This window comes from Sciurus vulgaris, assembly GCF_902686455.1.
Source record: "Sciurus vulgaris genome assembly, chromosome: 2".
Taxonomy (NCBI): Eukaryota; Metazoa; Chordata; class Mammalia; order Rodentia; family Sciuridae; genus Sciurus; species Sciurus vulgaris.
The window spans coordinates 100,348,025-100,398,954 of NC_136462.1; the positions used below are offsets into that span (position 1 = coordinate 100,348,025).

General features: G+C 44.1%; 1 protein-coding gene across 1 annotated transcript; it reads right to left on the bottom strand.

The window, feature by feature from the left end:
* Positions 1–1,111: 1,111 nt before the first annotated feature.
* GNB5 (G protein subunit beta 5) lies at positions 1,112–40,828 on the bottom strand. The gene is made up of 11 exons (XM_079129983.1): positions 40,564–40,828; positions 28,203–28,339; positions 24,865–24,906; positions 22,308–22,384; positions 18,210–18,342; positions 13,684–13,827; positions 11,689–11,780; positions 7,844–7,892; positions 5,427–5,523; positions 4,600–4,766; positions 1,112–3,418 (listed from the first exon to the last, which is right to left on the bottom strand). The coding sequence occupies exons 1-11, from the start codon at positions 40,673–40,675 to the stop codon at positions 3,407–3,409; spliced, it is 1,062 nt and encodes a 353-aa protein (XP_078986109.1). The 5' UTR covers positions 40,676–40,828; the 3' UTR covers positions 1,112–3,406.
* Between the last annotated feature and the right edge of the window lie 10,102 nt (positions 40,829–50,930).

Below are 50,930 nucleotides of genomic sequence, written 5' to 3' on the forward strand. Positions count from 1 at the left end.
CCAGGTGTCCTCCTTTGAGAAGGTTTTAAGCAGTTCACATGCTCCAGTTGCACTTTGGCCCTTCCGAATGTCTCTCTGGGACACTCTGTGATTTCCCACTGCCCATGTTTGCCTTAAGCCTCCTCTGAGGGCCTTTCCTGGAGTCCAGCTCTCCTTAATTATCCTGGTCTCTTTTTTTCTAAGCTCCTCTAAGGCCTTAATGGACTCAGGGAGCTCTCACCCAGAGATACTTATGAAGGGCCCACTAGCTTCTCAAAGTATGATCCAGAGCCCCTGATGGTAACTGAGGGGACAAGGGAGAGGGAGCCCAGGAAGGGGATGAAGAGAGAGGAGAGAAAAGAGGGAGGGGAGGAAGAAGGGAAAAGAGGTGGGGAGAAGAATGACAGGGCAGGAGAAAGAGGGAGAAGGGGTAGGAGTGAGAAAGGAGAGGGAGGGAATAGGAAGGGGACTGGGGAATGACAGTGGGCCAAAGTCTGAGTGGGCACTTCATATACTTTAGTACTGTCCCATTTCACAGATGAGGAAACTGAGGTTGAAAGATACTTAGAAAGATACTTATGTCCTGCATAAGTAGTAGAATTGGGAACCTAGGTCCTTACTCTTTGTCACCACACTGCCCCTCCTAACTTATGGAAGAGTTCTAGTGTCTGTGGGGTCACCTTCTAGCCAGCTGGCCTAGCAACTACTTGAGCCCAAACACAAAGGCCTTTCCAAGGCCTAGAACCTGTGCTGCCTTTAAACCACCAATAATCTAGAGGAGGGTATGGAAGGGGTTGGAGGGAAGAAGAAGAAAGTGGACTTGGCATGTTCGCCTCTGGATCATCCCAGAGCAGGGTGGGTCACTGGGGCCCCAACTTCTCAGAGGCTGACTGCCCACTCTCTAAAGCAGCTGGTGTGATTTTACTCCACAAATCTCTCTTACAAACACTGTTTACTCCACATGTCCTTTCTGCCTAAAGTTTCTCTCTGGCTGGGAAGGGGGCTGGCTGCCTGAGGCTCCTTTCTTGCTTGGGACACTTCATTTTGGCCCCTTCATCACAATTGATTCAGCAGGTTGCCCCCAGGTCCTTGGGAAAAGAAGAAAAATTGATTCAAAAACTACAATCAGTAATATTTTCAATACGCAAAATACAATTTATTACATGGAGTTTACCCTTGAGTCTCCACATGGCATAGTATATTCCAAATAAAGAATTTCACCAATAAATACCCAACAGCACCCACTGTGAGAACAGGTACTTCGGGGGAGGTGGCTTCCTGCCCAGGGCATTCCGTGGAATACTACGTCGGGCCCTTAAAGTTGCTCTCTTGGTTGGAAAGTCTTGGGCTCTTTGCAGGTGGATTGATGATGCTTCCACCCCAAACACAGACCCTTGAACTCGCTTCCCTGAGTGCAGTGGGCTTTCCTTTGCCCTGCGTTTCTTCACTTCTGGAAGCTAGCAGGTCCAGGTCAGAGTGAAGAGACAAAGGGCGTGTGGAGAGGAAAGGGACGAGAGCTCAAGGTCAGTTAGCCCAGGCAAACTCCAGATGTTCAGGAGCAGAGCTCATCCTCTGGGCCTTGACCCCGTCAGGAGCCGACAGACACTCCGAGCCCCTGCCTGGACTGGACACCAGTGGAGACATTCTAAAGCACGGCTCCTCCGGACCATGCTCCCGCTAGCCCTGAGCTCTTTGGAGGCAGGGAGAGGCCGTCTGTCATTTCCTCTCTACCCCAGGCCCTGGTGTCTTGTAAAACCCTTGGTAAATGTTTGCTCTGCAAATGATTAAATGCAATTATTATGGTTATTTAAAGTGAGTTTATAGAACAGTTGGCCTGGCTGATTTTGACTGATGGGCCCATCATGATGTTTGAACAGTTTGGAGGGTAGGCCTGGCACTCCCACCTCCCTAGTGCTTACAGGAGTCCAGGTCTAGGCCTTGGATGTCTCAGCTCCAATCGAGAGAGGGGACTGGATAACCCAGGGGATGTACACAAGTAGCCTCAGCACAGCAGGCCTCTGGCTGGTCAGACCCCAGGCCACCTACAGGGCAAGCCTCACCCAGGAATAATTTTTGGTCTCTGAGGTGACCTTTCACGCCCCTAAGTAATGCATGCCATCTTTTTGTATCTGCTCCCCCACCACCCCGCACCTGTTTTTGAGACAGGGGTCTGTCTGGCTATGTTGCCCAGGCTGATCTTGAGCTCTTGGGCTCAAGCTATCTTCCCCAGCCTCCTGAGCAACTGGGAACTATAGGTGTGTGCCACCATACCTGGGTACATGCCTTCTTTTTGAATGAGCAGCTTTCTAAAACAAAGAATAAATCTCTAGACCTAAAAAATTTTTACAAAAGGGAAAAAAAGGATAAAAGGGATCTCATAACAAAAAGCACTTGTTATCTTTTAGAAGGAACAGCTGAATTTCAAATAAAGACAAAATGTTCATTTGATATTATTTTCTCTAAATATGTGAGGAATAAATACATTATTATTCAAGATCTACCCATCAATTTGTGTATGTAATTTACAATTGCAGTATAATATATATTAATATAATTTATATGGACAAGATCCACTTTGACCCAAGTGTTTCCACTAATGCTACTAATGGGTTTTTAAATAAGTTAAGTTTACTATCCTATGTTCCCACATAGGAAGGCTTAGCTTGCTCTCAGAAGCATTTGTGACAGACAGCATTCAACTCTTCCCTCAAATGAGGGAAAATGCATTCAGTGACACAGGCACAATATAACATCAGCAACATAATTCATGAATCAAACATCCTATTTGTTTTATGCATATTCCTGCTTCATTTGTAACTGTCTACCTGGACAAAAATGTTTTATCTCAAAGAAAATGACAGGAGACCAAAAAAAGATAATTTTACAATAAAAAACGCATTTTAAAAAAGTGTTTTTTTTCCTAATTACATTTGGAATTGGAATTTTCTTCTGTCACAGGCCAATTAACGCAGTCCTCCTTAACTTGTAGAGCAAGGTTCTAAAAGTCACAGTGCACACTAAGAAAAAGCAAAATTTCAAGTGTTCTGAAAATGAATTTGATTCAAGGAAGTAGTATGAAATATTCAAATGCTGGATTCTATGGGCAACAGAATGAGTTATTTAGAATAACCTTATAATATGTTATTTAGAATAATCTTAAGAATGGATGAACTTTATAAAGTGTTCAAAATGAAAAATACTGTTCTTCAAAGTATTCCTGTAGTGCTGAAGACTCACGAGAATGTATTTCCAGGGGTGGTGGTTTTAGCAGTGATGCTGGAGATGCTTAGTGAGCGTTGAGCTACGCAGCTGATCCCTTAAGCTAAACTGCAAGAAACCCTAGGCTCTTCTAGAAGGCCTATCTATTTACAGGTAAAGATTTCACATTCCATCCTCAGGTACGTATGTGTGCACTGTGAGAAGACGATTATGCCCAGACCTGTGAAGACAGACAGATTTTAGTTCCTCAGTAGTTAACAACCTGTAGGACTTGAGCTTCAGGAGATAAAAATCGGTCTATTCACTCGTGTACACACAGCACATGCATGAACTCACTCATTCAAACTAGGGCACTCACATGTCTTAGGAGGACAATACTTCACTCCCAGCAACCGAGGTGTTTCTGGGGACCTGACTCCCCTCTCCCTTAGTTAATCATCCATAGGGCATCTGTGGCCTCTGTGCTAGGGACTGGTAACTCTTTCAGATTAAGAACTGAACCATCTGCACCCCAAAAGTTCACTTATGCCCACAAAGATGAGCTCACAGAAAATCTTTTGCTTTTGGAACTTCATAAACATTCTTTATTTATCCTAAAACTAGACAGTCAATTTACCTACTTTAGAAATGTTGATGAAGAGCATCAAATGACTGTTTCTTTGAAATCCTTCCCTTACCCAGGGTCCAGTAATCGTAAAACTATTATGCCACAAATATGCCTAATCCTAATTGAGTCCCTCTGTCCTAAGACCCACCTTAAGCCAGACCCTCATGTGTGCCTCTGTCTTCCCCTCTGAGATGATACTAGGTCTCTGTCAAGTTTGTGACTGTTCACACTGAGGTGTGGAATAAACTTGGCTTTATGAAGAGGCTATTTTGGTGTTAGTTTGGGGAGCCAATGGTAGACAAGGTCATGGAACTTGAGACTCTGATGAAAAACATGAGGGCTCTTTTCCTGGAATAATGCACACACACAATTTGTAAGACCATTTTGAGATCTTCATAGACCCCCTAAAGTGTCTTTGGGCTTCACAGGACCTGTGAACCTTGTTATAACAAGGTCAGTAAGAAGAACCCAGCAGCACAGGGAGGACAGACTGGTAATCCGGTGTGCCAAAGGCTACGATCACAATTGACTTTCACCATTGTGGATCACTGAGCCCAGCTATCCCTCAGCTCCATGCTGACACACAGTTGTCTAATCTGTGCTTGAACACCTGTGTGGGTGAGGCCCCCTGCACCTCCCCAGGCAATTCCCTGCCTCCATGGCTGCCCACAGGGCTGAAGCGAGAGCTGCCTGGCTGACCAGCCCATCTCAGCCTGCTCTGCCCTCTGCTTTCAGGAAGGATGGTCACATCCCCCTCCTCTCACACACCGAACAGCAGAAACACATCCACTTACTCTCAGGGTATGATCCCACGATCCTGAGCAGAAAGCGGTGCCATCAGGGGACACTCGCAGAGTACTGACTCGATTTTCGTGCCCAAACAGGATTGAGACTCGGGAGCCTTTGAGAACATCCCAGACGTTGATGGTATAATCATTGTATCCAGCAAAGAGCAGGCGACCTTCAAGTGGGGTGATGTGATGGCTATTAAACCAGTTTCCTTCTGCTGCTTTTCTTTTGTCGCTCACTCACACATTCATTCATTCATTCAACCAATAAACAGCAACTTAGGCCATGATGTGCCAGGCTCTGTGCTTTGCTTTGGGATTCAAAGAGGAGAAAGCACAGTTGCTGGCGCCATGCAGGATGTGCAGCAGAGAGGAATAAACCACTGTAGTGTCATGTGACGAGAGCCACACAGTAAGGGCTTACATGTATGTAAAAGGCATGGGACCCTAGAGGAAGAGCGACCAAGGGGGAAAGGCAGGCAAAAACACATCATTTTGCCAGGCATGGGGGAGCAGCCCTATAATCCCAGCTACTTGGGAGGCTGAGGCAGGAGGATCACAAATTCAAGGATGGCGTGGGTAATTTAGCAAGATGCCGTCTCAGAATTAAAAAAATTTTAAAAGCGCTGGGGATATAGCTCACTGGTAAAGCACCCCTGGGTTCAATCCTTCAACATCACACACACACACAGGACAGTTGAAGAAAACTGGCACAAATGTGAGTTTAGCATATTGGCTCACAGAAGGGTTGGTTAGTGGAAAGCTTGACAGAGCTGGGTTTCATTCACGTCCTGTCTTACAGTCCTGGAGAAGTTTCTGAAATACAATCTTACCACTGAGGGAGAAGTCCACACTGGATGCTCCGAATATGATACTCTCTTTGGAATAGATGGCGACCTCCCTGTCTGCCCGGAGGTCATAGAGGCGACACTGAAGTGCAAAGAAGCAGACAAAAAAGCACTTACTTTTGGCTCCACTTTGGTGACGTGATGACCACAGAGCTACTGGTGGGTGCTGGTGGCTTGTGTGGTTTGACAGATGAGGGGAAAAAAATCTCTTTAGCTTGCTCTCCTACTATTTCATCCCTCAGTCCTGACTTCTGTTAATCTCCATGGGTCATTAGAGACTCAAAGAAACAGTACATGTAGAAAATTTCTTCAGGGACAAAAACAAAAACAAAATCTTTTTTTTTTTTTTTTCCTGATAAAGGATGTATGGTCAGAAATATTAAGAAGTGCATAAAAGAGGAAATGAAAGTTACCCCAAGTCCTAGAGGTATATGCTAATGTCTGGATTGTTTCTTTCAGTCTTACTTCTATTTTATATGCAGGTATATAAATGGGGTAGATGTTTTATTATTGTTTAAAGTAACATTATAAGCATTTTCCCACATTATATGATATTCAAAAAAAGATATTTACATGTTTGTTATATTCCTCACGTGGATGTTAGAATCTATTTAATCATACCCTGTTAAGTGCTTTGTTTGTGACTAATTTTTTTCTATAAATGGCACTATGATGATGCTGGGTATGGTGGTGCACACATGTAACCCCAGCTACTTAGGAGGCTGAGGCAGGAGGATTGCAAGTTCATGGATACCCTGGGCAACATGGTAAAGACCCTGCCCCAAAGTAAAAAATAAAAAAAGTGCCTGAAGATATAGCTCAGTGATAGAGTGATTGCCTAGCATGTGAGAGACCCTGCATTCAATTTTCAGTACTAAAAAAGAAAAATCTACAGTGAGCATTCTTATGTAAAAATCTTCATGCACATCTCTGATAGTTTCTTTAGAATAGTCAGGGAGTAGAATTTGTAGAATAGAATTGTTCTCAAAATATGGCATGCCAAGTCAAAATACAGAGATTTCTTAAAAGCTGATGATTTCATGGGTTGGGGTTGAGGTTCAGTGGTAGAGCACTTGCCTAGTGTGTATGAGGCACTGGGTTCAATTCTTGGCACCGCATATAAAAAATAAATAAAATAAAGGTTCATCAACAACTAAAAAAATTTTTTTTTAAATTAAAGATTAGGAAAAAAAAAATCTCATGATTCTACTGAAAATCTTCCCTCCAGGAGGGTGGTAACCACAGACCTCACTGGGGTTCCTCCAAGAGTCCTGTGCCTTACCAACTCCACCCCTGGGCAATGCTTGGCTGATCCAACAGGCAAAACAGGCATATGATCATTCAAGTGGCATTTCTATGATTACGGATGACTTAAAAAATATTTTCAGGTATTTATTTGCCATTTTGGATTTACTGTTTTGTAAGTGGTCTATATTTATCATTTTTAAAAATTTTTAAAAATTGTGGTATCCACCTTATTGATGTAACAACCCTTTCACATCTAAAGAATTTTTACTTGGTCTGTCACATACATGGCAGGTTTTTTTCCAAAATGTATGTCCTTCCCTTTTGTTATTTTTTTCAACATAGAAAAGTTTAAGATTTTCATTATTATCAAAACTCTTAATCTATTCCCTTATAATTTCTTCCATAGGAGCAAATCAAAATGAAACCTATTACTTAATAAGATATTTAACTTTTTTTTTCCCCCTTTGGTACAGGATATCATAATGTTGCTCAGATTAGACTTTAACTCTTGGGCTCAAATGATCTGCCCACCTCAGTCTCCTAAGTAGCTGAAACTACAGGTACATACCACCAGGTCCTGCTGATCGTGGACATTTTTGAGGGCAACAAGAAAATATTATTCACCTCAAAAATCAATAAACATAATTTGCAATTAGATCGAGAGGCTTGAAGCTAGGTCTATTTTTGGCTCTGCAAGTTATATCTGAGATTTCTAAGGAAATAAAAAAGAAAGGTACAAAAATATTTGCTTAGAGCAATGTTTTTAACAGGAGAAAAGAAAATGAGAAAAGCTGACTGTCCATAAATCAAAGCCTGGTTAAGTAAATGCTGGCATATCTATATGTGGAATGCTATTAAGAAAAATATAATGTAGAAAAATATTTATCAGCATGAGATGACATTTGTAATCTGCTACGTGAAAAAGGCAAATTATAAAGCATTTTGTTTGAAAAGATAAAAGACAGGAAATTATCCAACTGTGATTTTTTTTCTTAGAGATATTAAGGAAATTTTAATTTTCCCTTTAAAAAATTGTTTTCTTCACTGAATACACATACTTCTATAACCAGAAAGAGGCTACTTTTAAAAGATAAAATTAATTTGGCAAATCTCTCTTTCTCATAGGAAAAGCTCTCAATAACTTAGAAACATACCGTAGCATCATCTGAGCCTGAAGCAAAGGCATCTCCACTGGGGTAGTACCTGCAGAGAGAGTTTGGGTAGAAAGCACTTAATCTAGAATGATCACTGCTGTTCCTTGACACCCATCAGAACCCTCTGGGAAGGCTGTTCCAAGAAGGTCTTCCCATGCTGCACCCCCAGATTCAGAACCTTCACCTCTAGGGGCAGAGGAACATTTGTTAGTTACAGAGACCTGAAGGGAGGCTCCTATGGGAGGCCCAGTGGCCTCTAGTTTTCTTCCCTGTCAACAGGGGATGGTGACACTGGCCTTGCAGAATGTTGATGAGGAATAAATGAGATGTTTGCATCAGGCACTGAATACAGAGCAGGTGCCCTCTAGACGTCATTTCCCTCGATCACATACCTAATTCTCAAGAGTGGGCTCAGCTCAAGGATGAGAAAGTGGTTATGAACAGGCACTGGAATCAGATGTACAGAGCCACATTCAGCTGTCTGCACTGTCACTTACTATGTGTGGCCATATCTTGCCCAGCCTTAGTTTCTTCAGCTGAAAATGAGGATAATATTGCATATTTCCTGTTGTGAAGACTGAATAAGATATAGCATGCCAAGAATTTTTATTTGGTGCCAAATAAAAAGCATTCAATAAGCAACTATTACTGCCATATTCACTCTCTTCTCAATGATAGGCAGGAAAAATGGGTAGATGATGTGCTGTGGGCAGAATTAGAACAGAGGTCTCCAGTCCCCCACCCCCAACTCTGCCAGCACTCAGTGGTGTCCCCCACACCCCCTGCTGCATCCCCTTTCTTGCACAAATGGCCTACATCCAACAGCTCTACAAAGGCTGGAGCAGAAGGTCTTTTAAAACAGCTTATGGAAGTATATCTCCTACCTGGGGGAGTTGAAAGTAAAGACCTTCGGCAAGGGAGAGGGAAGCTTGACTTTGTGTGACTAATTTACACTGGTCTGAAAGCAGTGGATGGAAACACAGAAAGGCTAGATGGCACATGCTAAGAATTGGCAGTTCTGCTCTAGTCAGTGTATTGTGTTGTGAGCGCATATTTGTGAAAGCACTAGAAATTCATGGAGTATCACACACACCTATATTCCAGTGTCAAACTGAAATGATTTCTAGATTATATTCCATTTGGTACCACATGGGCTATGATTGCCTTCTGCTGGCAGGAAATTCAGGGTCCAAGTGTATGAAATATGAATTATCTGGAAGTGACCTTTGGTATGTCTCTCTCTCTATTGCTGGGGTTAAACATGAGCAGGATGTTTGGTTGTCACCAAACCTAGGTGGTGCTACTAGAATTCAGTGGCTGGAGCAGCCAGGGATGCTAAATCTTACAAGGGCCAGTCGCTTATGACGAAGAAATGTCCTACCTAAAGTACAAGTAGAGTGTCCCACTGAGAAACACCAATCCCCTCCCTCTTGGCTCATGGCAGAATGAAAACTACATTCTAGTCTTCCAGCAGCCAGGCATGGCCATTTGGTCTAGTTCTGACTATTGGGGTGTAAGCTGAAGTGATACCTTCAACTCTCCTGTTCTTACCAGCTGGAGAGGAGACATGGTGGAAGGCAGCTGGGCCAAAGCACTATGACAGGAACAACAGGATTTCAAAGAGACAGTGAGCCATCAATGCAGCTCAGACTTTAGTGTGACAATAAACTTCTATCTTGTTTAAGTCACTGTTACTTGGACCTCTGTCACATGAACCCATGTCTTAACTATCCAGTGTATAGCCAAGGGCATGCTAAGAGACCAATGACAACATTCAGTGTGACCTTAGCTTTGGAGGGACAGTAGTCAGTGTTCACCCTGGCAGAAAACCAAAAGGCATCCTGGACACAGCCCACTGGATCAATCCCCATAAAATCTGCCAGATGAACCTCAGCATCAATTTACAGACTCTAAGTTAATTGAGATTGCATTCACTCTACACAGAAGGAATGTCCACTTAATAGGTTATATTTTATCTTTACTGTCAGGAATAAGCTCTATTTCTCTACTTAACAATCTTTAAATGTTTTTCATTAAGAATTCATAAAGTCATAAATACTTAATGTTTGGTTGTATTTACCCCTCTGATTTCCTCAGTAGAGGAGATGGATGAATACACTGGTTATACAGTGTGGTCCGTCACTGGAGGACACCTAACTCAGTTCTGGGAACGAGGCAGCTTCCTGAGGACAACTGGAGACCTGAGGGTCTGATGGACTGGTGGAAGAGGGTTCAGGGTAGAGGGCACAGCATGGGTGGGAGAATGTTCGCTTTAAAATCACACTTCACTAATATATAGGGGTTTTATTTATTTTTGTGGCTTTATCTTCCATTATGCATCTTACTAACTTTGCTCTCTAGTGTTTCTGGATTGATTTCCCTTGATTGTCCAGGTAACTACTACTCATTTGCAAAAAGGAAGTCTTTTCCCTTTTCCTTATCCCATATTTGACAGCAGGGAGTACTGAAGTAAATAAGTATCTTTTGCTCTTGCTTTTAAGAAGAACACGTTTAGTGTTTTCCCACTAAGTATAATGGACATTCTCAGAATTCTAAGTATAATGAAGATTCTTTAAATACTATCTCAATGGTGCTGTCTTCCATACATGTCGAGTTCTGACCTCTCCCTTGGAATCCCATTCACAGATTCTGCTCCCTACTTGACATCTTCCTTGGATATCTTACTAGGCATCTCAAATGGAACTAGTCCCGAACAGAGCTCCTAGATCCATATGCAAAACCCATCTCCTCCCTGTACTTCTCTAGTCTTCCCCGTCTTAGGAAATGGATCACTGCTTACTGCCCCTGATAAAGGTTTGGGTTCCCTAAGCTTGGGGTTTTCTATAAAACATCCCTTGAGCGTGCAGGTATTATTTGGCCCTCTGCATGTCAACCTGTAGAATTGGGGCTCAAGAAACCAGCACAAACATGCCTCTGGATATTGCCATTGCTGTGAATGTAAACGCTCCTTCATCTGACCCAGGGTATTGTATCTTCTATCAGCTTCTGTGAGTTATGGCAGCCTAACTTGTTGACTTCAGGGAGGTAACTTCTCAGACCCATGATAATTCTTGACATTTCTGTGTCCATCATGTCTTCCTTAGTTTCAACCACTATTTCTTTCTTGAATTCATACAACTTTCTAAGGTTCTATACCTTCTATAATTCCATTCTTGCTCCCATGTGATCTATTGTCCAAACAGTCAGAATGCTCTTTTAAAGGCGAAATATGATCCTGTTAGCTATCCCTCCCCTAAATTATCCAATGGTCACCTGGTCTTTTGTTAGGTTCCTTGACATCTCCTCTCTGTGCTCTTCCCCCAACTCTTGGCGAGCTTGGCTCTCTCATCATCCTGGCCTCCATTTCAGGGGTACCTTCTTGCAGAGGCTTTCTTTTGACCTTTATCTAAGAAATAACCTGTACACATCTCCAGTCTTCCTTTTCTTCATAGCATTTACTGATACCTCAAATTAAACTGCACACTTATTATTTATAGTCTATCTATTTTATCTCCTCTAGGACAACAAAACCTTGCCTATCTTATTCACCACTGCAATCTCAATTCTGAGAATGATGTCTAACATATGAACACTCAGTAAATATTTCCTGGATGGATGAAAAATACTGATTCAACTTAGGAATGATAGCAAATATTCCTAAAGAAATTAAAACTCTCTGCGTGATCTGGGGCACTGACCAGTTCTATCACAATCAGCCTCTTTTGCTGAGTAGCCCCTCTCAGCCAAGTAAACTGAGCCTGAAGGTGGTTCCTGGGCCAGGGACACCTCAAGCCCAGGTAATGCTGGCAGGACAGAGAAGTAACGCGAACATTCTGCTTACTGACCGGACACTGTTGATGTCAGATTCGTGTGTTTCAAAGGCCTGCACACATTGGCCAGAGCGCATGTCCCACACCATGGCTTTCTTGTCACATCCCTGCAAATGTAAAATTACTCAGAGTTATGGCCACTGCAAGGACTGTCTATACACAGGGCATGAGTTCCAAGGCATTTTTCTGAGAATCGCCACTTTCCTCAACCAATAAACACTTAGAAAGCTAGAACTAGATCTTGAAGTGGGAAGGAGCAAGGTGGGGGCACCCAGTTTTCCCCTTTAGCATATTTTTTCTTTCACACATTTCTGAATGGAAGTGACACTCCAGAGCCTCCTTCTTGCCCTCCTTCTGGGCATTTCCCTGCCCTTGACTTCCCCTTCCCTTCTCTCCTCTTTAGGTCCATCTTCCTAAGCCCAAAGGGCAAGGCAGGCAGATGGTGGTGCATGGTGGGATCTCTCTGCCGTGACACTAATGAGTGGGTCAGCAGGGCTAAAGCTAAGTAGCAGAAGTACCAGCTCAGTCTGAGGTGCCCTTGGGCCACCTGCAGCTCAGCAGCATGCTGGGCTGGGAATTGGCAAACAGGAGCTTAGTTCTGGACCTGCCATCAATTAGCTGGGTGGCTTAGGAGAGGCACTTCCTAGGCTTCCACCTCAACACTTAAAAAAGCAATGTTCTCTTTGAGTTGCTAATATGACCCAGAGAATCATAAAATGAGCCTTTTCATATTAAGCTATCAAGATTCTGGGAACAACTTGATAAATTCCTGCAGAGCAATCCTGTTACCGAGTTTAAGTGGTAAAATGCAGACCCTCAATAGTCAAACAGAAGTAATGGGTTAAAATTGATGTCCGAGTCGTGGCTTCAACTCAGAGCAAAGGGTAGTTCAATGAAGCAGCACAAGGACTATCTTGGGGAGCACGGCTGGGGTGCAGCACTCTGAGTGTTGCTGAGATGTGGACAATAAAATCAGGAGTGTTTCAAATCTTTAGTGGGCACTAAATCAAATGGAGTCCAGTGCTCTAAAAGGTAATATAATCTACAGTGATAACGATAATTTCAAAAAACTCTATGTAGTTGAGCAGAGGTAAACAGTTATATAATCACACAGGGATAAAACCTACAGATGGCCAAATACCCATGAAGAAAACTGGGGTCCATGCCAATGATTCCCAGGGCTGAGGCATAGGCAGCTTAAAGCAAAGAACCCTCATGTCTCTCAGGAGCAAAAGTCATTGGACACACTATGTGTCACTGTCCTGTCTCACCACTGTCTTCTAAGTGAGATGAGTCAGGATTGGGGGTCAGGTCAGTCAGCTCTGTTCTGACCTTATTCCTGGGCTGTCACAGAAATGCCTGCCCCTCCCAGGTGTACAGCACAGGGTAAACTCTTCCATCCCCTGCTGGTAATATTTTGGGGAAGGGGAAGAGGCAGTTCTACTGCATATTATGATAAATTTATAGGTGATAAAATTTGAAGTTAGGTAGTAAAACCAGGAGCCAGGTGGCCTGATTCCTAGTCTAATGTTCCTCTGTATTATGTGGCCTTGTCTTTCAACTCTGAGCCCTCAGATACTCTGGTCCTTGCACCCTGGAGTGGGAGAGGGTTGGGGGCCAGCAGACATGGGGCTGGAAGAGTGTTCCACAGCTCTGAGGCTGAGCACATCTCTGTGCCACCTCACCTTACAGCCATTGCACCCGCATGATCCCTCATTTCTAGTGCTCTCAGATGCAAACTATTTGAGGGTAGCAAAATGTTGTAAGGCAGATATGCACCTTGAGTTGTATCATTTACACAGAAGAACATTCCAGAACCTTCTTTAGACTGCTGAATGTCAGTGGCAGAATAGAAGGGGCCTGGAGCCAGGGGTGGTACAGGGAGCTGAGGACCCTTCCTGTAGCTCCTTATAGATAAGGAGTAGGTCTGGTTCCATGAATGAACAAGAACTGCCACCACAGGCCTCCCTAATGGACAAAGGACCCTAAAGATTTTCCTTGGATTTTTACCCCAGACACAAAGGTGTTTCCGGTTTCTGAGGGGGCCAAATCCAAGCACAGGACATCAGCCCCGTGCCCATGGAAGCTCTGCAGCAGTTGCCCACTCTCCACATCCCATAAGGCGCATGTTCCATCTCCACTGGCTGTCAGGATCTGTCAGCAGAAAAGGACAAGGGAGAGTGTTGGGGGAAGTCCGTTAGAGGTTTAAAATTCCCCAGGTAAAAGCAGGCTCCTTATATCTGTATAAGGAGCTGGACAGACAGAAAGACAGACACACATACACACACACACACACTCCTTGCTGGATCTGGATGCAAGTATATCTGTAGGAAGAAGGTTTCTGGCACCAGTATAGTCCTTGAGTTATATATTTCTATGCCCATTTTTCTCCAAAGTTGAAATCGCAGTGGCCCCATTGTGTTACCTACAGGGTTCCACAGCTGGCTGCACGTAGGAGGTGCTCCATGAACACCTGTTAAACAGTTTACCTGTTGTGCAGGCCAGACACTCTGGGCTGCTGATATAAAGAGGCTGGGGTGAGGTCCGAGAGCCTGTATTCCTCCCGAACTCCTGGTGAGGCTGCAGCTGGTAACTGAACTGCACCTGGGGCAGCAAGGCTCTAGGCAGCTATTTGTCAGGCGTGTTCTCCTGCTGCTGCTTCTGACAGGGGAGGAGGCTGCTCCAGAAGCTGCCCAGGATCACTGATGCGTGCAGGAAGACACGCACACGCAGGTTCAGTAAACATTTGCTAAGTGCTGATGATGTCTGGGCCCTGTGCTGGGGCATCAGGACTTGCAGAAAGATCCTGTCTTGGTGGCTATTTTCCTGGAACTTGATTTAAAAGGACTGGCAGTAAGAATGAAACCAACGTAACCCTTGTCTTTGTGTTAATTCCAGGACCAGACATTCTTTTGTTCCTATGTCATATAAAACTGAGACCCTGTAAAAAGGATCTAGCTGCTTGCTCTAGGAATACCTGCCCCTGGAAGAAAAGACTGTGAACCAAACAGATTTCCTTACCAAGACTAACTGCTTACTCGTCAAGACTCCAAGATCCCCACTGTGCTGGGTTCACCGATCCACAGCTATAATGTCATAAACCAATTTCCCATCTGTCTTATAAGGCTCACCTTAAAATCACCCAGCCTGGACCCTGAATCCTTGGGAGAACCCTTCCCTGATGTCCTCATCTTGAGACAGGACAGATATGATGCAGTCGAGGTGCTTCCTAACTGTAGTGGGTCTAATAAACTCAGCTCTGCTTGACAAGATGTTTTCCTGATGGTTGCCTGGGAGTTGACATCCCCACCAGACAACACAACGATGGCTGGCAGCCATGTGAGAAGTGCTGAGATGTAGGCAGCACCTGAAGAGTCCTGATCCAAAGGCAATGTCTAAGCTGGCCTTACAGGATGAGTGACAGCTGGCCAGACAACAGAATGGGAGGAAAAGGTGCTCTAGGAGGCCTGGGTCTGCTCTAAATGAAGGTAAGCTGTACACAGACTGAGGACCTCAGTCTGCAGGCAAGTAGCTGTGGAAGCTTCTAGCAGAATAGCAAGAGAGAAGGCACCTTCTAGGAAAGTCTGCTGGAGGCCAGTGCAGCTACCCAAGCAGCCTCTGTGCAGCTGCCAAGCACAGAGGATGGCCTGGAGTGCAGAGGGGCACTAGTGTGGGGAGAGGCCTGGGTGGAGCTAGAGTTCTGGTGGTCATCACTGCCAGTGTATGAGAGGCTGGGGCTGGGGCTGAGCGGAGCTTCCTGGGGTTGGGAGAAAGCTGGTAGATACTCAGGGCTCATGGCCCTCCTCGGTCCTGCCGACTGCATCACAGAGCCCTGGAGCCCTCTTGGTACGCAGCAGAAGAGGAGATCCCCCAGGGTAAAGACCTGAGAGCAGAGCCTCCTACTCCCCACCTTCTGGCTGCTCCCCAGGGTCCAGGTGAAGGGGTATCTGGAAGGAGGTGGATTGTGCAGTGTCGGTGTCTCTGGTGTGGGTGGCTACTGAGAGGGACTGCGCCTCCAGGGCTGCGCGATCTGCTGCCCTCGCTGCTCCCATCCCTCTGCCAATTTCCAAGACTGCTGAGCTTTCTCCTCTTCTCTCCTCCTTCCCCTTTCCCTTGGCCCTTCTTATATGTTAGATCTAGCACTTAAAAGTGCTTTTTTCTGTAGGGAGGAAATAGATTACAAGGAGGGGAATCTGCTCCTTACCTGGTCTCGTCATGCCATTTTGGCTTGGGTTTCCTGTCAGGCAGTCTGGGGAGGTCAGGATCTTCCTGAAGCCAGGGAAGGATGCTCTGAGGTTCTTCCCTGAACCAGGAGCTGAGTGAGTTCCCCAGCTCACCTGTCTCCTGGGCAAAGCCCCTGAGGCCCTCCTTAAAGCCCCCCACTCAAGGGAAGCACTCAAATTCAGGGGATCTCCAAGGCTGCAAAGCCCCTGCACCTGTGCCCAGGGCTGCCTCCAGCCCTGACTTCCCTTAGGAGGCTTGTGCACATCCAACAAGATGACTTAGGTTGGTAAGAGCAGTTCATGAATCCTTAGTCTTGAACCGAGTGGTGTGTTCTCCATCCCCTGCCCCTTCCCCATATTAGCGATTAAAACCAAGGCCCCACCATTCTAGGCAAGTGCTCCGCTGAGCTACATCCCCAACCCTTGAATAACTCTTAATTTGGATACCAGTATTTTGTAATGTGCTCTAGTCTCTCCTGGTCCACACCTACTAGTGGATGCTCCAGCCTTTTCCTGTCCTAACACTTGCAAAGGGTCAATGACATGATTTTTTATGGGACATTGCTTCCAGATAATTTAATGATTCTTTGGAAGCTTTAAATGATTACCCCAGTCTAGCTCTTTGAGAAATTTTTATACCATACTCTTTCACCAAAGAAATAGTTTTTAAACATCAGAAGTAAATTCTTAATAGGGACTTTTTGTCTTAAATTTTTGTGATCTTCATTATAATGTAAATAAAAATAAGTTAAAAAAAACCCCACACATTTATTCAGATAAATGCACTACACTAAATCCTAAACTCATTGTCACTGGTTTGTTCTGAAATGCAGAGTCCCAACAGCCACTTCAGTTTTTGTTTATCACCCTAGATCCTAGAAATGGAAGAAAGCTTAAGACTCATTAGTTCAGTGGTACCAAACTAGGCGGTGCCTCTGAATCACCTATAAAGCTTTGTGTAATATTGCTGAAATAATATCAGCTAATATTTATTGATATTTACCAGGAACTATATTATTTTATATGAATTATCTCATTTAATCTTCAGAAAACCTTAGGTCAGAGGAAATCACTCCCATCCTTACCTGCAGGGAGAAAAACAAATCATGTAGAAGTGAAAACCTAACCTAGTGTCACTATCCAGAACGCTGGGGAGCAAGACCTTTCCCCTGCTCTGCTCCCTGGGCTTGCCCCTCAGAGGAAGCCAGTGGGGACTCCCCTCCATCTCCACTGGCTATTGGTTAGAAGGAAAGCACTTTCTTACACAGGTGTCCCCTTCGCTCCCACTGCCAGCATCTGTGGCAAGAGTGAGGGTGATGGGTCTTCACCAGAGGGACCTCAGATGACATCAACCCACTGATCTTGCCTCCCTCGGAGCCTCTCTTATTCCAGACTAAATGTCTTGTGTTGCTCTGGCTGATCCTCAGGCCTAAGGACATCTGGTTGTGGCCACTGCTGGCTGCAATACCCACTACTGCCCAGGTCTATGAAACTCCTGGTTGTGCTCAAACAGCAGGTGCACACATTGCCTAATGGTGGCACTCCAAGTTTGGACATTCTTCCCATCAGTGACTGAGTAGTTACACAGACACTTGGACTCCCTGCCTCCAGCTTCGCCTCCCTCCTGACATCAACCAGCTGAAGACAGCAGGTTATGGAAGGTGTGAATCTGACGAAGATATTCTCCTTAAATAACCCAAATCTGACTCACACCTACAATGATTCCTTCTATGGGGCTCACCCCTGGGACCTGCCACTGCCAGGTCCTCTTCCCTCCCATGGGCTACTTCCCTCCCATGGGCTCCCTCACACACTGTGGCGGCCTGCAGTGAGCGCCATCCCTCCTCACAGGCAGGGCGAGGTTGCGATGCCCTCTGGCTCTGAGCCTCCCAGATTCCCCCACTGTCCTATCATTACTGATTCTATTGGGGGTCCCTGAGGATGAGACTGAGCTTTCTGCCCCAGAGCCAGGTGGTATCTGTCAGTGGGGTGGTAGGCACATAGGCAGGATTGCTGAGTAAGTGTGAATAAACAAACCAGGGGAGGCTTTTTACAACTTGCTAAGGAAAACCGTCTAAGCGTTAGGGTTGTATTGTTTTTGCTGTGGTTTATTGAAAGTAGGCCATGAATTTAATATAGGAAGCATTTTGTTTTTGCAACTGTTAAAACAGGAATGTAAAGTATGGATAGGAGATGTGTGAGGAGCACCACCCTGAAGCTCAGCCAATTTTTACACATGTAAGAACGCTAAAGACTCCATTCAGACCAGGCGACAGCAGTCCACTCACCCCAGAAGATTTGTGATCCACTTACCTGCATGTCAGAGTTGGTGAAGCTGCAGGCTGACAGGTAGTTTGTATGCATAGCTACAGACTTCTTTTTGGCAGCCATGTTTTCATTTTTGTCAAATGTCAATGGATACACAGAGCACTTGTTATCCAAACCACTGACACGGAGAGAAACAAGCATCAGGGTTAACGTAGATGAACAGGATATGTGTACTTTCTTATTCATACACACTTGCACACCCTTCTCTTTAGCTGTATCACATACTGTAACCTCCCCCCACCAACTTTTACTTGGAAGATTTTCAAAACTGCAGTAAAACTGAAAAAACAAACAACAATAACAACAAAAACAAAAATCCTTATATCAGATTCCTTATCCTAGATTCATAAATGTAATATTTTGTCATGTTTGTGGGAGCAAATTCTGAACCCTGTGAATGCAAACTGCACACATGACCTTTTACTTCTAAATGCTTCAATTTGCAAATTTACATCTCCTGAAAATAAGAACATTCTCCTATATATCTACTACATCTTTATGACGTCTGAAAAAATTAACAAAAATTCCATAACATCATGTTATAAATCATCCATATTCAGTCTTCCTCAATTGTCCTCAGGACCCAGGACCCAACCAAGGTTAACATCTTACATTAGATTGTTATAATTATTTAAGATCTTTAAATCTAGAACACACTACCAATTTTTTTGTTGCTCATGATCTCAGTCAGCTATTTTATAGAATGTCACACAGTTTGGATTTGTCATGTTGATTGCTCAAGCACAGGTAGAATGTCCCTTAGCAAAAATGCTTAGGACCAAAGTGTTTCAGAATTTGGAAAACAGAGTTTTTCAGAGTGATGCATCTGGTATTGAATCTCTGCTTTAGCACCCAGCTAATTTTGTGATCTTGGATGTTTTATAGGTTTCCCGGGCCTCAGTTTCCCTAACAACAAAACAGAGTGGATCCCACCCACCTGTCCTGAGGAGCTGCTATGAAGACAATTTAAAGAGTTCAGAATGGCTCTTGGCATATGACAGATGCTCGACAAGAGGTCACTCTCGTTGTTTTTATCTCTTTCCTTGCTTGAAGCCAGGAACTGTTTTATTCTTGAATTTCACTTTGACACCAGCCCAGAGCCTCACACACAGGTGCTCATGTAAGTGTCCCACACCTGAATAAAGGCTTCTTGGAAGCATGGGTCTCAAGCAAGAAATACTCACAGCTACTTAGAATATATGGAAATATCTATAAAAGTACTACAGATATAATCAATTGACACTTATTTTGGGGAAGGGGATTGTGCGAGTCCTACCGGGGTTTTAGCTTTCAAGTTTGGAGCTAAATGAGATAAAGATTCAGTAGTCAGGCTTTCTTACCTATAAAGGCATTTAGAGTACATGGCATAAGTGTGGCTCTGTGTGATCATGGACTTATGGGGATGCCACAGAGCCAGGAAATTCTATGTTAGATTTACCACTAGAAACTTCATCACAGTTGCTCTTGGCAGTTCTTGGGAAGCTCTGGGGGAGGGGGAGACAGTGCTTTTACCTACACTAAGGATTCAGTATTTCCCAGTTTGGTCTGATGCTCTCCTCATCCCCTACCCAATTTTAAAAAATGCTTTCATAAATATGTGCACTTTCCTCTGCTTCCAATCCCAGAGAGATGGTGGGGAGGGAGCCAGTACAAGTACTCACCACCCTGCGGGCCAGGGCTGGGGAATTAGAGGACTCAGATCAGAGCACCTGCAATCCCTCTCTGAACTGTTTCTGCACCAGTATAAGTCACCAGGAAGCTACCAGGGCCTTGCAAGATCCTTCTCCTCCCTCCTGTCCCCCTGCCCTCATGGAAATTCTTTCACTGGGTTCTACTTAGTGAGGGTCATATCAACAGCCCACAGCTTCACTTTTCAAATAATGAAGACATTATTCATTCTATTATTATTTTCATTGTATAAATTATAAAAGGATCCACCCAATATATTTTTTAAAATATTTTTAGCTGCAGATGGACACAGTATCTTTCTTTATTTTTTATGTGATGCTGAGAATTGAACCCAGTGCCTCACACATGCTAGGCAAGTGCGCTACTACTGAGCCACAATCCCAGTCCCCCAATATATTCTTTACCCAATATATTCTTACTGAAATTTAGACCTGCTACCTAATATTTCAGTATCGAACACTGAAGAATTACATGAGCCGTCCAACTCTAGGCATTTGCTAAAACTAATGCCCAATTAGAAACATACTACTATAGGAATTTTTAAACTGTATTTATCATTCCTACTGAGTGGTGAAGAGTTGACCTGACCTAAGGAGAGTTCTCCCCTTTGCTCCTGGGAGGTGATCTCTGGGCCTATGGAATGTCCTCTGTGGTAAGAGAGCCTTCGTTTGTCTGGGGAGCGTTAGCTACTGAGCAATCTCACAATGTGATTTATGATGAGGGCTTTGGGATATGCTGTCAGTTCAGACTCCCAGAGGAACTAGAGACTGAAGGTATGGGTCTGGAGATTCATGCAGGCCATATGTCATTGAGACCCGATAACTTGGGACACTGAAGGCCTAAGTGAGCTGCGCCAGCTGGGGATCCCCTGTGGATACTGTCACACTCTGAGGCTGGAAGGAGGAAAGGGCATTGCCAACTCCTGGGGAGAGACAATTGGAAGCTCACCCTTCTCAGACTCCACCCTACATGCCTGTCCCTTTGGATGCTTCTGGTTTCTACTCTGCTGTGATAAAGCTATGACAGGGAAGTGCAGTACCTTCCAGCCTGAGGATGGTGGTGGGGACCTCTGAATTTGTGGTTGGCATCTGAAGTGAGGAAGCCTTGTGGGGACTGTGCCTCCTAACTATAGAGCCGGCTAAACTCCTCTGCACCAACCTTATAATTGTGGCTTTTTCTCTCTCTCCCTCTCTCTAAATGTGAAACTATGTGGCAGATATATGTATGTGTCTTTTTTTGTAGCCATGTCATATTCTTTTAGAAAGTAGATGGGTTTTATATAAATGAGCACCCAGCTATAAAATGGAGACATGACATACTTTTGTTAATTAAAAAGTTAGAAAATATGAAATACATGTGTGTATGAGCTCTAGGGACACAAATGGTCTTGGTACCTGGAAGAAGAGAGAGGGAAGATGTCCCCAAAACAGCCACACAAAGGGAGGGGACACTGGTGAGGATGGGTGGGTGACAAATTTTTTTCTAGAGGGCCAGAGTTTTCCTTTTTAAAATATTTTTTTTCTGATTATAAAAATCACATATGCTCATCAAAAAAAAAAAAAAAAAAAAAAAACTAAAAATAGAAAAAAATTTAAAGAAGAGAAAAATTCCCCATAGTCTCATCATCCAGAATGAACTGCTATCACACTGGCCACAGTTCATCCCAGTCTTTACCATGTCTCTTTTTTCAAATATGGTGACATACCAGAGAAGCATTTTGAATGGTCCTGGAATTGTTTAACACAGGGACAGGAAATTATGCATGTTTCAATTTTCATTGCTTAGCTATGTAAAACTGAGTTCCAGCAGAGAGAGAATAAGGCACAATTTTCCTAGTAACCTTGATGTTCTTTTCACATACTGTAATTGAGAACTTCTTTTTATTGCTGTATAATATTTCATTCAATTCATATACCACAATTCACTCAACTATTTTTTTTTTTTGATGAATATATTGCTTCCTTTCTTTTTTCCTTATTTTTTTTTTTTTTTTTAAAACACTACACTCAATATCGTTGTTTGCATGGCTTTTGTACATTTCGGGTCATTCTTTTCAAATAAATTACTAGATGTGGTCACTGGAGCAAAGCTTACAAATTTTTCAAGGCATCTGAAATATACCACCAACCTGCTTTCCAAAATGTTTGCACCAACTTAAAGTCCCACCAACAGCAGCTGAGAGGACAGGGGACAGGTCTGAACTTATACTATTGTCAGTTTGTAGTGAGAATCATTATGAAAGAGAGTTTTGTGATTTTTTTCTTTGATAAAGTTCAGGGAGGGATTTAACACATCGCTAACAAGTAGTAACAAAACTTATAAATTCTCATTTGTTTGCCTGTTTTTGCCAATAGAAAAGTATTTTGTGACTAATTGGAAATCTGAAAAGCTTACCCGCAAGCTATGGCACATCCCGACGGGGCATAAGCACATGCCATCACCCACGTGCAGGGCATAGTGACCGCGTGCTCCTGAAACACAGCATGCACCATTCTAGAGTGAATGATAGGAACGTCTACACAGGTCTTTTAACATTTAATTTTTACAAAAGGAAAGCACCAGAGTTCCCACTGAGTTATCTCATAGTTTCAAAGGGAGAGCGGTAGGATAAAGATGGGCTTCGGACTGACAAAGCCTCTCAGCCTCTCAGCCTCCCATCATCAACCAAACTATGTCCTATATTCTAAAAGTCAAAAATCTCAACCAGTAAAATATATTCCTTCAAAATATTAGTTAACATTGTACTTTTTTTTTTTTCCCAGTAGGGATTGAACTCAGGGATGAGTAATATTCCTGGAACTTAGACCTTTATTTTTTATTTTGAGACAGACGCTCACTAAGTTGCTTAGGGGCTTGCTAAGTGGCTGAGACTGGCCTGGAACTTGTGATCCTCCTGCCTCCACCTGTAAGTGGATGGGATTACAGGTGTATGTCAGCACGCCTGGTACTATTTTACTTCTTCATGTTACACTTCCTTTGTTCTTCTGCTTGATGACTGGGGTTCCTTTTCTTTGAATTTGAGTATCTGCATCTCCTTTCAAGTAGACATTTTACCTTATCGACTCTGACTCCCATTCTCCATGTAGAAGCTTGCTTACTGGTGAGTGCAGAAGTCTTTGCTTACTATAGGTCCTGAAACCATTCCTGGCAAGGGGGTACATGCAAGGGGTGACAGGAGGAGGAGGGAGACTTTGGGTTGCGTGCATGGATGACAGAGAACCTGCAAATGGAAGCAATAAGAACTAAGCATGGGCTGGGGAGATAACTCAGTCAGTAGTGCTTGCCTTGCAAGCACAAGGCCCTGGGTTCAATCCCCAGCACCACAAAAAAAAAAAAAAAAAAAAAAAAAAAAAAAAAAAAAGAACTAAGCATAAGATTCCTGGTCTCTGCCTGGTAGCCCAGTTACTATGTCCTTCTGCATGCAGATTAGCAAATAATAAAAACCATATTTCAGAAACACTTGAGTCATGATCTTAACTCCAAGGGGCACAAAGATGTTGGTTTTGGGGTTTTTTGGGGGGGGTACCAGAGATTTAACTCAGGGGCACTAAACTAATGAGTCACATCCCCACATTTCTTTATTTAGAGACAGGGTCTAACTGAACTCTCGATCCTCCTGCCTCAGCCCCCTGAGCTGCTGGGATTACAGGCATGTGCCACTGCATGTGCCCAGCTTGGTTCTGGTTCTGACAGTAACAACTTATGCAACCTCATGTGGGATGGCCATTTTGCCTGCTTGTCCTGCGTTGTCCATCTGTGAAGTGAGGGATGGGACTAGATGATTCCCAATGGACATTAGAGGCCAGGTGTTCTTTTTTTGTTGTGATTCTCCATGTTTCTGTGGGGAAATATAGGATCCAATACTGCCTGCCAAAATCCTGTTGTCACTCACAGCCTTGCAGCCTTTCAGATGATAAGAATAGTCCACCGATGAGCTGAGCTGAAGAGGCCACTCTCAGCACAGGGCCAGGGCCTCTTTGCTTACCAGTAATTGCTACGTTCTCTAAGCAGCCACTCAGCTCCCAGAAACCAGCCCATGCCCTACGCCTAAAGTGTAAATAGAAATGATTGCGCCTCACACAGTCCAGAAGACCTGAGGAATGCCAGGAAAGGCCATGGCTTGCAAGGAGGCGATGAGGAAGAAAGCCCTGTGAAGAGTGCTATTTTTATCATTTTCCAGGAGCCCGACCATTAAGGACTCTGCTACAAAATGGTTCTGGTCCCTCATTGAACTAGGTCATATAACGGCTGCCTACCACGACATTTACTAACACAATCAACAATGGAGGGTATGGATGCTGTTTAGCTGCTCCTGGATCAGGAGGTATAGGTCTCCTTTTTCTATATGGTGAGGAGGAAGACCTCCTTTCCAAGTAAATATTGGAACCCATGATTAATACACAATTCTCCTATTGCAAATGCCCACGCATAGATCTCGATCTATATTTTATGCTGAGTCTAAATTTAGATCTCATTTTGGGCGTATGTGCACAGACCAGACTCCACAGCACCGCATGACGGCTCAGTTCAATCCCACAGCAGCCTCAGCGTCCTTGCTCATTTCCACAGTGCTGTGGAGTCTGGCCCAAAGTACGAGGGGGAAGAAATGACCGAGCATTTTGGTACTTCCCATCATTACTCAGAAGAAAAATAGTAAATGCAGAGCCACACATGAATGTGGCAAGTTTTCTGTGCTACGCCCATCCCCACTTGAGCATCAGTGCCTCTACAGTGACTGCGTGCTCTTCTCAGGGCGAGGGAGTTCTCGAGAGAGGAACAAGCACTGCACTGGGCGGGCGAGGCTGCTCAAATGTGGCTGGGCTTTCTTGGGGCTCCATGCCTAGGGGCTGGGTGACCACACACAGCGGGGCCTGGTGGGGGCCAGGATAGAGCACCTTCAAACCAGGCTGGATCCTGAGGTTCTGTGATGCGCCTGGGAAGGAGGCCTCACCTTGTTGGTGGTGAAGGAGTCCCACACGATCACCTTCCCGTCCTGCAGGGAGAAGAGAAAACAGTTCAGGGGCTGGCGACAAGTTCTCTCAGATAATTGCTCAGAAGTCCGTGGAAAGCTGTGTCCAGTGGGGCAGTGAGGGGAAAGCTGCTGCAGGTACCTGGTAATCGGGCCCCGCCAACCTACCATGAAGAAAATGGAGGCAGGGAGGGGCTGAACTTCCCAGGCTGATGAAAGGCTCAACCCCACATTCTCTGAATCAACATGATTACAGAAAGCAAGGCTCAGATGCATCTTCTGTACCACTGATCAACCCTCACCAACTGCTGGTACCCTGCTGTCATCCCTACTACGATAAATGACAAAAAGTTATACAGGGGAAGAAAAACTTGAAATTATCTTTAGGTGCCTGAAGGTAAACAATAAATCTCCACACTATCTTCAATACCTGATTCTCCCATTTCCTTGGAGTTCATGTTCCCTGCAGCAATAGGACCCCTTCCCCTCCACTCTGGCTACTTCTCTGTGAAAGGAGCTGTGTGGGCCTGAGATCAGTCTGACTCACTTCTCCAGGTGCCCATGGACAGCAGAGCTCCCCACTCTGACATTTTACACCAATAACAACGTGCAATGTGCTCTATAACAGTGGGGAGCCCCGTGGGCAGTTGTTTAGTGAACAAAGAGCATGCCCTGTCAGGGTGAGCGGCGGGTTGGCGACTGCACCAACAATATGGCCACTTTCATTGTAACTGCTGGCACCCATGCTGGGGATGTCGGGCATGAACACCTTGCCATCTATTTGTAGTACAAACCCTCCAGAGGACCCCCACAAGCAGCCACCTGCCCAGATCATGGCATTCTCTGGGCACACAGTGGAAGAGGGTGACAAGCTGGCCTCCTTCAGTGCATGGGTCCCTGTACATCCTCAGGGAGGGCAAATCTGCAGTCTCTGTGTCAGGCTTAATTTTTGAATCACTCAAGCCATTTGGAGCCAAATCTGGTGAATGAGCTTGGGGAGATCAGAGGAAAACGCCACCTACTGGCAGAAGCAAGGTCTGAGTTTTTAAAGGGATGCGGCTTCTTCATGTGATCTGATGGAAAATTTCTGGATTAACGTGCATGGCTGAGGAACCCTGAGGCAAAGTCAAAGTTGGTAATTCGGGGTCTTTCAGGATTCCTAAGTGCAGTGGTTCAATTTCTGACTAAATGGCCAAACACAAAGTGTGGGGTAGCTCACCTATACCTCTGAACCTCAGTCCTCTGTGCCTAGAGCCACCACTCACTGTGTGGTGTGGGGCAGTACTGATGCCACCTCACTGCCTGCGTCCACAGCTTCCTCCCCCTCACTGCCCACTGTCCCCCTGTGTGCTCTGGAATCTCATTAAACTAGATATGGTCCCTTTCATGAGCACAGATTTATATGCCAGAGGCCTACATGCCTGGAGAGAATGTGCCTCTACTCACAAACCCTAATCCCACCCGATCAGGGTGACTAATCTCCTGCCTTTTAAGGGAGAAGGTTGCAGATGAGTCAGTCTGTTTCAGAGTCTTCCTGTGTTTTCCAGCCTCCTCTTCACTCCCACATGCCTTTCTTCCTACCTCTGCAGCAGAGGAGGATGTGTGGGCATGTGCTGATGTGGCCCTGGCCTTCCCCACTCGCAATAGATCGTACAGGAAAGATAGAAAAGCTGGTATTCAGTATGCTTGCAAGGGTTTGAAAGTCCAAAGAGCTAGCTAGGTTGCACCACGTACATCTGGAAAAAGCAATTTGTAAAAATAAGTATTTAAGAAAAAAGAAAGGTTAGAAAGAAATGCTATAAAATAATAATAATGGCTGGGACAAGGCAGTGGGAGTAAAACTTTTTGTTCTATTTTTCAGTGTTTCTTTAATATGCATAAGTGATAAATTTCTTATGGACAAAAAATACAAAGCAAGTACAAGGTGACAGATTTGTAGATAATGTAAGATATGACAACAACTGTCCTACCAACTTTAGATCAACATAAATGTTATAGCTTGTGGATTATCTAGAATACGTAGTTTTAGACTTATAAGTTATTAAGAAAAGGTAAACCCTCTTTTGAAAAATCTGGGCGGAAGCCAGGAGTGACAGGAAACATACACTGACAATAAAACTCTGATTTACAGAATATTTTATTGAATTACAGTTTACAGCTTTATGTGTAATACATGTAACATAAAAACATGTTAAAAAAAAAAACAAAAAAACAGACATAAAGGTTACTAAACTGTAGGAGCCAGCCTCTAATCACCCGCAACCATCCCAGCTGCCTGATGTTCACACTCTAACTAAATCTCCTTCCTCATATCAGGGCTATTCTGTGTGAATCACAGAATACATCAGAAGGGATGCAATGTCAGCCTAAGGCTAGGTCATAAAAGAGACAGTGGCTCTCCCTCTGCTGGGACACTTGTTCTGGTGCAGGCCAGCTATATGTTTTGAGTAGAAATACGAAGAGGTTCACATGGCAAGGAATGGAGGCCTCTGGCCAATAGCCACGTGAGCAATGAGTCTTGGAAGTGAGTCTGCACCCTAGTTAAGCTGTCAGCTAACTGCAGCCTGACCAACATCTTCAGAGCAACCTTGTGAGAGACCCTGAACCAGACTGCGTGCCTGACTCTTGGAAACTGTATGTAATAATAAATACCTGCTGTTTTAAGCTGCTAAATCTTGAGGTAATTTGTTATGCAGCAATAGATAATAAATAGATAAGGGGCTGGGGTTGTGGTTCAAGGGTAGAGCACTTGCCTAGCATGTGTGAGGCACTGGGTTCAATTCTCAGCACCGCATAAAAATAAATGAATAAAATAAAGGTCTACCAAAAACTAAAAAAAAAAAAAAAAATTAAAAAACATTTAAAAAATAAATAAAATTGTAAAATATACTATGTAAACTATAAAAAAATGAAAAAACTATACTTTCCAAACACATATTTTTAATTTAATTAAGATATAAGAATTGATAAACTCTTAAATTAAAAGAAAGCATTGGTGGAATCTCAATCACTTATGCCCTTGATTCGTGGGGGAAAGACTTTTAAAAAGTCCTTTGCTCACAAGTAGGACCTTGTAATATGTTCAGGAAGAAATAATCTTGAATGGCTCATGAAAAGTCAAATACAATCTACAATTTCAAATCTACCCAAATTAGTGGAGTTCTACAGTGTACAAGAGAATTCTTTCTGCTAAATCATGTTCTTTGGAGAATAAGCAATGTCATAAAGATCAGAAAAAGGCTTTTGAAAGGGACAGCTTTGCTTCCCTCTTAGCTACAAGATCAGAGGCCTGCTCAGGTCAGTCACCAGGTGGAACGTACCTGTGAGGAGCTCACAATCCTCCTTTTATCTTTGCACCAGTCCATGCAGAGAACTTTGTTCCCGTGGCCTTTGAGGGTCCTTCTGGTCTTCATGACAAACTGACCCAGGGCCTCCACGCGCTCTGCCACCTGGTGCACTGGAATGACAACACCATGATCAATCTTGAGCCTTGAGTTGACTCGGTAAGACACTGGCTTTGCGGGGGTGAGGATGCTGTGCATTGTCTGTGCCACAGCTTGATCGTCCTATTCTTCACAACTCGCCCTTGCAATACTCTCTTCTAAGGTCTGTAGCAAGTACAGACAACAGTCATGCTCTCTTTGTGTTTAAGACCCTGTGTTTTCCAAACCACTTCAAATATGTGTATAATGAGGGATCAACAAAACTACCTCATATTTGCAGACACTCTATAGAATCCTCCCACTTAAGGGCCTCGGCTCTGAGAAGTGTGCAGGGCAGGCAGTGGAGATTGCTATCCCCATTTAACCGAGGAGGCGGCGGAGGCTCACAGAGGTTCTTTGGTTAATACGACTTGCTGGGAGTGAGACTAGGACTTCTGGTCTTTTGATGATCACTTTATCCTCACAAGGAAAGTTGATCTTATAAAAATTGTCCCCTCAGGGCCATCCTGTGCACCCTGCTGCCTGACAGAGGCACGGTGTCTAACTGATCACTGTGTCTATCACAGGCCTGGCACATGGGAGGTGCTACAGCAAGAATCAAGGGGAGGATCACTAAGCAAGCTGTCAGCAAATGAAACACCTGTGAGTTTACTACAAATCTTAAGAGTTCACAGAGAATAATGTGATAGTCGAAAAATCCGGACACATTCCCTATCCATGACACCACCTACACTAGGATGGAACTCCCAAGGTCAGCTTCCCAGGGCCTTGGACCACATCCTGAGGCCCAGGGAGAGCTTTCTAGGGCTTAGAGAGAGGTTATGACTGATGAGTCGAAGAGAGAGACAAGTTCACAGGAAGCAGCAAGTTCAGGTCCTTCATCACACAGGTGAGAAAAAGATATGCAGGGAGCAGGGGCTCCCTTGCCATGGGCAGCAGCTGAGGGTGTCCATCCCTCTCCGGTTGGTGAGAAGTTGGGCTCCTAACCCCATCTTCTTCTCTTAACCCTCTTGGCTAGGCCTTTCTGCAGAGAGGTGGGAAAGGAAGGGTAATCTGGAGCAGCTGACAGCTGAGGAGGGGCGTGGTGCCTTAAAAGACAGAGCAGGGAGTGGTGAGAGTCAGGTGGCTGATCTGCTCCTCCCTAGGAGTGTGGGGGATGATGGGGAAGTGCAGGGAGCGACCTGCCAATGAATGCCAAGTTTAGGCTGTTGACAACATTACCCTTCTGGAAAAACATCTTTCCCTTCATCTTCCCTTCCCTCTCCCTAAACACTGTGGTGTGCAAAGAGCTGTCTTCAATAACATTTAATTATCAAAATCAAAAAATTATGCTGAAACAATACTACTATCTAAGCTAAAGTCTTAAAGTCTATGGTTCCAGCAACATGCTTTATAGCAAAGAAAAATCCAAGATCAAGTGTTATGTTCAGGTGTGCTTCTCAGCCCCCAATTATCTCATTCCCCAATTTGGTTTTGACTGATGCTTGTTCAGGATTAGGTTTGGTTAAGACACACTTGGCAGCGACATGGAGTGATGTGGAGTTCCTGGGGACACGCTGCTCATCAGCCCCACTGCTGTGGACAGCAACCTTATCATCTGGTTAAGGTAGCACCTGCCAGGTTTCTTTTTCTATCTTTCACTATCTTTGTAGTGTACAAGTGCCTTGTGGGGATGGATTCTGAGGCTGTATAAATAGCATGGTACTTCTCAGACTCTGATATCCTTATTGTCACACTTATCAATTTCTCCTGCCTACCCCAGTTATTGGGCTGCTGTTACAAAGTAGTGACCTTTCTAAGTCCATCATCCCTTCAGCATTTATTAGTTTGTTTTCTGATCTAAGGAGATGCTTTTCCTCCTCTTCCATTTATTTATTCATTTATTTCTATTAGCACGAATTCTTACTGTAAAATAGGTTGTAGTCAGTTCCTAGTGTTATTTACTTTGATGCTGAAACGGTTCTCCTTGCCCCCGGGAGCCCCATCTGCAGGCTTGTGACTTCCTGATGGGCCCCACTGACCTTGGTGCACTTCCCACTCTGTGCTCCTGGTGTCCTTTCCCTGCCCCTGCCCTGGAGTCAGTCACGTCTCCAAAAGTCTTGGTTCCTCTTACTTGCCCTACTGCTGTGTGATGAAAGAAAGGAGGTGTGCAAAAAACAGTCTGTGAGAACTCAAAACTGGAAAAACACTTGCCACACTCTGAAGTGCCCCATCGGTGTTCAATCATTATGCTGTTGCTTCTGCTGAAATGCTGCATTAGTGCCACAAACGGCACATCTTACTGATGCACTCTTCACAACAACACCTGAATGAAGTTTAAAAACAGATCAAATTTTCTGAATTCTTATAAGCCTTTTACACAACCTGTATCAGTTCAGCACTTGGAGCACATTCTAATGTCTTACTTATTGATATTATACTGATATTATTGATATTATTGCTGCTTCTCTCAAATTCAGCATTAGGACAGCCATGGCTTTTTAATGTCCCCCTTAAAAAAAAAAGAGATGACTCATCAACTAAAATAGAGCCCTCCTTACATAACATGAATTTGAACACATCCCAACTATTAATGACTTTTCCTCTCTGCATTTTCCCTTCCCACATAGATTCACTTCCAACCCACTCCATCCTGTTTCTGTCTGCCAAAATTCTGCAACCATTGAATTAAAGATTTTCTTAAATATCAGAAAGTAAAAGAAAATCTGGAAATGAGCTAAATATGTTTTGTATTCTATTTGGGAGAGCTCGGTCTGGGGCACATGTGGTTTTTCCTCTTCCTTCTGATGAACCGTCTTTCCAGGATGTAAGTTTTCTAAAAAAATTTTTAAAGAAATAATGACCACAACCATCTGGTTTCTATGATAAGAATGGCAATCCAGTGGGAAATTCCGTGAGAAGGTGAACTTCAGGAACACAGGGTGCTGTGTTGTTGGAGCCCCCTTGAGGCATCACTGGAGCAGGTGGTTCAGAATTCTGGCCCTGGGAACAGGTTGCTGGGGTCAAAGCCAGGCTCTGCCTCGTGCCAGCTGTGCAACCTCAAGAAGGCACTTTCCTTGTCCCACTTTGCTTCCCTCATGGGGTTGCTGGGATGACTACTCAAGCCTGGCCAAGGGAATATGGGGTAAGTGTTAGGTGTGATATTCTCCAGCTCGGGTATCTAGTAACACCCACTTTCTTCCCCCGCCAATAAAATATTATAGGTTTATTTAAAACTTAATTCTCACCTTGAGTCTGCAAAATACAAACTTCGCAAAAATGTTCACTTTTTTTACTTTGTAGTTTACAAATATACAAAATAGAAGTTTGCTTCAATTTATATTACATATTTATTAAGGCAAGGAACTATGGGAAAAAACACATTTGTTGTGCTCAAGGCATACTTGGGAATAAACCACTGTACAAATTATGGCACATCTGAAAGCACAGTGCATAACAGACTGTTGTAAAAGAAGTAAACCAGGCATATCCTCAGTAATATTTGACATGTTCATAAGATTAAAAGAAATGCTTAGTATTTATTATACTTTCATCAATTATAGCAATTCTAAGCAGCAGTTTTTGGTGGGTCAACCAAACTTGCGAGCCCCTTTCCTTGCTTTTTCTGATCCTTTCTTACACTACCCTTTCCTATCATTGCTGCATCAGCTGCCAAGCAGCTCCTCCATCTATCAGGCCAACTCGCTAGCACTGGAGGAGACACAAAATAATTACAGGAACCCAACACGCAGCCTTTTTAAAAGTTCCTTCTTCATGCTGGCCTTTTTCTGTCCCTTGAGAACTTAGACTTGGTCTTTACTATATACAAATCTTAATGCCATATACAGACAGCTCGAGCTGTTTCCTGCATGATCCTGGTCCAATGTGTGCGAGGCTCCAAGATCACCAGGTGTGTGAGACTCTGCCTGGGTTCTCTTTGGAGTTGAGAGTTGCGGGGAGAGATGGAGCCATAAGATGACTTCAACCTCACATGTGACTTGCTAAGCTACAAGTGTGGACACAGGGAGCATCTGGTCCAGAGGATGGGGGCTTGCACTGGGCTTTCAGGGGTGATATGTGAGATCAGAAAAAAGGACAATAAGATAATTAAGAGGTAAGGGGGACTAGATGGGCACTCTAAGCTGAGGAAATGGCAAAAGTTAAGACCCAAAGGTGTTATATTATTTATTTATTTGTGTGTGACCAAAATACAAGACCAATTTAGAGGAGGAAAAGCTTATTTTGGACTCATGGTTTCAGAGTGTCACGTCAGCCGACTCCATCATTTTGGGCCTCCAGTGAGGCAGAAAGCATGGCGGAAGGGCAGCAGTGAAGGAAAGCGGCTCAGCTCATGGCAGGGTCAGAAAGCAAGAGAGGGGAAAGAGAAGAGGCCACAGGGCAGCTGAGCCCTTCCAGGGCACACCCTCAGTGACCCACCTCCTCCAGCCTTGCCCCACCTGCCCACAGTTACCATCCAGTTAGTCCATTCAAACTAAGATAAACTGATTAGGTTATATCTCTCCTAATCTAATAATTTTACCTCTGAATATGCCTATATTAACATAGGAACTTTTGGGGGACACCTTATATCCAACCCCAACAGGTATGAGATAAGCAAATGTTTTGAGGGCAGTAAAAGCAACTTAATCACAGTAGAGGATTAAGGGCGAGGAGTGGGTGCAGGCAAGTAATGACTCTGTATACCCACAACAGAGCTCAGTCATCACACAGGGACAGCAGCCTGATGGCAGGTTGTCATCAGAGGCGTGGCATGGCCAGATCTGCCTTTTCATGACTTTCTCTGGCTGCAGGGTGGACGAGTGTTGATGGAAATGACACTGGAGGAGGCAATCCAGTTAGGAGACTCTTTGCTTAGCAGATCCCCCTCACTGCTGTTCTCTATGGTCCCTCCAAGACGTGCTTGTAGCAGCCTGGAAGCTGCTCCAATGAGGCCTGCTCCCTGGCCCCATGCTCTCCTTCCCATGTCCCTGAAGTGGGTGCTGCCATCCTCCAAATTGTGAGGGTGTTAGAGTTTACCTAGATGGGGCCTTGGAGATAGTCTAGGATATTGGCAAAGATTAACTTTTTATCAGGACATGGCTTCCTCTCAACTTTGCTGTTTATTTTATAATCTGTGCACATGTGGACCTAAAGCAAAATGTACAGCACGCAGGTCCATACACAAGAATTCAAATTATGTAAATTTACAAAGAGAAAACATGTAATAGAGTCCTTCTTTCATTCCATAAAGCCACGAAAAAAAGGACCAGGGCATGCACAAGCTCCAAAATGTCCCTGAACATGAACATTCTGAAACTGAATGTAAACAGAGAAGAAGCCTGAACACAAGTGAGATGTCTCAGATGGGAAGACAGAACTAGTTTAAAATGACCCTGAATTGTTTTCGAAGTTTTGCACTAATAAATACAGTCTTTTGATAACCACCACTTAATAGACCAAAGAATCAAGGAGGAAAATTATCCAAGGTTAATTTTTAAAAACTCGTTCAGTCTGAGTAATGAACGCACACCCCTGAAATGTGTATGGAGGGAAAACATTTACCATCACAGTAGCTTTCTTGTTTGTGCCACAGATTTTTGCATTGCTTTGAAATCATATGTTATTCACAAAGAAATTCTACCCTCAGTTTCCTGGTTAAAAGATGGAAGGATTAGGTTATGATACAATCTTCAAGATGGGCTAGTACATGGTCCAGTATAACAATATTATATGACAACATTAAAAAGAGACATAAATGACATGGTGAGCTATTCAATCTATAAGGTTAATGTAAAAACTAGGCTTGAATTCTATATCCAGTACAGTCCCAAGTGCGCTATAAATATATATGCAAACATAAAAAATAAGCTATGAACTATATCAAAATATTGAAAGGTGCTACCTCTATGTGGTGGGGTTATGAAAGACTTGTTTTATTCTATATTTCTAATTTTCCATAGTGAGCATTAGTTTATTACAAGGGTCCACTAGAAACACTTGCATTAGCTGGCACATGTGTAATTATGAATGCAGAGCAAAAAGCAGGGGAGAGGAAATGGAAGGCAGAGAGCTTCTGCTCCCAGCCTGAGGCAGAGCAACAGGAGGAGGATGTCCACAGGGAGGTAGACTTCTTAGCAGCCTCTGTAAGTGGAGCATAGTTCCTTAGAACACAGGAAGGTAAATGGACATATTTGCTTCAGACTAATCTAGAAGTATGGTTTTTCCTAGATTGTCCCCCTAAGCCATGATATCAGAACATCCAAGGTTTTAGCCATAAAACATTTGAGAATACCACTCTTCAGGCCCGACACAGTGATGCATGCTTGTAATCCCAGTGGCTTGGGAGGCTGAGACAGGAGGATCACAAGTTCAAAGTCAGCCTCAGCAACTTAGGGCCTAAGCAACTCATCAAGACCCTGTCTCAAATAAAATATAAAAAAGAGCTGGGATGAGGCTCAGTGTTTAACCCTGGTTCAATCCCTGGTCCCCTCCCCACCCCCCAAAAAAAGAAGAAGAAAAAACAAAACCCCCAAAACTTTTCACAAAATTACATTTAGAAGACAGAAAAGTCGGGGCTGGGGTTGTAGCTCAGTGGTAGAGTGCTTGCCTAGCACGTGTGAGACACTGGGTTTGATCTTCAGCATCATATAAAAATAAATAAAGGCACTGTGTCCATATACAACCAAAAAAAAAAAAAAAAATTAAAAAACCAAAAAAGAAGACAAAAAAGTCTGTAGCCTCTGATGATGAATTCTGAGATTCATCCAAATTTAGTGTGGATTTGTTCTCAGAGAAATTAAATTTGCTTTCAATTGCTTTGTTCCTTAACAAAGGAAGCTGCTGCAAGGAGCTGGGAACCTGGATGAAGCTCCTGCACAGCCCAGGATGAAATGAACACCATGTCCTTCCTGCTGTGTCTGCTGTCAGTCTGTCTTCCAGATCATTCCTTGGCTCAATTTCAAGTTAAAGACTCTTTAAAGTTGAACTGTCTCCCACTTCTTTCTTCCTTGATCTTAATTCCCATTTCAGAATTTGTTTTTTTCCTACTTATTATAAAAGGAATAAATGTGCTGATGGGTATAAAATGAAAGGTCTCCACCTCCTGAACACCCTCTAGAGACAACACATTTCTTGAGTGTCCTTCTAGACATTTAGTGCATATTCATGCAGCTCTTGTTTAAGTTAATGAAAGAGCACAGCTGTTTGATCTTCGGCAGGGCAACGGCATTAAGTTTTCAAACAGTGTGTGTATATATATATACACACACACACACACACACTGTTTGGCACATGTTTTTCACTTAATAAAAAATGAACATCTTTTCATACATGCATACATAGATTTACTTTTTATTCTCTTAAATGCAAGTCTCAGCTTTCTAAAAGTCAAGTACAGTGAGGGGAAGACGTGCACCCAGAGCCTGTGCCTTGGCTTCTTCCTGCTCTCTCATCTGCAAAGCACGGGTTTGCTGGGAGAAGAAAACTGCCTGGAGACAGAGGCTGAAGCAGGTGATGCCTCCAGATCCTAATCCCTGGAACCTGGGATTATGCTACCTTAATGACGAAAGGGACTTTCAAGATGTGATTAAGTTAAGGATCTTGAGATGGGAAGATTATCTGGGATTATCCAGGTGAGCTCAATTAACCATGAGGATCCTTTTAAGGGGAAGAGTGAAGGGTCCACGTCAAAGAAGGGGATATGACATCTGAAGCAATGATCAGAATAATGTGGTCAAGGAGTCAAGGAATGCAGGCAGCCTCTAGAAATGAAGAATGGCAAGGAATGGATTCTCCTCTAAAGGCTCCAGAAGGACCTGCTGACCCACTTTAGACCTCTGACCTCCTGAACTGCAAAAGAATAAATTAATGTTGCTTTCAGACACTAAATTTGTGGAAATATGTACAGCAGCAAGAGGAAGCTAATAAAGCTGTAGCCACATGGTTATAAATGCCTTTTAACCAATCAAGCGAGTACTCACCCACAGCAGAAGCAGAAGGTGACAAGGGAAACATGTAGGGAAAAGCAGGAAGCTCTGGAGGAGTGTGGGAGAAGTATGGTCCCCTGGAGAACAGGGCCTGGGCTCTGGAGCTTGAGGTGGGCTGACGTTCCATCACATGATCCATATAAGCTATTTCTGTATTTCATGTAGGTCAAGGGCCTGACTTAGGGATGAAGGTCCAACAGAATGGACTAAAGGAACTGAGGACCAAAGGGATGGGAGTTGAAGAACTGAGGGTTTGGAGTCAAGAAACCTGAAGTTTCCCCTCCAAATTTATGAGCTCCAATTTTTGCACTGACTTTTCAGGCAAGGATCTGGGCAAGTCTGAGATAAAAGCAGGTGACCAACTATTCTGGTTTGCACAGGACTGAAGGGCATTTAACACTGAGTCTTAGACAAACGGGGATGAGTTGGTCATCTTATAGCTTATGGTGTAAAGGGATCTTAGAGAATAGAAAGGGGTCATCTACATAACCAAAATGCAAAAATGTACAGGCATCCAACACATACTGCTCTGGAGAATAAACCATGACCCTCTGATGTACAGCCACATACCCTAGTGGAATACTATAAAATCTCACACTTCTGGGCTCATGTTCTTAATTTGAAGGAAACTCCTTGGACTCCATAATGGGAAATATCTGTTTGGGTCATCATGAAGCAGGCAGGTAATCTGAACAGGGCCTGTGTGTCAGAAACAGATCTATCAACTAAGAGGCTGCCTGCCATATGCTGGTTGCTCTGGGAGATACAGGAAAGTACACAATGCCAGTCTCTGCTTTGGGGAGTGAGCCAGATTCAGTTTCTGCTCCTCCTCAGTTCAAGAGACCCTTCTCTCTCCAACCCTAGGCTCTTAGGGAGCCCAGTGAAGACAGCCTAATTCCCAAATTGAATCCTGGCCATTCTCTCACTGGCTGAGCAAATGGTTTGGCTTTGCCAAGCCTGTTTGTGTATCCACCAGAAGGGGGATACTATCCTTCCCCTTCATACACGGAAAAATGAGAGCAAAGCTGTTTGATCTTCGGCAGGGCAACAGCATCAAGTTTTCAAACTGCAGATTATTCTATCCTTCTTCCCCTTTCCCACCTGACTGCTGAGAGATGAGTGTGCTTATTGGAGGAAGGAACAGAAGGCTTCTGTGGTGAGAAGAGCTGAAGGACAGACAGGAGGACCAAGGCAGGCTTTGAAATCACCTTCCTCTCCTACCTGGGGCTTTAGCTTCTCGTAGGAACTGGGGAGCAGTGAATCATGCAGAATTTCCCTGATATCTGATGAGCACCTGCAGAGAGTCCTGCACCCTAGGCATTTACACCTTATGCTTTACTTCTCTCCCTCAAGCTGTCTTCTCCCACAGAATGTAGCAGGCAGAGTTATGCCATTCAAATTAGATCAGCCCTCTCTACAAACCCTGCAATGGCTTCTCCACTCACTCAGGGTAATAAAGCGCTAGTCCCCACCCAACCCCACAAGCCTTCCCATCCAAAACCCCACTCTTCCTACTCTGCCCTTTGTGTACCCCCTCTAGATGCTCTGCTCTCCTGCTTCTTCCTCAGACACATCAAATACTCTCCCCTTCCTGGGCTTTGCATTACTGTTCCTTTTGCTTGAAATGTTTTTCCCTATCAGTCATATTGTGCATCCTTCCCTTACTTCAGGAGGGATTTTGAAGATACAAAGGCCCTTCTCCAGGAGGCCTCCCTGGGCCATCTTCTCTGAAGCCTTCTTCTGCTCCCTCGTACCTCATTTCCTACCCCACCACTGTTCCTTTTTTCTCAAGCACATACTGTCTAGCCTATCACACGCTTCACCTCCTCGGCATCTGACTCCCACTTGAGAATGGAAGTTCCACGAAGGAAGGATGTTTGTCTGATTTGTTCGCTGCAGCCCCAAGAGCTGAAAACAGGGCCTCACACATCATGGGCTGTCAAAATGTGTAGAGTGAACGGAAGACGTGGGAATGTGTAAATGTCAATAGAAGAGGTGGGGGAGATGTAATAATCAACAGGCTGTAGTGACTGAAGACCAGAGATAACAAGAACCTGAGCTTGGGAGCAGGAGGGAGCTGGTCCAAGCCAGGAGGGCACAGATGCGAAGGGAAGTTTTTAAGTATGAACTGAGAGGTGTGTGTGTGGGGGGTCAACTTAATAGCTTCTATTTTCTGTGGAGGAGGAAGTGAGAATACAAAGATGGGGGGAGAGAGAGTCAGAGTCCTGTGTTGAGGTGCAGAAAGCCTGAAACTGTTATGGTGGAGAGCTGGCCAGGGAAACTGCTGAGCAGCTCTGGGAGCCCAGGTGACTTAGTGACTGTGGAATAATAATGATGTCCCTGTGCCTCCTGGTGCTTTTCTCCAGCAGCGTCTGTGTTCAGGAGCAGGCATGACAGGAAATGAAGGATTCATCCAGGGCTGAGGTTTTATCTGGCAGCTCTGATGAAGAAACAGGAGAGCCAGAGAGTCAAGGTTTCTTGGCAAGATTGCTGCTGAAATGCTAGACCAAAGCATCAAAGCTGGATATTAAGAGAAGAAAGGACAGGACTGGGAGACGGGAAGAGAGAAGAGACGGGTGCTAGAGGGTCTCCTCTGGGAAAAACTGTGGCCAGAGCAGGTTGTGGCAATTAGAGTTTTGCTCAGTTCTGAGCAATGACAAGATCCCAGGTGTGTATGGAATAGGGGGTCTGGTGGAGTCAGGGTCTTATGTCATGAGGGCTATCCTTGTGAGGCTTAAGGTCAAAAGCAAGACCCAAGACACAATCTTAAGAAATATCTAAGTTTTTAAGAAATAAGGGAGCCTGACTGGAGGTCAGTAGATGGCATGTCACAGGAGAAGAGATCAGTGGGTGATAAAAGTCTTAAAGGAATAGGGTTTTAGAAGGTGAAGGTTTTTACAAGAAGGTGAAGGGTTTTAGAAGGTTTTTACAAGAGAAGTAGTTTGGAAGCTGCAGTGAATAAAAGAGAACAAAACCCCGGGACCGCTGGTCTATTCAACTCAAATGTTCTCATGTATGCACATGGGGATAGACCCTTCCATTGTGGGTAGAGGGTCCAAAATTTGGGCCTGGTTTTGAATGGTACCATGCTCTTGGCAGGACAGAAGCAGCTTCCACTTTTGGAATGATCAAATCTACCTGCTGGGGTTCCCTGTTGAAAAGATACATCACCTAGTTCTGGTCAAGGAAGAGGTGGATAGTGGAAAGAAAGAGAAAATGGAAACTGGTGTCCACATTCCCTTTCTTTTTGCCTTGAATACAGAAGTGATGTTAGGAGCTGAGGCAATCATATTATAGTCAAGGGACAAAAGCCAGTGCTGTTTAAGTATGGAGAAGAAAGGTAAGAGGCCTGGGTCCCTGATGGAACAAAGAGAAGCTGAACCTCTTGTTATGTAATAAAAATAAGTACCGATTTACTTAACTACATTATTGTGGGTTTAAGGTTAATTATAGCTAGACACATTTCTAAATTATACAGGGGCTTAGTGAACTTTTACTTAGAGAAGTCCAGAGGAAAGCGGTTACTCAGCAAGGGGAGCTGCTGACTCCTGAGCCAAACAGTAAGCAGGTAAGACCGATACCCCAAGCCTGGCCCTTAACCCAAGCTCTGCCAAGGAGAAGCCATCTGACCAAGAAAAGGAGAAGCTGATCTGGTCAAGTCACTGAACCTAGCTATGTAATTGCTCTCTTATGAAGATCAGAGCTGGCTCTGAATCGTGATGGTGGTCCATAATGTAAGTTTATTTAACACTGCCACTGCTGTTTTATGCCAATCTCTCCATCTGTGGGAAAGCTCCTTAACAGCCTTAAATAAATTAAATGGTTGAATCTGGTAAGTTTCTTTTGCTTCCCTGCTCCCATGGAGAGTAGGGACATAGAAAAGTGAGCTATGAGATCAGTGTCTCCATCCTTGCAAATGTAAAACTAAAAAGGACACAACAGGGAAGATTTAAAAATCAGAGCAGTTCATCCCTAGGCCGCGCCCACACGGGCTCTCAGCTTCTCACCATTGGCATCCTCTCACCCCCGCCCGGGAGGGGCGGTCTGCATTTTCCAGGCAGGTGATGGCCATAACCGGTCCCAGATCCTCTGCCAGCCAGCGACAGGGACTCTGCAAGACTCCCTGACCATCCCAGGGCCCGCTCCCCGCGCCGGACCCGCGCGCCTGGGCCGGGCCTCCACCTGCGGGCGCGCGGGCCCGGCGGCCGGTCCTGGTGGCCGGTCCCGTGTACCCCGCCCGCTCCCGGCCGCAGCCCCGCCCGGCCCGCACTCACGCTCCACGTCGTGCAGCTTGGCCCGCTCCTCCTCCAGCTTGCCCTTGAGGCTCTCGGCCTCGCTTTTCAGCGACGCCAGCGTCTCGTTCTCGTGCAGCCCGTCGGTTGCCATCTTTGCGCGCGGACGCGGCAGGGAAGGAAGCACAGAGCGGGGATGCGGTGAGCGGGTAGAGGCCGGGCGGGCGGGCGCCGAGCCGCGGAGGGCGCAGCTCCAGCCGCCGTGACCCCCGAGCGCCGCCCCGGGCCCCGCCCTCCGGCGATGACGCGGGCAGCCCCGGGCTGGCTGCTGCAGACCCCCCCTCCGGCCGCCTCGCCCGCGCCCCTCGGCGCCCAGGCACTTGTGCCCCGCCCGGTGCCGCCTTAGCGTTGCTACGCACACAGCACCGGGGAGAAGCAAGGGAGGGTCGCGCCCATTTTAGTCGGGGGAAAACTGAGGCTCAGAGATGAAACGTGACTTGCGGGAGACCTGCGCGTGGTGAAGGGTCACGCTGGGGTTACAACTCAGCACTCCTTGCTCCTGAGGACGGGGCCTGGTGAAATCCCAGAGATACAGTCCTTTCCCCCCACCACCCCTAGGGACTTGATACGTATCTGGTGACCCCAGCCTGCAGAGAGGACAAGAAAGGAGAGGGCAAGGAGGCCTGGCCCACACCTCTGATACCTGCTCTGACATCAGGTAGTTCTGCTGCTTCCTCTACCACAACAGAAAACCCTCTTTTGTTGACTTAAATATACAAAAATATAACTAGTTCTGGCTGCTGAGAAGCTCAGCAGTCTCTGAGGCATTAGGAGGCCTGCCCTGAGTTTTGCTTTTCCTTTCTTCATTCGGCAATCAGTCCTGTCCTGGCGGCTTCAAAAGGGGTGATATGGTTTAGAGTGCGTGTGCACACAGGCTCAGCCACTGGGCTTCTGAGCGCCCCTGTTCAGCTGTCTGGCAAGGGTGACTTGAGGCCTCTTCCTCACCTCTAGAATAAAGGGTTGCTACGTTTTTCTCAAGGATTTGAATTGGTGTCTTAGGGAGGACATATCACCCTCTCCCCAGTCACTCTAAGCTCTCCTAAGGACTTTAATAACATATTTGATCTTCACAAGAGTCATCCTGAATGGGTGCTATTATCCCCATTTAACTGATGTGAAAACTGAGGCACAGAAAAGCTCAGTAATCACTCAGGGGTGACGCTTCCAGAAAGAGGGAAAGGCAAGATTTGGACCCAAGTAGTCTGGCTCCACTAATAAGCCTTTGGACTTGGGTGTGGACCACCCAACCCAGGCCTCCTTTATTTCCCTTTTCTGAGACCTTGCATGCATGTTTAGGTGTAGGATAGGAAGATGAAGGTTATAAATTCTGGAGAGAACAAATGGGATGTGAAAACTCGTAGCAGACTTCTCCACACATAGCAGATGATCATTAACTGCCAACTCCCTTCTACCTGCCCATCAGTATAGATTTATTCATCATTTATCCTCAGCATGTAGCACAATGCTGGCATATGGTAGGTGCTCAGTTAATGCTAGTTTATCAAGTGGATAGATAAAACAATATAAAATATAAATATATACATAAATTATGTCATTAAAATAAATATATAAATTATGTAAATAGATGTTTTATTCTGCTGAAGTATACATTTAAAATAAAAATAAAATGTAAAAGCAAAATATGACATCTGTTTCAGATTTGAAGTGCCAGTAACTAAAGGCTGGCTCAAGCTTTATCTATTGAGACGTCCTGGGTGCAAGTGCTGGCTGTGTGGTGCGGCCTGGAGCCATCTACTTCTCAGTCTCAGGCTCCTCTTCTGTAATGGGGTAGCACCTTCTTAAGACAATGTGGCGCATTCAGAGCAATGTGTGGCACACAGAAGGCAATCGTTAATATTGCTGAAGCTGCCTGACACATTTGAGCAATCCACATGAAATAACTTAAGTGGGACACTAGATCGTGGGGTGCACTTCCCACAAGGGCCATCTCATGAGGCCCAGGCAAAGCAGCATCCCTCATTACCTCCTCAGACTGGTGCTCCTGGGCCACTCTGGGTTGCATGTAGCCCAGGAGACTGGGGTGGGTGGCACTTCACACTGGCGTTCTCTGTGTAAAATATCCCCAAATATCCTCCAGCCTGGGGAATCTACTATTTAGAGACGAGGTCATGTAACTTTTAATGGCCAGGCCAAGATTGCAAAGTGCCTTCCTGTACTTTGGTGTTAACTCCCTTTTAGGAGTGAGGAACCTGGAGATCAGAAAAGTTGGGGTCGACTACATTTCAGCTGCAGTTGAGTCATAGAGTCACCCTTGTTCATGAAAAGGGTCCTTCGAAGGGCTGTGTCTACATGATCCAGAACAGCTGGATGAAAAGCCAATGGTCAGTCACTGGATGTCTCAGCCAGAGGACACTGTCTGAATATTTGGGAACCCCCAAGTGCTTGTGGTGCAGATGGCTGATGCTTGTCCCCTGGCAGGGCCTCTGAGCTGGGAAGAATCTCCCCGCAACAGAGGACCTGAGATCTGTGATTCTGGGCACTTTCTGCCCACTGAGGCAGTTGTTTAAAAACCAGAAGACTTAGATTAATACATAGCAGGAAGGTAGGGCCCCCCAAAAGCAGATTTGTTTTAAGAACTGAATGCCCTCAGTGTTAGAATTTGCAGAGCCAAGTTTAGGAAAAAAAAAAAAATGTACTGCAGGTAGAGTCCCATTACATGGAGCCTGAAGACATCAGAATTACAATGCTGTACCAAAACCTTTTTATGCACCCTGGACTGTTTACTTGCCATTTGGTTTTTGGGAGTGATTTTTTTCCCCATATTTTTTTTACTGGTGAATTATAGTTTTACATAACGGTGGGATTTGTTGTTACACATTTGTACACACACACAACATAGCAATTTGGCCTTGTAATTTGGCCAATATTATTCCCTGGTTTTTCCCTCCGTCCCTCTACCCTCCTCTTTCCTCCACTAATCTTTGGAAGTGAATTCTTAAAAATGTAATAGTAGTGAAGGGTTACAATGGAATAAGGAGGATAAAAAATGTCTTATTCTTTTAAACTGGGTAAAATTTGAAAGTCTCTCTCACACATGCACATTAAAAAAAAAAAAAAGTCTGTTAATATTGTAGGAGTTTCCTGTTGGGCTTTTCTGGAAGAGTGCTTTATCACTTTTTACCAGGTGGGGGCTCTGCTCAGCCACACTAGTTAGCACAGCTTTGCAAATCCTCTGAGATATGACTAATGCTTAAAATTTTAGCCATTCTGTTGGACATGTTTACTGCAAGATCTGAAACCTGTGCATAGCCATCTCTAATGAGGACGTGATTTTGTGTACTTCGGGAAAAATTACTAGGATTTGTGTTCCATGCATAACTCTTGCCAAAGGCTTAGGCCCAAGGAGCCCTTTTGGAGCTTAATTTTGCTCACTGCTGAGGGCCCAAAAGGTTTGGCCAAGTTGTACATGCAGCTGGAGCAGGGTTCTTGGAAAGATGCTCCCAGGCTGTTAGTTTTCCAGTTTCTTTTAGCTTGGTTGCTTGTGACGCAGACTGGAGAAGACTAACGAAGAAAGCCTTCAACCCGGGAAATAACAGCTAACATATTCTAATAGTGTTCCTATTTTACAGATGAGAAAATGGGATTCCGGAGAGCAGTAAGAACTGGTGCCACCACCACTTAGAACACAAGCAGGACTTGAACCCTGTGGTCAAACACCAGAGTCAGCACCCTGTGCCACTGCACCACACTGCCTCATGGAGCCTGGGCATGCGTCTGTGAACTGATCTATGGCAATTAATTTGTAACAGAACCCTCATTAAATATTGTTCTAAGGCAGGTAACTCGCAGTTAAAATATAGTGACACTTACAATTTCTGCACATACTGAGCAGTAGCTGAGTTGTTGAGACTTCTTGAAAACTGTTCTCAGAGCTCTTTGTTTGAAACATTTGTCACAGGAGCCAAATACGTTAACTAGAAAGGTCTGATCACACATTTTTCACCCAAGATGAAGCTGAAAGAAAATATGAAAGGGAAGGAGTATGAGAGAAAGCCAGTGCTTTTAGCTTTGTAGAACCTCTGCTTCTTTCTATGGTGCTAGTTGCTTAGACCTTGACATGTGGGGTAAATCGGAGTAGTTAATTTATAACCTTTGATTTATTGCAACACACTGGGGCAATAGGTGAAAAAGCACCAGATGGTAGTTTTTCTGAAGTCAACATGTCTAACTGGTTATTTTGGTGACTTGCAGAACCCTCACAATGGATCTTTGCAGCAAAATATCAGTTCTATGGGGTTTCGGAATAGAAAACCTTGTAATGAATACCAAACCTAAACTTTTAAAAACATTCCTCCCCTCTGGGTGAACTTTTGGAGTAAAGATAAGAATCAACAAGTGGTGGCGCCAAAAATATGAAGCCGAGTTGGTGTGGAGTTGGTTCCCTGCAAGGCAGGTATCCCACTTATTAACAGGACATTCAAACACCCAGGTCCTTACTCAGAAGTGAAGAGGGGCCCAAGCCACCCAAAGGAAAGCAGTGTTGGGGAAATAACACCACCTAGTGGCTAAAGAAACAGGCTCTGACTGCTCAGATCCTGGCCCTCTGCTCAGCTGGGTTACTTGATCTGTCTGAAGCTTTCGTTTGCTAGTCTACCAAATGGAAATCTCAGAATCATCCCTGATAGGATCGTCTGATGAATTTTAAGACACAATGCTTAAAGCACTATCTCAAGGTCAGAAATATAGTGGGTGTACCATTGATGTCATGCTGACCCGTGAGTGGCAGCAGCCTTATGAAAGAAATGTAGAGAAAAGAGCAAATAATAGTAAGCGGTGGGGGCGGGGCTTAAGGGAAGAATGGAGGAACGTCGGGTTGTGAGAGGGAAATGAGGGGTGGGGAGGGGGCGGGAAGGAAAGATGGTGGAATGAGCCAAATATCATTACCCTATGTACACGTATGAGTACACTAATAATGTGAACCTACAGCAGGTACAACCATAGAAATGAAAAGTTGTACCCCATTTGTGTAGAGACTCAAAATGCATTCTGTAAAAATAAAAATAAAGAATACATTGGGGGGAAAAAAAGAGCATATGCAAGACATGATGAAAGCCCACGCCAAAGCAAGGCAGGGAGATGGCCTTGAACTGCATTTAGAAAGGAGCAGGAGAGGGGGCACAATGATGCAGGGAGGAAAAGGGGAGATGTCTACAATATGGCCTAGTTTTCTTTTTGGAAGTCTGAAGGACTGTGATGCAAAGTTGGAAACAGGACAAGGTGGTTGGGTGGGGGAGGGTCCTGCCATCTCAGCCCTGCCAATTTAGTAGGTGATCCAAAGAGGGAGCCTTGTTAAGAGTCAAAGAAATGACTCCTGGAACAGAGATGCCTGGGGACTCTGGTCTGAACCTTTCTTCACAGCCAAATTTGAAAGGGGAGGTGACAATGGGTACACTAATGAAGGGAATGTCTGCCCTGCAGAGGTGACCATGGGACTGGAGAAGGAATGGAAGCTCTTGAGTTGGGGGGACCTTCTGTAGCAAAGGGGCAGTGGCACAGTACCTGAGAAGTCTAGGTGACAAAGGAGTAGAGCGCAGTCCCTTAGAGACTGAAATCAGTTACTGACAGCCACAAAGCACATGGCCCTAGCCTCTCACAGCCGCCCTAGGAGGGAGGGAGGCAGGACATCTGTGTCAGAGCTAAGGAAATGTGGAGGCACTAACAACGAGGTCAGGATGGAGCCTAAGCCTGCGTAGTTTCACTGCAGAGCCAGTATGGTCAAGTTGCTTTGTTTTGTCACAAAAGAAGAATTTGTCAACCCTGGGGCTCAGTGAACATTGTGCCCCACACTCCAACCCTGCAATGGCAGCCAGTTTCAAGGTCAGATTGAGGACACCCAGTAATAGCATTAGAATGGACTTTAAGCAAAGGAACAACGTCATTCAAGAGGATTATTCCCACATTTGTGCTTGCAGAAGTAGGTCAGAGCGAGATGGGCGAGATGGGCAACAGGGCAGCCAACAAGGTTAGGAGATTATTTTCATGTTCTAGAGAAGAGGAAATGAACTTTGGACAGAGCGGCAGCTACAGGAATGGAAGGCAAGTGCAGCCCAAGGGACTACAGGGAGAAGGAACAGGAATTATGGGCGATTAGGAAAAGAAGCAGAAAAAATGGCCAATGTTCCCAATGTGGGTAGAGACAACATTTTTCTTCTGTATGAATTTTAAATTTTTTAAAATGATGAAGACTGCTTATAATATTCATTGTAAATAATCAGGAAAGTATTCACTTACATGTCCTACACCAGCAACTGACCTGGTAGTGCTTTGTTTTCTTCTAGTATCTTTGTAAGCATATATGTATATACTCTTTAAAAAATGAGAATTACATGCCATATACTATTTTGAACTTTTAGAATTTTGCTTAATATGTGTTTTCATTTTCACACGTTATTGCATGTCTTGGGAACAACTTTTCTTTCTTTTTTTTTTTTGTTCCTCAGAATCAAACTGAGATCTCTACCACTGAGCTCTCTATCACTGAGCTACACCCCCAGCCTGAGAACACCAGTTTTTAATGGAGACCATGTTTTTTGAGTCATTTCAGTCTTAAGTTATGTCACATAGCTAGAATTTTAGACCGGCTGGGTAAAAAGGGCACACTATAAAACAAAGTCAGAGTGTTTTAAAACTACATATATTACTAATGTTTGTTGTATGAAGTTTGAAAAATCAAAAAGGTTTAAGGAAGAAATGAATCACCTGTAATCCTCATCACCCAGAGGGACTCCTTTTCAACTTTTGGTATATACAAGGTATATTTTTTTAAGATCACTGGGGTCACACTGTTTATGTTGTATGGTTTCTATTTCTATATCCTGATATTTTCATTTGGCATTTGTCATGAGCTATGTTTAATTTTAGTATATTTCATTATACATATTGTCAATAATTCTTTTTAGGATGAGGGAATTTTTCACAACTAGGCAAATACCTCAATGAGCATTTTGACAAGAAAAAATTAGAAATGCTCCCATTTTTTTTTTTTTTTTTTGCGGTACTGGGAATCAAACCCAGGGCCTTGTTCTTGCAAGGCAAGCACTCTACCAACTGAGCTATCTCCCCAGCCCCAGAAATGCTCCCATTTTAACAAGCCACTTAGCTACTTTCCTTTTTCACTTAACTTACTCTGTTAATACTTATAGATTTACCTTTTTTGATAATAGCTTCAGTATTATTCTGTACTGTGGAGTATCATATTTCATTAAACCATCCTCCTATTACTATATATATAGGGAATATTTCAGTTTTTATTTTTAAAATAGTACTCCATTAACTCAATTAAAAATGGGTCAAGAACCCCTCCTACATTGCTGGTAGTTATGTAAAGTAGGGTAGTCATTTTATAATAATGCAACTATGGAAAAAATTTGGTTGTTACTGAGAAAATTAAATATAGAATTGCTTCCATATGACCCACCTGCCCCATTCTAGGTATAAACCCAGGATAACAGGGTAGCATTATTATTAGCTAAAAAGTAGAAGTCACTCAAATATTCACCAACTGAAGAATGGATGAACAATATGTAGTGTATCCATATAGTAGGTTGTTATTTGGAAATAAAAAAGAATGAAATCTGGTGTGACACTGAAGAATGTGGAAAATATTATGCTGTGGAAGTAGTCAGAAAAAAGGCCACATATGATTTCATGTATATGAAAGGTCCAGGACAAGTGAGTCTGTAGAGACAGAGAGTAGCTTAGTGGTTGTCGAGGGGTGAAACTGGGAGTGACTTGCTGGATGGGTATGCAATTTCTTTTTGGGGTGATGGAAATGCTCTGGAATTAGTGGTGAAGATGGCACATCCTTGTACATACCATGAACACCACCAAATCTTTTAGAAATGGGTTGAAGTCTTATGCATTATATCTCAATAAAAATTATTTTTAAAATGGGCAAAAGACTTGAATGGGCACTCCTCCAGTAGTCCAAAATATATAAAAAGGTGCTGGACATCAATAGTCATCAAATAAATGCAAATTAAAACCACAGCATGTTACTACTACTTACCTATTAGAATACCTAAAATTAAAACTGTGGGCACATAAAGTGTGGGCAAGAATGTGAGGAATTTAACTGTCCTTCCTCTTAGTGGAGATGTAAACTGGTACAGTTACTGTGAAACTGTTTGGCTGGATCTACTAATCTAAACATACAGATATGTCGTGACTCAGAAATTCTACTCTTGTGTATGTATTCAACAGAAATGAATACTTATTTCCTAAAAAAATATGAATAAGAGTGCTTTAATAGCATTATTCATAAAAGTTCCAAGCTAGAAGAATCAAAACATTCACCAGTAGCAGACTAGAAAAATAGTGATCTGTTCAGACAACAAAAAATGAATAAACCGCTAATACATGCAACAACGTGGATGTATCTCACAGGCCCCCTACGGCTATAACATGTTTAATGTCAAAAACCTTCTATCACATACTACAATTTCTTTATCCATTCATCTGTTGATGGGCACCTAGGTTGGTTCCATAGCTTAGCTATTGCGGATTGTGCTGCTATAACATTGATGTGGCTGCATTACTGTAGTATGCTGATTTTAAATCCTTTGGATATATGCTGAGGAGAGGGAGAACTGAGTCACATGGTGGTTCCATTCCTAGTTTTTTGAGGAATCTCCACACTGCTTTTCAGAGAAGTTGCCAATTTGCAGTCCCACCAGCAATGTATGAATTCATGCAACTTGTAGAAAATGAGAATATACAGATCGACAACAACAAATAAACCCTTAACCCAGGTTCTACTACACAGGAAGCCCCTGTGAACCTTGGTCTGCCTGTACCTGGACATTTTGCTGAGCTTTTAAGAAAACCTGAGTATATTCATCCCTGCTTACCTTCCACAGAGTCAGAGCTTGGAACCGACCAACCAACAACTAACTCACCAACCAGGCAGGAAGGCAAGAAGTTTCCTCTGCAGTGTGGAGGTGTGAAAGCCACTGGCCCCTAATCTCCTTAGCTGGGCATTACAGCTCAGCCCTCTTGTTCCTCCCCACCTGTGCGTCCATGCTCACTGCTGGGGCACTCACTGCCATGTACACCATTCATTCACTTACCCCTTGAGCCTCCTGCCCATTCACATGGCCAGGACCTCTCTTGATCCGTGATGACCACTTCTTGGGCCCATTTCTTTGCCCTCTGAAGGGGGCAGACTCTGGTGGGTTTGATCCCATGAATCGGCATCCACTCCACTGAGCAACCCTGTGACTGCATGTGGTCAGCATCTCTCAGTGTTGCCCTGACTCCCTACAGCTTTTCAGAACTGATCACGACTATGGGGTGAGTGCTTTCCCCTTCTCCACCTGTGAACTCATGGGCCTCCACAGGTCTCTTTGTCCCCAAGCAAGATCTACTCTTTCTCATGACTGATTCCTCCCCCACACTCTAATCCCTGCCACCTCCAATAGGACTTTACTACTCTTTACTCCTTCAGTTCTCTTCCATCTCACCAGCATGAAGATAAATGTAGGGTGGATGGGATATGACCCGCCAGGAGCTCACAGGACAACAGAAAAAATGATCAGTGTTTATGGCTCACAGCCCAGTGTAAGCACTAAAATATAGGCATGAATCCTGAGGCAGGAGGAAGAAAGGAAGAGTAATAGGTCCTCATGGTGTGGCAAGGTATGAACAAGAAACTCCCTGCCCAGCAATCCCTCTTTCTGACACACTCTAGGAGCCCCATGGAGACACAGCCAGAGCCAGTTAGGACGTTTACTTTGTCTCTAATATTTCATATACTTTGAATGATATATTTTGAATCTATAAAGATTTTAGTATCTTTCCTATGACCCCTAAAGAAGGGTATAAAACCTGTGCACTGAAGACTTATAATCTAGCAACTACAGGAATCTGAGCCAATTCATTTTGTAATTTATTTTATTGAAGTATTATAAAGTTCTAGTTTTCATTGCTTTATATACAATGTATTGAAATGAACTAAAGTAAATCATTTATAATTTGAAAAGACATTAGTACATAGTAGGGTGGTATTGCTTCATAATCACATATTATTCCCACTTCTGAGATGTATATCTCTAGTGCAGAATCCCAGTTTAGCCTGCGACCTTAACAGAGGCACAAGGGTGTTTGGGATTCCTGAGGTGCATAAGAAAGTGGTAGATTCACAGGCCACAGGACAGGAGTACACATCAAAGTACCCTTTATGATCTGGAGGGAAGGAATGAGAAGATTTGGGTCTTAAGGAATAGCCAGTTCCCATAAAATCTGGGAAACCAATTTCTCAAAAGGAAAAACTGGTATGTCTTGAGTTACATTTTTTTTTTTTTTTTTTGTACCAGGGATTGAACCCAGGG

Bases quoted from the DNA above. Each gene is read 5' to 3' on its own strand.
- GNB5 (XM_079129983.1), bottom strand. From the start codon at position 40,675: ATGGCAACCGACGGGCTGCACGAGAACGAGACGCTGGCGTCGCTGAAA. The intron at 24,907-28,202 runs GTACGTTCCACC...TTCTCCCTGCAG, and splicing joins GGATTGTGAGCTCCTCACAG to GACGGGAAGGTGATCGTGTG. The intron at 18,343-22,307 runs GTAAGCTTTTCA...TCTCCGTGTCAG, and splicing joins GGATGTGCCATAGCTTGCGG to TGGTTTGGATAACAAGTGCT.